The following is a 71,793-nucleotide window of genomic DNA, read 5'->3' as shown; positions in this document are numbered from 1 at the left end:
TCGCCTCCCCCTTCTCTGTCCCTCGTGCGCGCAACCACCGAGCGCCTTGCAGCGCGCCGACGAGCTCCATCGCAGCCACCGCGCACGCCTCGCCTCGCCGTCCAGCCCCCTAGCTCCGCCTCGACGCCGTGGAGCCGCACGCTAAAGCACACGACCGTGGGAGCCCCTGCAACGCCACCATCGCCGTCGTCTTCATCCTCCAGCTCCCGAGATCGCCGGCAACGTCTCGTCGCCCCCAGGCCTCCCCCGAGCATGCTGACCATCCCATCGTCTCCGCTGTGAGCTCACGGACCGAACCCCTCTCTCCCCGCGCTCATTTTCTCTCTCTAGTCGTGCTCTTTCCCGGAGCCGAAAGGTTCCGCCCGCCGGCCATGTCACTACCATCGCCGCATCCACTTAGGCTCGAAGCTGAGCACGTCTCCGTGCTCAGTGCAGCTCCCGGAGCACGTAGAAGCCACACGTTGCTCCTATCGTGCACCATAGCGACGGTTGCATCATTGCCGAACTCCGGCCACCGCATTTGAGGATGCCGCCGTCGTTTTAGGTCACCTACAGCGACGCCACCTGCACCAAACGACGCGGATGGGTTCCAGCTCTGCGTAGCACCCTTCCACGCATCAAACCGTGGCCGGAGCAGCGTTTCCGCAGCACTCCGCCGCGTCCGGCCACGCCGGCAGCTAAACGCCGGCAAGTTGACCGCTTTGACCGGCGGGGTTTGACTCCTCTCTCTCTCACTGACATGCGGGCCCTGCCCGGCTAACTAAGTTAGTTAGGGATAATCCTATTTAGGTTAGTTAAGTTAGCCGCTGACAAGTGGGCCCTGGTCCCTATTAATTAGCTAAGTGTTAAATTAACTTAATTTTAAACCCACAGCCACTGACGTGTGGGTCCAGGGACTAGTTAGCCTAGATTAACTTTTAGTTAGTGCTAATTAACCCTGTTAGTTGACCGAGTCACTGACCAGTGGACCCCACTGGTCAGGTTTGACCTGGACCGGCCCTATTTACTGCTGACATCACAGTGACGTCACCCTGACGCAATAAGTGTTTTTCTGGATTATTTATAATTCAGGAAAATTCCAGAAATTGTTAAAACTTCTAAAATTCATATAAAATCAACCGTAACTCCAAATGAAATAAATCATATATGAAAAATTATCAGAAAAATTCAAGGAATCCATCTGTACCACTTTAATGCATGTTTGAAGAACTTATACCTGCTGATCAGGTCAAAACAAATGATTGGCATTTAAATAATCACATATGGAGCATGAATTTGAACCTTTGGTTCAAACCAACTTCATTTAAATTATTTCTAGTTGCATTAGCTCAAATCACAGCAGATTGCCATGTCATGATCATGCATCATATTGTTGCATTGCATTGATTGTGTTCTTCCTTGTTTGCTGGTATTTGTCCCCTCTCAGTAGACGTGGTTTCGACAATGAGATCGATGACACCGATGAAGAACTATACTATCTCCAGAAGTGCCAGGCAAGCAAAACCCCCTTGTTCATTCCGATACAATCCCACTCTCTCGCTCCTGCTCTCTTTTACTGCATTAGGACAACAACGATTCAACTGTTACATGCTGCGGTAGTTGAACCCCTTTTCCTTTGCATGACCTGTCATTTCCACAGTAAATAGATGAAACCCACTAGCATGAGTAGGAGTTATTTGAGCCCTGATGTTCCTACTCATTCATGCTTGTTTGTCATGCCTGCTACTGCTTAGAGTTGAGTCAGGTCTGATTCATCGGGGATGAATTGGAATGGTGATGAACATGTCCTACTGTTTGTGAGCTAAGTGTGTGAACACGATTTGGTAAAGATAGCAGTGAGAGGCCATGTAGGAGTACATGGTGGGTTGTCTCATTGAAACTGTCCTCAGGAACTGAGTTCTGTGTTTGTGATCCATGAACAGCTACTACCACTCATTGGGATCCTTAATTGACCCTCTCAACTTATTAACCGCCCTTGTCCTCTGTCCAGGAGTTGCAACTAGTTTCTGGTGTTTGTAGGATATGTGTTGGAGGCCGTGCATAGCGCTGACCCTAGGGGTGGGCTATGATCTTTTAGATACATCGTGGCCCGGTGTACCGGGCGCCCGTTTGGTGTCTCGGGAACCCTGCACACATCGTTTGGGGCTGTGAGCGAAACCCCGACCGGATCTCCTCGCAGATGGAACCCGAATAGGTGATAAACCTGGACTAGAGACTTGTGTGGTTAGTCTGGTTGTGGCCGACTCCCTCGCTAGGCTTCCGCTTGAAGGTTACCGAGATACACGTCGTGTACATGGTGGTAAGTGGCGAGAGCGTGTGTGAAGAAGTACACCCCTGCAGGGTTAACATCATCTATTCGAATAGCCGTGTCCGCGGTGAAGGACTTCTGGGTTGCCTGTACAGTTCATAGACAAGTGAAAGTGAATACTCTAAAATGCGCAAGATAAGCGTGAGTGCTATGGATGGTGTTCTCGCAGGGAGACGAGAGCGGATCCATAGTGGTGTATTGATTGGTGAATATGTGGACTCGTGTGCGCCACCTCAAAAGAATTACTTGTAATCATAGTATAGGATAGCCACTGAGTCAAAGCTGGCTTGCTGCAGTTAAACTCCACCACCCCCTTTGTTGATACCGATGCATATGTAGTTAGTTCTGATGTAAGTCCCGCTGGGTACATTTGTACTCACGTTTTCTTATTTTATGTTTTGCAGAGAGACTTCAGTCTCACTAGTAGTTCCGCGTGGACTTCGACGTTTAGCTTGTTACCTCGGCTATGATCTTGTGGCCTCGGCAGGATCTGGCAGATAGTCAGGCCTCTCATCCTTTTTCATTTGTAGATGTCTGTACTCAGACATGTTAAGCTTCCGCGTGTGCTTTGACTTGTATGCTATGAATGTTGGGTCATGAGACCCATGTTTGTAATATCTCGCTCCTCGGAGCCTAATGAATAAATACTTTGAGTCGTAGAGTTTTGTTGTGATGCCATGTTGTATTTGCACATATCGAGCATATTGTGTGTATGTTATTAGAATGCTTGGTATGTGTGGGATTCGACAACCTAGTTGTCTATCATTGGTAGCCTCTCTTATGGGGAAATGTAGTCTGGTGCTTCCACTGAGCCATGGTAGTCTGCTACAACCCGGTTTACCAGAGTCCTGCTAGCCCAGCACTACTGCTCCGGAACACTTAGACTGACCGACATGTGAGTCACTTCGTTCCTGTGTCTGTCCCTTCGGGGAAATGTCACGCGGAGACATCCGGAGTCCTGCTAGCCTGCTACAGCCCGGGTTCCCGGAGTCCTGTTAGCCCAGTTGCTACAGCCCGGATTCATACACTGTTGAGCGACATGCTCGATGTTGATTCATGTATGCATGTCCCCGTAAGTTAGTGCCACTTTGGGTTCACGACTAGTCATGTCGGCCCGGGTTCTCGATCATATGGATGCTAGCGACACTATCATATACGTGAGCCAAAAAGGCGCAAACGGTCCCGGGCCATGGTAAGGCGACACCCGTGGGAATACCGTGCGTGAGGCCGCAAAGTGATATGAGGTATTACAGGCTTGATCGGTGTGACTTAGAATCGGGGTCCTGACAGATGGTGGCACTGCGGTGTCGTTTCTCTCTTGGGAGCATCGTTTTGTGGAGCAGCGCTGGAAGTCAGAGGCAGGAGGTGGAGCGGCTTCGTCTTGCATGGAGCTTCGATGGAGATGTCAAGTCATGCCTGACCGACAGGTGCTACGCTTGGTCATGCCTGGTCGGTAGGTGCTACGCACGACAGATCCTCCAAGGGATTCAAGCTGTGTCGGCTGGTGGTACTTGGCAGCATGGCGCTGAGGTGTATCAGTGGCGACCGCGATGTGTTTAGCTGTTTGCGTGCAGTTCGGAGGTGCCGTTGGGCCCCGTGGTGGCATCGATGATAGCTGGACCGAGCAAGGTTGATGCATTAGTACAGTTTTGAAGATGGAGCGATGGCAGTTGGCGGCGGCGGCCTCTGAGAGCACGCCGGACCAGTGTGTGCCCCAGACCCGGCAAGTGGCTTGGTTGGGGTCGCAGGTCTTAGATGTTAGGCTTGGCTGCGATGTCTGTTTGGTATTAGGCCCAGGCTATCTGCGCCCCTTCATCAATTGGATAGGTGTAGCGATAGTTTGTTGCTTAGACGGCGACTTTAGTCTTACTGTTGTATGACTTTGTACGGTCTTGTGAGAATAATTAATAAAGTGGCTGTATGCATCGCCCAGATGCAGAGGCCGGGGGTCATCCTCCTTTTCTAAAAAAACTGATAAATTACAATGTAAAAAGTGGCAAATTATCAAAATGCAAAGTAAGTGGTGGCTAAAAATCAAAACCCCCTCAAGGGCCACAGACAAACGCGCCGCTTGATGTTTGGTAAAGACTAGAAATGTTTGGGGGATTAAGTGATGACTAGAGATGTTCTTAGGGTAAGTGGAGATTCTACCCTTGATTTGCTAACAAAATCCTACTAATAAAAACCAGTATATCTTTCGCACTAGAAGAACACCTTATTACAACATGGTGCACATTCTTTAGATATATATATAGCAGTACTATATGAATAAATTTGTAAAACCGACTGGATTTTTTTTCTTAGTTGACCTTACTGTAGTCTCTCTACGTCTCAGTCAATAGAGAAAATCTCAACTTGGATTAACTATCTGTACGTAGGTTAGTTAGCATACTACAAAACTGAGACAAATGAAAAGTTTTTTGTTTCTGCAAAAAATAACAGTATAATTTATTTATTTTTGGATACAAATATAATGATATCAACTTTGTAGCACGCTGTCCACGACTCCACGTACAGTTGGAGCAATTGTTTGTCAAAGTTCAGTCTTCTTTTTTTTTGAGAATCACCAGGGGGAGCTCCCCCACCTGAATATATTACTCAAAGGGCTGCCGGGGCAACAAGTACATAATTACATAGGCACGGTGCAACGTGTAGAGAGGTAGAAACGCCACGAGAAGACGTCCTCCTTGTCTCGTGTTTCCACGAGATAGTGTGACCAAAGGTCTAAATCAGAAATAAGGTTCCTAAGGTTTATTACAGAACATTGATCAACACTCCTAAACAACATATCATTACGTGCTGCCCATATCTTCTATAGTAGTGCCATGATGACCAAGGACCATGCATTTGTGGGGAGGTGATGAGGCAGAGTGGCGTCCCAAAGCTCAGTGATGTCGTCGGTTGGTGGCAGAATCCCAATTCATTGCCAAATCCTGTTGGCAAGTGGGCATGTGATGAAGAGGTGCATGGAGTCTTCGGGTAACCTAGCACATCGGGGGCATAAATCTGAGGAGATTATATGCTTATGGGCAAGGTTGACCCTGGTATTGAGGTGGTCCTTGAAGAGTAGCCAGACGAAGATTTTTAACTTGCGAGGAGCCTTGGTGCCCTAGGTGAGAGGGGCAATGAGATCATTATCTGGCCGATCCATGAGGGCACCGTACGCGTGCTTGGTGGAGAAGCCATGGCCTTGGTGCAGGAACCTTTGATCTTCCTCCGCCGAGGGCATGAAGCCCTGCAAAATAGCCACAAGCAAAACAAGCTCTTGTTCTGCCGTAAGTGAGAGACGATTACGGATGTTAGCTTCGAGACTGAAACACAAAATATTAGCCACTTTAACCAGCTCTAGGTTGGAGTGTGAGAAGAGGTGGGGAAAGGTGGTAGCTAGGGGTTTTGGGGTCAACCAGGTATCAAGCCAGAAATATGTATGTGAGCCGCTGTTTGTTAGCACAAATGAGATAGTCTGTAGGGTAGGGATTTGCTGTGTAATTGTGCGGCAAAGAAAGGAGGTTTGGGGAGACGAGGAGACTAGAGAGTTGGGTGTTGAAGGTCTGGCCACTCTAGTCAAGGTGTCTGTGCAGAGGAGAGAGCTTTGGCTGCAAATTTCATGAGTAGACAATGCGAAACAGTCTTATAACATGCATGTCTATATGATTATATCAAAATAGAGGGAGTACCACACAAACACTGACAACCATGTAGTGATGTTATTACACTAAGGCAATAAAGCCTTTTCATTTTCTTTGCAATCTCAGCACATTCGAACTTTCGAAGGTGTCCAATCTCAAAAAATTAGCACACAGGGTTGAAACAGTTCAAGCACTGAACCATTACATTTTCAAACAAGTGCAATATTTGATCGAATCTGTCACCATAGTTCATAGGCCAAGCAAATACCACCATTAGAGATAACACCATATCTCACTCACACTACAAATACCCTGTACCAACAAAATGGCCATAAATAAATAACCTCTTCTAAGGTGTTGTTCTTTGGTCATAGTATCGTCAAAGCCGGATGTGCCGGATAGTATTACCTGGAAGACAACTGACTCCAGCAGCTACAGCGCGGTGGCGGCGGCGTATAGACTGCAGTTCGCCGGTAGGATAGAATCTAATTATGCCACCATGTTCTGGAAGGCCTGGGCTCCACCATGCTGCAAGTTCTTCACCTGATTGTTGATGCTGGACAGGCTGTGGTGCGTGGACAGACTGCAGTGACAAGGATGGTCGAATGACTATTTCTGCCCGCTCCGTGTATGAAACTTAAAAACCTCTGTTCATCTACTATAGCACTGCCCGGAGGTGCGACAGGTCTGGAGCACGGCAGCAGGCTAGTGGGCCTGCTCCGCCCTCGACCCAAGCACTTGGCCTGAAGGTGACCGCTCGGAGGTGTATTGGTCCCATATCCTGAATGCCACATCAGCTGAGCATCAGAAAGGAATTAGGTCTATCATTGTTGGATTCGGGGTTCCGTGGACTCTTGAGAGGTTCGAACACTGGGGTGCGTGCGAAGAACTCCCTCTTCCCAACCTGTGGGCTCAATGATTCCACAGCCTAGCTCGATGAACCCAAGGGACAAGAGACACAACAGTTTATCCTGGTTCGGGCCACCTTGCGGTGTAATACCCTACTCCAGCTTTGTGGTGGATTGCCTCGGAGGGCTAGGGTTGAACTAGTACAATGGATGAACAACCTCAGGAGGAGAGGTGTTCTTGAGCTCGATGAGCTGGTGAGGTGGTTCGGGTGGAATTCATCTGTCCTCCCTATGGTGGTGGCTAAGTCCTATTTATAGTGGCCTTAGTCCTCTTCCCAAATGTAGGCAGGAAGGGATCTCAGAACGGCCAAATTCAAAGGGAGACAACTAGTACAAGTTATCCTGACAAACGTAGTCTTCGCCTGCAAAGGCTCTGGCGATGACGTCGCAGTGGGCTCCGCGATGACCTCGGACCTGTCGTCCTGGTGGTCTTGGTCTCGTTGCACCAATATGGAAACCTTTAGTTGATTCCTCGGGACCCTGCGCCTGCGCTTGCCTCCTTAGCACCAAAGAGGAAGCTGGTACACTGCGCCCGCTAGCACCCGCCTGGCCTTGGTCGTCATGGCTTACGTCACGTGAACCTCGCGAGGTGCACCTTGCATTGATATCTCTGCTCCTCGCGAGCCAGCCTAGTGAGGCCGCCCCTCATGGAGGTCCTGGTGTCATACGCCTCGCACGGGTCTTGGGTTTGTTGTTGCTGAAACTAGGCCGTGCCGGACCATCGATGGATCCACGTCGTGGGCCGCAGGCAGGCAAGTCTAGGCATCCCCGTTCCCACGACGCTGACAGTAGCCCCTGGGCCCAAGGCGCGCTCGAACTTGGCTTTGAGGCGAAGCCAAAGGGCAAGTGCGGAGAGCCGCGGGCCCTAACCGCCTGCGGCCTCGGTCAACGCATGGTGATTGATGGGACGTGGGCGCCTCCGCTTCCCCATGCTGCCTTGGCAACCGTTCCTGGCTGACAAAAAGGCTGGTGCCCGCTGCAGAGCTTTCATTGCCTTCCTTTCCTCTTGCTCCAGATTCCCTTTCTCCTTCTCGCCCAGAGAGCCCTAGATCCACCAAAACTCTTCCCCCAACCCACAGCGATGGCCACCTACAAGGAGAAGGGTGTGTGTTCGCCCTTGTGGTTTGATCCTGCCTTGAGCGCCTCCACGGTCTCAGAGAAGAACCTCGATGTCGCACTCCTGGTGACGGCGGGCGGCGGCAATGAGGGGGGAGAGACAGCGCTTCGGGCCGGCTCCGCCAATCCTGAAACCTTGGGCGGTACCTTCTATCCCTTCTTCTTGCACAACGTCTTCGCAGGGTTGGTCCCCCCTTCTCTGCCTTCTTCTATGTCGTCCTTCGTCACTACAATCTCCACGCACTCCATCTTCATCCCAACTCCGTCCTCCTCTTGTCGATCTTTGCCTTTTACTGTGCTGCATTCGTGGGGGTGATATCGTCCATGGCGCTGCTCCGCCAGTTCTTCTACCTCCGGCTCAAGGAGGGCCAGTGCTCGGGGTGTGCCAACTTCGTCGTGGCCAATGGTAGCAACGCGATCTCGCGAGCCGGGAAGAAGGTGGACGACTTTAGGAACAAGTGGATCTTCATGGGCGCCAAGCGCTCCTACCCTCAGCTGGCGTTGCCGACTGGGATGCCAGTGCCCCACGATGGATGGAATCACACGAAGCTCACCGATCCCCGGGCAGAGCAGATGATGGAGAGGATGGTGGCCGACCTGAAGACCGATGACACGAGGGCGGAGAAGCTGACGGGGGCCATGATTGTCAAGGAGTTCCTAATGCAGCGCCTAACTCCGCTCCAGGCATGCTCGCGTCCCTTGTGGAAGCTCATGGACGAGGGAGGCGACCTCCGCCTGCGCCCAGATGCCTTGTCCGACGAGGAGCTGCACAAGGCCCTGCGCCTCCTGGTCGGGAAGGACCAGGCCTGCCCGCCAGATACTCATCTTCCGCTGTACCGCCGCCCGGATGGGGCGAAGATCGTCGCCACTATGCTTGTCTTCAACGAGCGCGGGCTCGTGCCGCTGATGCCCACCATGCCCCCGGGCTCCTCGGTGGTGGCGTCTTTTGGTGAGTCCGACGAGGAGGGGGTTAGACTTGGAGGAGACTGTGGAAGGTGCGGGGGAGACCTCCCCCCCGCGCCAACCCGACCTCCTCCTCCTCGTCCTTTCTGATGGTGATGTCGATGCCGATGAGTACCCGACTCAGGAGCCCGTGCACTCCGCCGGGGTCACCATGAGATCCAGGGGCACCCCACCGAAGAAGCCAGAGCCAGGGGTCAAGAGCCGGTCGGCGCTGATCTCCCGAGGTGGCACCTCCGACTCGTCGCCGGCCGGTGCTGCCGCAGGCCCGGGTGTCACGCCCCTGTCTGCCCTTGGGCTCGTGCGCCAGTGCCCAGCCTGCGAAGACCACGAGCATGGTGAGGGAGTCCTGGATTACTGGGTCCTCAGGCGTCCGGGCTATGTGACATGGGCTGGACTGATGGGTCGTGAAGATACAAGATGGAAGGCTTTTTCCCATGTCCGGATGGGACTCTCCTTGGCGTGGAAGGCAAGCTTAGCGTGCGGACATGAAGATTCCTTTTTCTGTAAACCGACTCTGTACAACCCTAGCCCCCTCCAGTGTCTATATAAATCGGAGGCTTTAGTCTATAGAGGCAATCATAATCATATAGGCTAGACATCTAGGGTTTAGCTATTACGATCTCGTGGTAGATCAACTCTTGTAACCCCTATACTCATCAAAGTCAATCAAACATGAAGTAGAGTTTTACCTCCATCAAGAGGGCCCGAACCTGGGTAAACATCGTGTCCCCTGTCTCCTGTTACCATCCATCCTTAGACACACAGTTCAGGACCCCCTACCTAAGATATGTCGGTTTTGACACCGACATTGGTGCTTTGGTGCTTTCATTGAGAGTTCCTCTGTGGCTCAACTGAAGGACCGATGGCTCGCCTTGTCATCAATGACAATATCACTTCCGAAGGAGCCCTAATTCTAGGGCAAACCCTCCGGCTTGGCAACTTCACTGTGTGTGCCCGTCCGGCCATTAAGCCAAAGGCAACCCCCCATGTCGCCAAAAATCCCCTCCATATCAGCCCGAATATTCCGACAAGATGGGTCCGGCAGATCTATCATCTTTGAACGAGCTGCTAGATCGCACCGCCGCCCTGGGAGTCTCAACTCACTATGATCAGATCGGGCTTAAACCCGACCAGAGAGAAATTAAGTCTCCGTCAGTCACCCATCAGGTAGCGGTTGTGGAGGAACAGGCTAACAATAACGCCTCTCCTACGTTGAGAACCAACTATGTTTGGGTTTTCGAACCCGGAGAACCGGATACCCACCCTCGAGAGAACACTCCCTGTCCTCCGAACACAAAATCGGGCGTTAAGCCTGAGAATTCCCTGGACACTCCGGATCCTGGGATGGTAATGAAGGAAATATGCCCTAGAGGCAATAATAAATTGTTATTTATATTTCCTTATATCATGATAAATGTTTATTATTCATGCTAGAATTGTATTAACCGGAAACTTAGTACATGTGTGAATACATAGACGAACAGAGTGTCCCTAGTATGCCTCTACTTGACTAGCTCATTAATCAAAGATGGTTAAGTTTCCTAACCATGGACATGTGTTGTTATTTGATGAACGAGATCACATTATTAGAGAATGATGTGATGGACAAGACCCATCCATTAGCTTAGCACCATGATCGTTTAGTTTATTACTATTGCTTTCTTCATGACTTATACATGTTCCTATAACTATGAGATTATGCAACTCCCGAATACCGGAGGAACACTTAGTGTGCTATCAAACGCCACAATGTAACTAGGTGATTATAAAGATGCTCTACAGGTGTCTCCGATGGTGTTTGTTGAGTTGGCATAGATCGATATTAGGATTTGTCACTCCGATTGTCGAAGAGGTATCTCTGGGCCCTCTCGGTAATGCACATCACTATAAGCCTTGCAAGCAATGTGACTAATGAGTTAGTTGCGGGATGATGCATTATGGAACGAGTAAAGAGACCTGCAAGTAACGAGATTGAACTAGGTATGATGATACCGACGATTGACTCTCGGGCAAGTAACATACCGATGACAAAGGGAACAACGTATATTGTTGTGTGGTTTGACTGATAAAGATCTCCATAGAATATGTAGGAACCAATATGAGCATCCAGGGTCCGCTATTGGTTATTGACCGGAGATGAGTCTCGGTCATGTCTACATAGTTCACGAACCCGTAGGGTCTGCACGCTTAACGTTCGATGACGATCGGTATCATGAGTTTATGTGTTTTGATGTACCAAAGGTAGTTCGGAGTCTCGGATGTGATCACGGACATGATGAGGAGTCTCAAAATGGTTGAGACATGAATATTGATATATTGGAAGGTTATGTTTGGACACCGGAATGGTTTCGGATGAGTTCGGGCATATACTGGAGTACCGGGGGTTACCGGAACCCCCCCGGGGGCTTAATGGGCCTACATGGGCTTTAGTGGAAGAGAGAGGAGGCGGCCAAGAGGTGGGGGTGCGCCCCCCCTCCAAGCCCAATCCGAATTGGGAAGGGGGCCGGCCCCCTTTCCTTCTTCTCCTCTTCCCCTTCCTTCCCCCTCCTATTAGGACTAGGAAAGGGGGGAAACCTACTCCTAGTAGGAGTAGGAATCCCCCCTTGGGGGCGCACCATGAGGCCGGCCGTCCCCCTCCTCCCCTCCTTTATATACGAGGGAAGGGGCACCCCATAGAACAAGTTGACAATTGTTTTAACCGTGTGCGGTCCCCCCCTCCACAGATACACACCTCGATCATATCGTCATAGTGCTTAGGCAAAGCCCTGTGCCGGTAACTTCATCATCACCGTCAACACACCGTCGTTCTGACGAAACTCTCCCTCGACCTCAACTGGATCAAGAGTACGAGGGACGTCACCAAGCTGAACGTGTGCATATCGCGGAGGTGCCATGTGTTCGGTACTTGATCGGTTGGATCGCGAAGATGTTTGACTACATCAACCGCGTTTCTTAACGCTTCCGCTTTAGGTCTATGAGGGTATGTAGACATACTCTCCCCTCTCATTGCTATGCATCCCTAGATAGATCTTGCGTGATCGTAGGATTTTTTTTGAAATACTGCGTTCCCCAACAGGTAACCTCGGAAATTCCCCAAGCTCCGGATTCCACAGCGGGTCAAGGTGCGAATTTGAGCCCGCCCACCCACCACAAGCAATATTCTCCAAGCAACTCCGGCCCTCCGGACATACGCGACCTAATGTATGTGTGGCAGTAGCCTCGGGAAACAGTCCATCACTTGTGGGCTAGATTCCTCCTTGTCAAAAACAAGATAAAAAGACTACTGCGACGACGAAACAATTTGAGTATTTCGCAACAACTGTATGGTCAAGGGAATCCTTAATGCCCTCAATCACCGTCGTGTCTTGCACTTCGCAGATTTGGCACGCTGTCGGCGTTCTGGGAACGGGGGTCCCCAGACTTGCCTGCCCGCGGCCTGCGGCGTGGCTCAAAGGGGGGCCCAGCACGGCCCATCTTCACCAACACAAACCCAAGACCCTCGCGAGGGGCCAAGCCTCGCGGGGCGGACGACGTGGAGCTTCCTCAGGCACGGCCTCGTCAAGCTGGCTCACGAGGAGGCGGAGAGATCAAGGCGGGGTACCTCACGAGGTGCCCATGACGCAAGCCATGACAACTCAGGGCGCCAGGCGGGTGCCAGCCCGCGCAACGTCCTCCTTTCCTCTTTGGTGCAAAGGGGGCAAGCGCAGCCGCGGAGTACCGAGGCATCAGGCAAAGGTTGCCATTTCGGTGCAACGAGACCAAGACCAGGAGGACTACGAGACGGAGGTCACCGTGGAGCCCAAGACGGCATCATCACCAGAGCTTTGCGCAGGCGAAGACTACTTTTGTCAGGATAGCTGATACTTGCTGTCCCCCTTCAAATTAGCCCGCCATTGTTGGCTCCCTTCCCGCTCAATATTTGGGGAGAGGTCCAGTGCCTCTATAAATAGGACCAGCCACCCACATAGAGGAGGAGGGGGAGGACGACCAAGAGGAGGAAGGAAGAGGCTCGTTAGAAGGGTCGGTCAGAGGAGAGCAGAGAGAGAGAGAGAGAAAGAGAAAGGTGACTGAACTCCTCCGAGCAGTTCATCGCCCCCATCCAATAACAGACCCTCGCGAGGCTGTTCTTCCTTGTATTGTTCATCATCATCAGCCCAAGAGGCAATCCACACACCACACACTGGAGTAGGGTATTACACCACAACGGTGGCCCGAACCAGTATAAACCCTGTTGTCCTTTCCTTAGTTTAGATCCAAGCATGGCGGAGGGGTGCAGGTAGGTAGGAGGCGAAATCTCCGCACGCACCCCAGTGTTCGAACCTCAAGGGTCTGCCGGAACCCGAAATCCGACATTTGGCGCGCCAGGTAGGGGTGCGCCGGAATTCGTCTTCCACCGCCCCGTTCTCCTCCGACCGTCACGCCCATGTCTGACGCTCGTCGGGCCCGCGCCGAGCGCCGGGCCGCACTCGCTTCCCGCGTCGCCCAGACGGCCCATGTCGGCGGGCATCCATGCCGTTCCCCGTCACCTACCGTCAACGCCGCCACTGGCCCGGCGGGGGACGAGCGGCAAGCATCGTCCCAGCATCCGTCCGTGCGGCAAGACGGCCACACCGCAACTCCCTCACTCGCCCCAGCTGGATCTTCGTCCCGTGCGCTCCGCGCGCCCATGGAGGCTCGGGCTGCACTCATCGTGGCAAACGAGCTCCTGCGCTACCGTCCCGTCGACGACGTCTACGAGGAATGGCTTGACCGCATCGTCGAGCTCGTCCGCACTGCAGGGGGCTCTTCCGCGCCGTCCGTTCCGCTGCACCGCACCCCGCCCCGCGCGGGCGAAGAGGCTCCGGCGGCGCCCCGGCCGCCTCCTCCTCAAGAAGACGCCATGGCTCCAAGGCGCATGGCCCCTGGGAGGAACCCGCTCCGTCAGGCGCTAGCGCAGCAAGAACAGAGCTGCCAAGAAGCCCCTCGCCCGCCAGAAGCTGCTCGGGCGCTCCCTGCTCCAGCACGTCGCGACCATCCCCCTGCTCCAGCGCGTGGGGACATGCAAGACCAGGCTCTCCGTCACCCAAGGCCTCCCGTGGCCACAGCAGGCTGCCGCACCTACACCACCGAACTATGCAGCGTCGCGTGGCCCGGCAAGTTCAAACCAGACCTGCCTCCTCGCTACGATGGCACGGCCGACCCTGCGGAGTTCCTCCAGCTCTACGAGCTGGGCATCGAAGCTGCCAACGGAGACGAGAAGGTCATGGCGAACCGGTTTCCCATGGCGCTCAAGGACGGGGCCCGCACCAGGCTCCTGAACCTGGGTCCAAGCACAATCTCCTCCTGGGAAGAGATGCGCACCCGCTTCATCGCCAACTTCCAAGGTACTCGCGACCGGCCACCCGCCGTGAGCGACATGCGCCGCATCAAGCAACAACCCGAGGAAACCCTGCAGAAGTACATCCAGCGCTTCAACAACGCACGCCTCAAGATCCCCAAGGTGACTGAGGAGGCCATCATCTCATCTTTCTCCGACGGCGTGCGCGACGTCAAGATGAAGGAGGAGCTGGCGATGCATGAAGACCTGTGCACTTCCTTGGAGCTGTTCAACTTGGCAAACAAGTGCGCCAGGGCTGAGGAGGGGCGTCTCTCCCTCCTCGAGCTGCCTGCCGCTGACCCAGAAGAGAAGAAGCTCAAGGCCAAGGATGTGAAGCGCAAGGGGGCTGCAGTGCTCGCGGTAGAACCAGACACCAAGCGGGGCAGAGATCAGCCCGAACCTCCCATGGGCAGCCGGTACTGCGTGTACCACGACCTCCACACCCACAACACCAACGAATGCCAAGAACTACGAGCCGTGCGTGAAGGAAGGATCGGCCGACGCCCCGACCGCGGTGACCGGGGCTACGGTCGGGGAGGAGGAAGAAACGCAGGACGCTGGGAAGACCATGGGCCGCGCCAAGGGTGGCGCGACCAACCTCGCGAGGATCGCTGGCAAGACCCGCCTCGCAAGAGAGGATGGAGGGATCAGCCTCGCGAGGGAGACTGGAGGGATCAACCTCGCGAGGATCGCCCGCTAGGCAACGCAGGCCTCGCACCGCTGCCGTCGCAGCCAAGGAGAAATGAGGACCAGCATCAGGACGAGGAGGCTGGGGGCTTCCAGGAGCCGCGCGCGATCGCCTGCATCCTGGGCGGAGCTCAAGCCCCAGCCTCTCAGCGCATCTTCAAGCAATTCGCCCGCGAAGTGAACGCAGTACTCCCCAGACTCGAAGCCACACGCCCTCTCAGGTGGTCGGCGTGCGCCATCACATTCAGCTCAGCAGATCAGCTCAAGTGTGCGGCAACAGCCGGAGTCCTCCCGATGCTTTGTTCCCCAATCATCAGCAACGTGGTGGTCACCAAGCCCCTCATCGATGGCGGGGCAGGGCTCAACGTCCTGTCCGTGGAGACGTTCAACAACCTCCAAGTGCCCTACAGCCAGCTTCAGCCAACCAAGCCCTTCTCCAGTATCACCGACGGCTCCACGGTCCCGATTGGGCAGGTCCGCCTCCTTGTCACCTTCGGGGCACGCGACAACTACCGCACCGAGCTCATCGACTTCGACGTCGCTCACATTCGCCTGCCGTACAATGCCATCCTTGGGTACCCGGCGCTGGCCAAGTTCATGGCCGTGATCACCACGGCTACAACGTCCTCAAGATGCCAGGAAGTGGCGGAGTCATCACGGTGCCCTGTGAAGAGAAGGACGCGGTGTGTTCCCTGGAACGAGCCTTTCAGGCCGCATCACTGGAAGACCCGGATCGCGGAAGCAGGAGGCTTCCCGAGACCGCCCCTAAGAAGAAGACATCGTCCGGCCCGGCCCCTCAGGAGGCAGGCCCCTCAGGGCGGGGGCCTGCCCAGGGGGAGCCTCCTTCCATCGCATAGGAAAGCGCGCCCGGCGCCCTCCCCAGGCAGGGCTCGGGGGCTCTCCCCTGGAGGGCCACCGAACTAGCTAGGGTCACGAGGGAGGCTCTTGGGCACCACATGGAGGCGTGTTTTGAAGCATGTTTCCCTCAAGAAGGAGCAAGGCAAGGAGATCCAGACCCACAGGAGTTCGTCAGCAAGGCCATTCAGGAGCTACAGGAGTCAAGAGTCATGAGAGGCGCCCGCCGCCTACCAGCAGTGGCCCCCCATCCAGGCGAGGATGGTGGGCTGCGCGTCTGCATCGACATACCAAGGCTCAACCGAGTCGTCTCTCTGGAGCGCCTCTGGCCCTCGCGAGTGGGGCGCTGCGGAGGTCCACCCCACAGCTACGTTCGCATGCCTTACGGCTTGCCGAACGCGGCTGACGCGTACCAGCACCTCATGAGGGGCATCACGGAGGCACGAGAGGCCAGGCGTTCTGCAGCCCTGACAGAGATGGAGATGGCCCGCGAGGAGCCGCCAGCGCCTCCGGAGCCTCCCGAGGCCCCTGGGCCTGGGGGCTCGTGAGGATCGGCTCCCGCAGCCTCCCGAGTCTGCTACACCAACACCCCTTCGTCCTCAACATCATCAGGTGACATCTTTCGAGTTTTACATCCAGCTGGGAGCGCCCCCAGGGCTGCATTATTCCCAGGCCGCGTGGGTCCGTCCCTGTGGCGTGTATCCCTTTATTCCATGTTGTTAGCTTACCTTGTTGGGGGCGCCCCTCAGGCTGCATGATCCCCAAGCCGCTCGGGCCAGGCCTAGTGGCATGTATCCCATTTGCGTTTATTTCCTATCATGTGTTAGACCCACCATGCTTGATTATTTGATGCCGGTCCACGGCACCTCTTCTCCTCCATGCCGACCACTTGCACGTTAAAGGGGGGGCACCTGAGCATCACGACTCAGGGCTCTTACTGGTGTCCATGGCATCGCGACCTGGCATACCAGCGACGGCTGAGACCAGCTCGAGGGCCGGGACCCGAGGACGTAGAGTGCCGACATCTAACCAAATTTGCAGGGACACATCACAAGATAAGGCCCAGTGCCAGGCGCAACCCGCCTAGAGGTAGGGCCCCGTGAGTCCCGCGCTGGCTCACGGGTGCCCAGATACACCTCGCCAGGCCCTACCGTGCCAACCACGTGTCAGGGCGGGGCTGTACACGCCCCAGGGGCTCCTCCTGGAGGGGGCCCCCTCCCACGTACCAGTGGAAGCACCATGCTCTGCGCTGGCTGATGACACTGCCGAGGAGCGGCTATGCCCGTACACATATGGTAGCACTATGCTCCGCGCTGGTGATAAACAACTGAGGGTGGCCCCCGGGCCGCATCAACCTCAGGGAGCCCAGAGCTCAGTGTCTAGCCCCATCGTAACGCCTCCCCTCGGGAGTGCCGCGCGAGGGGGCTGGGCACGGGGGCTGCGCCTGGGTCACACCCGGACGCACTACGCCCGACCAGGTCCCCCTGGGCCTGGTTTGTCGCGCGTCTCTCCCCGAGCGGAGCCAAGGTACAAAGGCCGTTTGAGCGTCAAGGGGGACTCCTGAGCATCGCGACTCAGGAGCCTAACTAGTCACGTAGCCCCTCACTCCGTGGCCCCGTCCTGGTTTCCGGTTGGGACCATCGCTGGGTGAGGCACACGCGCGGCCGGGCTCTGCAGACGTAGAACGGTGGATCCGCCCGCATCACACCTCCCTACTTGCTGTTCGTGCGCCAAGGGGGACTCCTGAGCATCGCGACTCAGGAGCCTAACTTGTCACGTAGCCCCTCACTCCTTGGTCCCGTCCTGGTTTCCGGTCGGGACTATTGCTGGGTAAGGTACGCGCGGGGCCGGGCTCTGCCGGCGTAAAACGTAAGCAAGTAGGAAGGAAAAGCGCTAATTTCAAGGAATTCAAAAGCAAATATTATAGTCCACACTGTTATTTCAATGCCAAACGCAAGTTTAAATGCCTCCCCAAGGCATGATACGTGTGCAGGAATTAAAAGCAGGACAGGAGCCACGACGGAGTCACTTGGCGGCGGGGGAGCAGCGCGGAGCGGGTTCGCCTCACGGAGCAGCGGGGTCGGCGGCGCCTTGCTCCGGCTTGGTGCTGAAGGCCCAGAACTTCCCCGGCAGAGCCTCCGCGCGACCCTTCACCGCCTCGGTAGCGGCAGCGGCACGCTCACCGCTCACTGGCTCCAGCAGGCTGTCGAGGTCGACACCGGGATCGCGAAGGTAGATGTGGGTGAGGACCCGCGTCAGTGCTGCAGAAGACAGGACACGCGCCTCGGCCTCGGCCGTGGGGCCTGTTGAGGAACGTAGTAATTTCAAAAAAATTCCTACACATACGCAAGATCATGGTGATGCATAGCAACGAGGGGAGAGTGTGATCTACGTACCCTTGGTAGATCGACAACGAAAGGGTTTGGTTGATGTAGTCGTACGTCTTCACGGTCCGACCGATCAAGCACCGAAACTACGGCACCTCCGAGTTTTAGCACACGTTCAGCTCGATGACGATCCCCGGACTCTGATCCAGCAAAGTGTCGGGGAAGAGTTCCGTCAGCACGATGGCGTGGTGACGATCTTGATGTACTACTGTCGCAGGGCTTCGCCTAAGCACCACTACAATATTATCGAGGACTATGGTGGCTAGGGGCGCCGCACACGGCTAAGAATAAGATCACGTGGATCAACTTGTGTCTCTGGGGTTCCCCTGCCTCCGTATATAAAGGACTAAAGGGGGGGGGGGTGCGGCCGGCCTAGGAGAGGCGCGCCAGGAGAGTCCTACTCCCTCTGGGAGTAGGATTCCCCCCCAATCCTAGTTGGAATAGGATTCGCGGAGGGGGGAAAAGAGAGAGAGAGGGGCCGGCCCCCTCTCCTTGTCCTATTCGGACCAAGGGAGGGGAGGGGCGCGCGGCCCATGTTGGGCTGCCTCTTCTCTTTTCCACTAAGGCCCACTATGGCCCATATAGCTCCCGGGGGGGTTCCGGTAACCTCCCGGTACTCCGGTAAAATCCCGATTTCACCCGGAACACTTCTGATATCCAAACATAGGCTTCCAATATATCAATCTTTATGTCTCGACCATTTCGAGACTCCTCGTCATGTCCGTGATCACATCCGGGACTCCGAACAAACTTCGGTACATCAAAATGCATAAACTCATAATATAACTGTCATCGTAACCTTAAGCGTGTGGACCCTACGGGTTCGAGAACAATGTAGACATGACCGAGACATGTCTCCGGTCAATAACCAATAGCGGGACCTGGATGCCCATATTGGCTCCTACATATTCTACGAAGATCTTTATCGGTCAAACTGCATAACAACATACGTTGTTCCCTTTGTCATCGGTATGTTACTTGCCCGAGATTCGATCGTCGGTATACCAATACCTAGTTCAATCTCGTTACCGGCAAGTCTCTTACTCGTTCTGTAATACATCATCCCGCAACTAACTCATTAGTTGCAATGCTTGCAAGGCTTAAGTGATGTGCATTACCGAGAGGGCCCAGAGATACCTCTCTGACAATCGGAGTGACAAATCCTAATCTCGAAATACGCCAACCCAACATGTACCTTTGGAGACACCTGTAGAGCTCCTTTATAATCACCCAGTTACGTTGTGACGTTTGGTAGCACACAAAGTGTTCCTCCGGCAAACGGGAGTTGCATAATCTCATAGATATAGGAACATGTATAAGTCATGAAGAAAGCAATAGCAACATACTAAACGATCGGGTGCTAAGCTAATGGAATGGGTCATGTCAATCAGATCATTCACTTAATGATGTGATCCCGTTAATCAAATAACAACTCCTTGTTCATGGTTAGGAAACATAACCATCTTTGATTAACGAGCTAGTCAAGTAGAGGCATACTAGTGACACTCTGTTTGTCTATGTATTCACACATGTATTATGTTTCTGGTTAATACAATTCTAGCATGAAGAATAAACATTTATCATGATATAAGGAAATAAATAATAACTTTATTATTGCCTCTAGGGCATATTTCCTTTAGGGCCAAGGCCAAGGGCGACATCTTCAAGAGCGTGAACCAGGAAGGGAAGTAGCTTGGCAGGGCCGTCCTCGGCGCCAGCCAGCGGGCTCTCCAGGCCGCTGTCGTAAAGTGTCCTCAGCGAGGAGCGAGCCTTCGCCTCCAACTCCGTGAAGGCCGCGCGGTCCTCGGCAAGAACCAGGGCCTTGCCGTCCAGCTGGGCCTTCCACGCCCCCAACTCCTGCTCCAGCGCGCCTAGGTGGTCGTGATGCTTCCTGAGCTTGGCCTCCTGGCCCTCGACGGCTGTCTCGCGAGCCTTCACGCCTTCTTCCTGCTCTTGGCGAAGGCGGACCTCTTCCGCGAGCCGATCCCGCAGGCCTTGCAGCTCGTCCTCCAGCGCCTTGCAGCGACCGCGGACGTCAACCACCTCCCCCAAGGCTGCATCGCGGGCAGCCTTCGCCTCCAGGACGGCCTGCTTCTCCTCGTCGCATGCCGTCGAGGCCTGGACCAGCGCTGCCCGAACCGAGGCATCGGAGCGAACCCATCCAGAAGCCAGCTCCAAACGCCCGGCCACCAAGCGGGGGTCGGCGCCAAGAAGATCCTGCCGCAGTCGGTCCAGCTCAGCAACAGCACGATCCAGAACGGCAGGAGGAGTCAGAGAAACAGCGGCCGGTGGAGTAGGAGGAGAAGGCGGCAGCGCAGCCGCAGCATCCTGAGGCGGAGTCTGCCGCGCACCGACAGCTGTAGTGGCGGCGGCAGGCAAGAGCACCTCGGGAGCCACTTGGGCCGCGGGGGCTGAGCTCTCCCCAGCCAGCTCAGCCAGACCTCGCGAGGACGACCGGGCAGGAGAAGCCTGTGCGTCACGGTCACCTTCCTTCGCGGGCAGAAGCGCCGCCACGGATGGAACCTCGGGAGCCCCCTTCGGCTTCTTTGCTGCGGGCGCCAACCTATCCAAAGATGTGGACGTCAAGCCTCAGAAGCAGAGCAACAGATAAAGACAAGAATCGAATGCTTACGGGTCGTCGCCAGTGAACTCAAGCGGCCTCCGGCCAAATTTGAAGCCTGAAAGCCGGCTGGAAGGGTCAACCTCGGGAAGCTTGGAGGCGGAAGGTGCGTCTGCGGTTCGCCCCGGGGCCGGGGGAGACTCGCGGGAGATCAGCCCGGTCCTGTCCTTCTTCGGGATCGGGGGCGAGCTCCCGCTGTCCTGCTCATCGTCGTCTTCGTCGTCATCCTTGTCGTCATCATTCGGAGAGAGGCAAAGAACGCGGGACCTGCACCGGGGGAGGGGAGCCCTCGACTCTCCGTCAGTCGCCTCGGAGTCAGGCCCTTTTCCGCGCTCCCCTCCCTCTTCCTCTTCGCTGGAGTCGCCAGAGGGCACGTCCACCGGTTCCTCGGGAGCTTCCAGGGGCACTGGCCCATCCCCGTTGAAGACGGGCATGGACTTCACCACCCGCTCCCAGTCGATGCGGAGGAACAAGGGCGTAGGAGCGCCCTCCAGCCTCGCCACATTGCCCCCGACCAGAGATTGGAGAACCGCAGCCAGGTCTCCGGCGGCCAAGGCCGCGGGGTTCGGATGGGGCCTCCACATTGGAAGCGAGTACTGCCGAACCGGAGCCAGCCGGTGCTCCAGGAACTCCCTCAGCAGCGACACGCCGGTCAGCTTCGCCGCCGCCATGTCGGTCGGCCTCAGATCCGCGTCCATCTTCTCCAACACCATCTTCGCGCGGGGATCCGTGAGCTTCGCTTGACCCCAGTCGCTGGAGCTCGTGGGCTGCTCCGTGGGCAGGATCAGCCGAGGGTGGATGCGCCCGGCATCCACCAAGATCCACTTGCTCCTGAAGCCCTCAATCCTCTTCCCAGAGTTCGAGATGGCAATGGCGCCGCCGGACGCGATGAAGCTCGCGCATGCGGAAGCGGTCCCACGAGAGGTCCGGAGGTAGAAGTAGTGGCGCAGCAAGGCCACTGAGGGCTGCACCCCAACATGTGCTTCGCAATAATAAGCAAAGATTGCCAGGAGAAGGACGGAGTTGGGATGGAGATGCAGAGCTTGTAGCTTGTAATGGCGGAGGACAGAGAAGAAGAATTCGGAGAAGGGAGGCACCAGGCCAGCAACAATGGCACTTACGAAGAGCGGATAGAAGGTGCTCCTTTGACCCTCAGGGGTGGCGGAGCCGGCCTTGAACACCTTCTCCCCGTTGATGCCCCACGCCTTCGCCATCCGGTGCAACCGGGCAAGGCCCGCCTTCGACACGTTCGGCGAGTCCAGGGCAGACGAGTACCAGGCTGCGGCCGGGGGCTGACGAGGCGCCATGGCTCCCTAGGCCGCGCGGTCAGAGCAGATCTGGAAATCTCGGAGGAAGGAAGGAGAGGCGCAAGAAAGGGGATCTGAGCAGCAACCGGAGAAAGCAAGAAGCAGGGCCTAGGCGGATGCCACTCCTTTATCAACTCGCGCGGTTACTGAGGCGCCCACGTCCAGTCAACCACCACGCGGCGCCCAAGGCCGCACGCTGTTAGGTCCCGCGGCGCTTTGCTCTGGACCTTCCGCCTCCCTGCACGGCCAAGTCCGGGTGCGCCTTGGGCCCGGGGGCTACTGTCGGCGTTCTGGGAACGGGGGTCCCCAGACTTGCCTGCCTGCGGCCTGCGGTGTGGCTCAAAGGGGGGCCCAGCACGGCCCATCTTCACCAACACAAACCCAAGACCCTCGCGAGGGGCCAAGCCTCGCGGGGCGGACAACGCGGAGCTTCCTTAGGCACGGCCTCGTTAGGCTGGCTCACGAGGAGGCGGAGAGATCAAGGCGGGGTACCTCATGAGGTGCCCATGACGCAAGCCATGACAACTCAAGGCGCCAGGCGGGTGCCAGCCCGCGCCAGCGTCCTCCTTTCCTCTTTGGTGCAAAGGGGGCAAGCGCAGCCGCGGAGTACCGAGGCATCAGGCAAAGGTTGCCATTTCGGTGCAACGAGACCAAGACCAGGAGGACTACGAGACGGAGGTCACCGTGGAGCCCAAGACGGCGTCATCACCAGAGCTTTGCGCAGGTGAAGACTACTTTTGTCAGGATAGCTGATACTTGCTGTCCCCCTTCAAATTAGCCCGCCATTGTTGGCTCCCTTCCCGCTCAATATTTGGGGAGAGGTCCAGTGCCTCTATAAATAGGACCAGCCACCCACATAGAGGAGGAGGGGGAGGACGACCAAGAGGAGGAAGGAAGAGGCTCGTTAGAAGGGTCGGTCAGAGGAGAGCAGAGAGAGAGAGAGAGAGAGAGAGAGAAAGGTGACTGAACTCCTCCGAGCAGTTCATCGCCCCCATCCAAGAACAGACCCTCGCGAGGCTGTTCTTCCTTGTATTGTTCATCATCATCAGCCCAAGAGGCAATCCACACACCACACACTGGAGTAGGGTATTACACCACAACGGTGGCCCGAACCAGTATAAACCCTGTTGTCCTTTCCTTAGTTTAGATCCAAGCATGGCGGAGGGGTGCAGGTAGGTAGGAGGCGAAATCTCCGCGCGCACCCCAGTGTTCGAACCTTAAGGGTCTGCCGGAACCCGAAATCCGACACACGCATAGTACAAAAGTACTGCACAATGGAAAGCACCTGGAAAACTCAGACAGCCCGCTGGGAACCGCAGGCCTTTAAGCCATCTCCCGCACGGGCAAAAAGGGCGCACCCTCGCGGGGAACCTAATCATCATCCCGTGGACAAGAAATTCAAGCCCTTTACGGGCCACAAAACCGTCTTTGAAGAATGGCTCGACAGGCCCTGTCAAATACACATGACGTCGAGCACCGAACCAATGCACAGCCTACGGGCATGTTGGATACTCCGGCAGGTGACCAAGAGCGGCGAGGGTATCCTCACCAACACTACACCAAAAAGGTACTCTTTGGAACACGATCCCGAAGTACTCACAGTCTTCGAGACCTCCTCAAATAACCGGCGCAAACGGGCGCTTCGCAACCTTGCCGAAGTCTGCCATGTAGCAGCAATAAACCCTTGGAACGACACAACAATTACTTTCAATGCCGATGACGAACCAAGATCCCACTCAGTCCGGGCACCAACCGCTCTGGTCCTCAACCCAATTGTGGACGGTTTTCGGCTCACTAAAGTGCTAATGGATGGTGGCAGCGGACTGAACCTCATCTACGAGGACACACTCAATAAAATGCAAATGGACAGGAGTCGCATAGAGCAAAGCAATACATCCTTCATGGGAATCATTCCCAATAGGGAAGCAAGATGCTCGGGGAAAATAAAGCTGATGTGGTATTCGGCACACCAGAAAACTATAGCTACGAAGAGATAATCTTCCAGGTGGCTCCTTTTAACAGCGGATATCATGCCCTGTTAGGGCGAGATGCATTCACATGCTTTCAAGCTATACCTCATTACGGGTATATGAAACTTAAAATGCCCGGGCCCAATGGTGTTATCACTATCTCCAGTGATCTATACATAGCACTCCGCGCCGAAAATAAAACCGCATCCCTGGCCTCTGAGGCATTGTCTGAAGCCCTAGCGGTCGAGGAACTCACCGCACTGGGTTCCACAGTGGATAGGGACGACGTAATTCTTGACAAAAGGCCCAAATCCACCTCTTTCAAGCCAACTGACGAAATAGTCAAATTTCAAGTCCACCCGACGGATCCCAAGAAAATAGCTTCCATTGGGGCACAGCTGGACCTGACGGCCGACGCCGCATTACGCGCATTCTTGTGCGAGAACTGGGACATCTTCGCCTGGCACCCCTCGGATATGCCAGGATTCCCACACGCCCTAGCCGAACATAGTCTCAATATACTAAAGGGATACAAGCCGGTCAAGCAAACGCTCCGGTGATTTTCCGAACCCAAATGACAGGCTATGGGGGAGGAGCTAGCCAAACTACTCGAAACCGGGTTTATCAGAGAGATCACACATCCGGACTGGCTAGCAAACCTGGTCATGGTACCAAAGAAGGATAAATCCTGGCGCCTGTGTGTCAATTTGAAAGACCTTAACAAGGCCTGCCCTAAGGACCCCTTCCCACTACCTCGCATCGACCAGATTATCAATGCAACCACGGGACACGATTCACTATGTTTCCTCGACGCATACTCTGGATACCATCAAATTAATATGAAGGAATCCGACCAAGCCGCAACGGCATTCATCACCCCGTATGGGCCTTTCTGCTTCAACACTATGCCTTTCGGGCTCAAAAACGTCGACGCCACTTACCAACACATGATTCAAACATGCCTGGAAAAACAAATCGGCAAGACTATGGAGGCATATGTAGATGACATAGTCATCAAAACCAAGCATGTTGAATCATTGGAGGACGACTTACGTCTCACATTCGACAACCTCCGAACATATGACATAAGGCTCAATCCTGAAAAGTGCGTTTTCGGCATTCCCGCCGGCAAATTACTTGGGTTTATTGTCTCCAATAGGGGAATCAAAGCAAACCCGGCCAAAATTCGAGCCTTGTCACAATTGGCAACACCGATCAACCTCAAGCAGGTCCAAAAACTAGCCGGGTGCGTGGCAGCCTTGAGCCGCTTTATCTCTAGATCAGGAGAAAAGACGTTGCCACTGTATCGCCTGCTCCGACGCACCGACCACTTTGTGTGGACGGATGCTACAACAGCCGGGCTGGAGGAAATAAAAACTATGCTAGCAAGCAACCCCATCCTGGCTGCACCAAATGTCGGCGAACCAATGTTGCTTTACATATCGACAACTCACCATGGTGGTGAGTGCGGTGCTCGTCGTCGAACGAGAAGAGGAAGGAAATAAATTCCTGTTGGGGAACGCAGTAATTTCAAAAAATTCTTACGAACACACAAGATCATGGTGATGCATAGCAACGAGAGGGGAGAGTATCGTCTACGTACCCTCGTAGACCGTAAGCGGAAGCGTTATGACAACGCGGTTGATGTAGTCATACGTCTTCATGATCGACCGATCTAGCACCGAAGGTACGGCACCTCCGCGATCTGCACACGTTCGGCTCGGTGACGTCCCGCGAACTCACCATCCAGTAGAGCTTTGAGGGAGAGTTTCGTTAGCAGGACAGTGTGATGATGGTGATGATGTTGCTACCGGAATAGGGCTTCGCCTAAGTACCACTATGATATAACCGAGGTGGATTATGGTGGAGGGGGGCACCACACATGGCTAAAATATCAATGATCAACTTGTGTGTCCATTGGGTGCCCCCTCCCCGGTATATAAAGGAGTGGAGGAGGGGGAGGACCGGCCCTCTACTATGGCGCGCCCTGGGGAGTCCTACTCCCACCGGGAGTAGGATCCCCCCCTTCCAAGTAGTAGGAGTAGGAGAGAAGGAAGGGGAAGAGAGAAGAGAAGGAAGAAGGAGGCGCCGCACCTCCCCCTAGTCCAATTCGGACTAGGCCTTGGGGGGCGCGCGGCCTGCCCTAGGCAGCCCCTCTCTCTCTCCCCTAAAGCCCAATAAGGCCCATATACTCCCCAGCGAATTCCCGTAACTCTCCGGTACTCCGATAAATACTCGAACCACTCAAAACCTTTCCGATGTCCGAATATAGCCTTCCAATATATCGATCTTTACGTCTCGAACATTTCAAGACTCCTCGTCATGTCCCTGATCTCATCCGGGACTCCAAACAACCTTCGGTGCATCAAAACACATAAACTCATAATACCGATCGTCACCGAACGTTAAGCGTGCGGACCCTACGGGTTCGAGAACTATGTAGACATGACCGAGACTCATCTCCGGTCAATAACCAATAGCGGAACCTGGATGCTCATATCGGTTCCTACATATTCTACGAAGATCTTTATCGGTCAAACCGCATAACAACATACGTTGTTCCCTTTGTCATCGGTATGTTACTTGCCCGAGATTCGATCGTCGGTATCTCAATACCTAGTTCAATCTCATTACCAGCAAGTCTCTTTACTCGTTCTGTAATGCATCATCCCGCAACTAACTCATTAGTCACATTGCTTGCAAGGCTTATAGTGATGTGCATTACCGAGAGTGCCCAGAGATACCTCTCCGACAATCGGAGTGACAATCCTAATCTCGATCTATGCCAATTCAACAAGTACCATCGGAGACACCTGTAGAGCACCTTTATAATCACCCAGTTACGTTGTGATGTTTGGTAGCACACAAAGTGTTCCTCCGGTATTCGGGAGTTGCATAATCTCATAGTCTGAGGAATATGTATAAGTCATGAAGAAAGCAGTAGCAACAAACTAAACGATCATTGTGGTAAGCTAACGGAATGAGTCAAGTCAATCACATCATTCTCTATGGTTAGGAAACTCATGTCTATGGTTAGGAAACTTAACCATATTCGATTCAACAGGCTAGTCAAGTAGAGGCATACTAGTGACACTTTGTTTGTCTATGTATTCACACATGTACTAAGTTTCTGGTTAATACAATTCTAGCATGAATAATAAACATTTATCATGATATAAGGAAATATAAATAACAACTTTATTATTGCCTCTAGGGCATATTTCCTTCAATTCCCACCCCAAAAACCAGTATATTACGTATCGACGGTCCTTACACCATGCAAATCCCAATACCCGCATTATCAGAAGATAGCATATGCGGTCTTTATGGCATCCCGCAAGCTACGACACTACTTTCAAGAGTGCTCAATCACGGTGGCTTCCGAAGTATCACTCAATGATATTATAAACAACCGGGACGCCACCGGCAGGATTGCCAAATGGGCCATTGAGCTCCTACTATTTGAAATAACATACAAACCACGCCGAGCCATTAAATCTCAGGTGTTGGCTGACTTCGTCGCCGAATGGACAGAGGCCGAACTCCCTAAAGAGTATGACAAGTATTCCAACTGGGTGATGCACTTTGACGGCTCTAAAATGTTAGCCGGACTTGGGGCTGGTGTCGTCTTGGCATCCCCCATAGGAGACATAGTTCGTTACGTGCTCCAAATACTGGATACAGACTCTAACAATGCAGCCGAATACGAGGCCCTATTGCATGGTCTCCGGATGGCTGTCTCCATGGGCATACAACGCCTTGAGGTGCGCGGGGATTCCAACCTCGCAATATCCCAAATAAACAGAGACTTCGACGCAAAAGATCCGAAGATGGTGGCTTACCGCAACACCGTACTCCAAATATCAGCTCGGTTCGAGGGTCTCGAGTTTCATCACGTGGCTCGAGATAGTAATCAAGCCGCGGACACCCTTGCTCGCATGGGCACTAAACGCAACCCCGTCCCGCCTAACACCTTTGTGGAAAGGCTCTTCAAGCCATCCATGGTGTGCCAGGATGAGAACGGGAGCACTGACCCAGAGCCGATCATACCCCCTGATTCCGAACACAGTCCCGATATCATTAGGGGCTCAGGCACCGAAATAACACCATCGGCCCACGAAATAATGGCTGCAATTGCCCCATGGACCGAGCCTTTCCTTGCCTACCTCACTAGGAATGAGCTCCCTAAGGATCAGACTAAGGCCCGTCGCATCGTTCGACGTTCAAAAGCCTACAAAGTTCATGAAGGAGAACTGTACAAGAAAAGTACTACCGGGGTCCTTCAACGATGTATCTCCGAAGACGAGGGACGGCAGGTCTTGGCTAAAATACACACTGGTCTTGGTGGCCATCGTGTCGCAACCCAGGCCCTTGTAAGTAAAGCCTTCCGCATGAGTTTCTTTTGGCCCACAGCCCGGGTAGATGCACAAGACCTCATGCAACGCTGCGTTGGATGCCAGCTTTTCGCTAACCAAAGCCATATGCCACCCACTTCCCTCCGAACAATCCCCATTACTTGGCCCTTTGCAGTCTGCGGGCTCGATATGGTCGTACCTCTTAAAGGGGGGAAGCCATAAGAATAAATACTTGTTGGTAATGGTCGGCAAGTTCACTAAGTGGATAGAAGCCAAACCAGTTAAAACGGCTGAAGCTGGACCGGTGATAGACTTCATATCTGGCGTCATACACCGTTATGGTGTCCCGCACAGTATTATTACTGACAATGGCTCTAACTTTACAACCGACGAGGTGAAAACTTGGTGCGCCAACTTGGGCATCAAGAATGATTACACCTCCGTATACCACCCTCAGACAAACGGTCAGGTCGAACGGGCTAACGGCATGATAATGAGCGGCATCAAACCCAGACTAGTGCGATCTCTGCAAGAATCAGACAAACACTGGGTCGAGGAACTCGATTCCGTATTCTAGGGGTCGCGGACCACGCCCAATCGCATGATCGGATATACACCCTTTTTCATGGTGTACGGTGCAGAGACAGTCTTGCCTTGCGACATTATTCATGACTCACCTCGAGTGCGCATGTATGAAGAGAGAGAAGCCGAGCTCGATCGGTAGAAAGACCTGGAGGAGGAGCGTGATGTCGCAAAGGCCTGTTCCGCATTCTATCAACAGCAGGCTCGGCGATACCAAAGCAAAGAAGTACGGGCAAAGACCTACAATGTCGGTTAACTAGTTTTACGCCTACCAGAAAAGAAAAAGGACAGGCTCAAGCCCAAATGGGAGAGTCCCTTCATTATAGATGAAGTTCTCACTGGAGGAGCCTATCGTCTTCGCAATGCTTCAGACAATCGCTTGGAGCCAAACCCATGGAATGCCGCAAGGCTCCGAAGATTCTACGCCTAAGTCCGCACATATACCTTTTTTCTCGTTCTGTCTTTTCTCCTTTTTACAGTTTTCCCTTTTTTGCCTCGTTTCTATACGACTTCTAGCTCGTGTTCGAATAAACCATACGCCTGAAGGGTAGACATCCTCAAATGTACTTTCCCCACAATACCTGGGGGCTTCTTTTCACAAGAAGCTTATTCTTGTTATTATTTTTCGAGCATCAAGCTCGCCACATATATGTGTCATCTATCCATATATGTCTTTTCTTCACCATTATATGCACCTTTATGACTTAAGTTTTTGCCAAGCTGGGTTGCCTCGCTCCTGTGCTTATGCCCTATGTTCCCGCTTGTTCGGCTAGGGCATAAAGGGAGCACCTCTGCGATTGTTACAGACGGGTCATCCGGACATGTACCTCAGACGGGTGAAGCCGAAAGCTAGTGTTCTTAAGGGAATGATTGGTCGGTGAGTAAAAGACGAACTGCCCTCGTGGCACTACAAAACCCCAGAGTATAAACGCATACGGTGATTTTTCAGCATCACAGCTTCGACATGCACAAAGAACCGCATACTAGCCTAGGGAAAGGAACCCTTAACGGAACTATTCTCTCTGGAAGATGTTTCTTACAATCAAATGTAATATAAAATAACTCCCCGAATACAACTTGTCTGTTCAAGTAACGATGACCGGACTGCCTGGTTTCCGAACATACTTTGGATTTTACCTATGGTATAGTATTCGGAAACACTCTTAACCTAGGGTTTTTGGAGGTCGAAGCAGAAAGTCTGCCATGACAATCGTTTTAAAAATTCGACTAGAGACAAGTTTGTTGACAAAACTACATTGCTACTTAGACTCAAAAACTTCTTCTTCCTCTAGACCCTCTAACAGGTTGTCTAGTTTACAATCTTGTTGGGAGAACTTGGCGGCCACCTTCACTTGGTCGTACACCAGGCTGACCAGAATTTCCTGTCAGTCGGATCCTCGAGGTCCGACCCAGGCCATATGATTGGGATCAAGTCTGGTGTACCGTGTTTTTACCATGGCCCAGGCTTCCCGAGTACCTTCTCGGCATGCCGATATCTTCCATATCCCAAAACGGCGCCGAGCTCCCTTGAATAAATTCACGAGGTCCTCCATACTTCCTGGAGGAGAATCGGCTGGCCATAAAGCCTTAGCAATGCTTCTCATTGCCTTCCGCGCTCGTTCGTGCACATTGGACAGCTCTTGTAGCAGGTCGCTTTGAAATCCGGACACCTCTTCTTCGGGCCGCCCAGTCAACACACCTACAGAAATAAACCTGTCAGGATTCGCATCAGCAAACTATATGTCGGTAAGTTAAAAGGCATACTGAATATGCCGCCTCTCAGTTTTTTGTTCTCCTTTAGGGCGTCCGCCAGCTAGGCTCGCACGTCTTTCAGCTCTTCGCCGAGCTAAGTATTGGCATCCCGCAGCTTGTTCTTTTTGTCCCTAGTATGCGTCAGTACACGTTGACCAGCGGCCTCCTACCTGTCGGCATGTTCTTTGTCTGCCTGCGCGGCCTTTAGTTTCTCTTTCAGCTAATCCGACGATCCTGCCATCATCAAATGCAAATAGTGTTCATCTGAATAGGCATGACTGGCACATGACTATATTTTCTGGACAGCACGAGACATTACCAGTCGATGCCTCCTTGGACTTCTCCAGTTCGGCGGTAACAGCAGTTAGCAGGGTCCGACATTGTTCCAGCTCCCGAGAGAGCACGCCGTTCTTCTCCGTGAGTATCTGATTATATATCGATCCTTAAAATCAGTTGCTTCAACATTTTTCAAGTCTCGGGGGCTACTGATATAGGACTATTAAATCCACACAAAATGATCTTACCCGCATATCCTTTGAAAGCTGGTAAGTCGCTCCAGCAAGCCCATCCCGAGCAGCTCGGATATAGGCATCCGACGAGCTGAAGGCATTGAATGCCTCTTTAGTAAAATTGGGATCCCGCATGGCTGCCCGCCGGCGCCGATGGTTCATGGCACTCCCCACTTCAGAATTGGTGATGGACACATTATCCAAATCACCGGAGAGAGAACAATCCGACATTGCACCCGTATCGACTCTGGCCCTAGAGGCGGGGTCCGGGGTCGGATTGGCGGACATATGTCCAGCAGGATCTTCGGATATAGTCCGATGGATGCTCTTCCTAAAATACAACGCAGTAGAAAACGTCACAACGCGGTATGGTTGCGACAGGGCATATTGAAAACTGTACCTTTTTGATGAAGGTGGGGGCTTGGAAGTATCACCGTCCGCCTTTCTTTTCGAAGACCCGCCTTGTGTCAGCGTCCCCTTTTTAAGGGACGATCCCGATGCAGCGTGGCGAGATGAGCGCCGCCCCTTTGAAGCACGAGACAGTGCAGTGGGTGAGGCACAATGGGAAGGCTCTTTTGGAGGAGATGCTCCCTGGGCACTTGCATGGGAAGATGGAAGAAGGCCGGGGTAATCGGCTTCGATGGCCATTTCCATGTCGTCGTAGCTCGCCTGATAAAAGACCCCCTCCTTGAGCTCCATGGATATATCCGGATCCTCCTCGAATCCGGGATCCAGGTCCCGGATATGGTCCTCCGGCTGTGGAGCGGGGCTGTAGATCCGCGCAGTGACCTTCCTCCATTCCTGGTAAAAAATGTCGGGTTAAGATTGACTAACTGTGACTCGGGAAGAAGATTGAGCGAGGTGTGGGAAAGCTTACCCAGCTAGGGGGTTGTACATGGAAAAGCCATGTCGGCACTTGAGGCAAGTGAATTCTTCTTTCTCCCCTTTATAAAGGTCGGCCAACATGGCGGCCAGGGCGGTAAAGTTATCCGGACCCTTGCTCCCATAGCGGGATGTATCATCCTCCCCGTTGTAGTTCCACATGGGGAGTCCTCTGGATTGGAGTGGTTGGACACCGTGCGTTATGGAAATCGCCACGACTTCAATTATGGACAGTCCGGACTGGGCGAGTACCTTTATCTTGTCCATTAACTTCTTGACTTCCGCACTGCCTTCCTCCTCGAAGCTCCGAGGGCACCAGCTGTGGTGTTTCCTTAGCGGGCCATGGGAAAATTCAGGTAGGCCACGTCGGATTGGGTCCGAGAGGACGACGTCTTCAATATAAAACCACTCAGAGGGCCACTCCTCGGATGCCTTTTTCGGAGTGCCGAACAGATATCCTATCCCGGCTATGCGCCATACTTCGGCGCTGCCCACCTCGAATATGGATCCCTTTTGGGAGCGAGGTACGAGGCAGAAAAGCTTCCTCCATAGCTCGAAATGGGCCTCGTAGCCTAGGAACAACTCGCAAAAAGCGACAAAACCCGCGATGTGCAGAATGGAGTCCGGCGTGAGATTGTGTAGTTGAAGGCCATAGTACTCCATGAGACCTCGGAGGAAAGGATGGATTGGACATCCAACGCCTCTCAAAAGAAAAGACACGAAGCACACTCGCTCCCCTTCTGAGGGATTCGGGAAATTTTCTGCCAGGGCCTCGCTAGTAAAGGATGTTAATCCTGCCCGAACGGGGACTAGATCTGCAGGGGGAGATAGCCCTGCACCTGGAGCTTGGTCAATGGGCATGGGATACACAACAGCTCTCCCAATCGCCTTTTTGAGGACTGTAGGGGCGGGAGGAAGAACTAGGAGTGCTAGCCATGGTTGTGTGGTTCCTTGAGGCAAGTTCGAAGGATTCTCGCCTGGCGTGGAATGGTATTTGAGATTTGATCTCCTTAAATAGACACCTTATGTACGCTGTCGAGGGGTTATCTGTAAAAATGTTTGGGCCGTTCGTATTCGTTTGCCACGTGGAAGCTAAGGCGGTGGAAGCACAAAAGCCGAAGGGTATGACATTTAATGAAAACCGAGTTGTTCGAAGACTTCGTCTTACCAAGATCGAAGATGTAAGGGCCGAATATGGCCCCTCGGTTCAGATGCTTTGAAGTATTCGATGGAGGAACCCGCCTTGCAATGCCGAAGACAACTTGCGTGCCGGACACGTCGTCATTGAAGACTGGTTCGGGGACTACTGAGGGAGTCCTAGATTACTGGGTCCTCGGGCGTCCGAGCTATGTGACATGGGCCGGACTCACGGGCCGTGAAGATACAAGATGGAAGGCTTTTTCCCGTGTCCGGATGGGACTCCCCTTGGCGTGGAAGGCAAGCTTAGCGTGCGGACATGAAGATTCCCTTTTCTGTAAACCGACTCTGTACAACCCTAGCCCCCTCTAGTGTCTATATAAACAGGAGGGTTTAGTTTGTAGAGGCAATCATAATCATATAGGCTAGACATCTAGGGTTTAGCTATTACGATCTCGTGGTAGATCAACTCTTGTAACCCCCTATATTCATCAAAGTCAATCAAACAGGAAGTAGGGTTTTACCTCCATCAAGAGGGCCCGAACTTGGGTAAACATCGTGTCCCCTGTCTCCAGTTACCATCGATCCTTAGACGCACAATTCGGGAACCCCTACCCGAGATCTGCTGGGTTTGACACCGACACATGGTGCTTCTGAAGAGGGCGAGAGATTACACCACCGTGGATCAGTAAGTGCGCTGCCCTGATCTTCCTTCTTTGCTCTTGTTGTAGTATCTTGATGCCTCCCTTTGGAATGGCTAGGCCGATGCCGGTGGTGAAGAAGAAGAAGGAAACGGCTGTGGTCCCCGTAGCTCAGCAGCTTGGTGTGGCCGCACCACCCCCGGCACAGAAGGGCGGTGATGGCCCTCGCGCTTCTGTGGTAGGGTTATCCTCACAAGACTCGGGGGCCCAAACTCAGGAGGAAGCGGTCTCTGTTGTCAAGCCAGCTCTGAAGACGCCCGCCCTCAGCTCGCCTGACGAGCACCGAAGGCTCCGAGGCCCCCAGCCTCCTCTGTTGCTGCTAGCTTGCTGACCCTGACGCCGGTACTGCCTCCTCCCCCTTCCATCACATTGCTAGCCTTGATTCTTCTGCTTCGCCTGATACTCTGGAGGAGGCTCTTTCCGTGTTGACCCAACTTCGCGACGATCTCCAAGGCGCCGATCGTCGCCTGGCGTCGAGGCGCCTAGAGCTGATCTCGGGATGGCTGCGGTCCGATGCGTCCATCAGGGCGACATGGAGCCATGCCATTGCGACCTCCAAGGAAGGTGAACAGGTTGCTAGCCTGGTCGCGACCGCCCGCGACGTGGCGTTGAAGGATGCTGGGATTGCCAAGGAGCGCTGCCGGGTGGTGGAGGCCGAGTTGGAGACCCTGCGCAGCGAGCGTGCCGCCGAGGCCCGTCAGCGTGAGGCGCGGGAGGAGCTGATGGCTCGAGAAGACGCGGTCGCCGGTCGTGACACCGAGCTGGAGCAATCGGCACGGGAGCAGGCCGCGAAGCGCGATCGCCTGGAGAAGCTGAAGAAGGAGGTGGAGGAGGAGAAGGTCCGGTTGGAGGCCAAGGCGAAAATCCTTGCCAACGATCATGCCGCCTTCCATTCTCTTGAGGAGAGGTCCCGCAAGGCATTGCGGGAACTCTACGGGAGGGGGTTGAAGGAGCCATTGGTGATTGCTGAGGAAGGCCCCGCCAAGCTGCTTCCCCAGCTTGTCGCGGCGCTCGAGGGCGTCGTTGATGGAGTCGGCCCCGTGGTGCAGGGGGAAGCCCCCGCGCTCTTCGCTTCAGCTATGATGCGCATCTTCAGCCACCTCCATCTTCGCGACCCCAGCACCGACTTCGGAGCCCTGCTTGAGCCTGTGGACGAGGAGCACTGCACCGCCGCCGCCAAAGTCGTGAAGGACCAAGTGGAGGCCCTGCTGCAGAAGTTCCTTGCCATCGACCCTGTGCCCCCGACTGACGGCGTCGCCGAGCCTACAGCCACAACCAAATGTACAGGTGACGGCGATGTTGTCGACGACGGGGCACTCCTTGCAGGCGATGGCAGCGCCCAAGGCTGAAGAAGAGGCTTGCTGGCAACGCTTCTTCCATTTTTATTTCCTGCAACATGCACTGTGCCTCGTGGAGGCATTAAAACTTTGTGTCTGTGCTTTTTGAGAGACATCGCTTCTTGTAATAATTTGCTAGGATTTTGCGATTTCCTTCCCACTTGCTTGATGTTCTGCGTCGATAGGGCCCGACCCCGCGCATACCTCAGCCGCCGTTCGGTCGTCCGGATCACCAAGACGAGACCAAGGGGTGAGGGGTTATGTGACCAGTTAGGCTCCTGACTAGCGATGCTCAGGAGTCCCCCTTGACGTACAAACAACTCGCGGGAAGGAGATGCGAGAGTAGGGCCTTAGCGTTCTACGTCGGCAGGGCCTGGCCCGGCCCCACACGTACCTCAACCGTCGTTGGGTCGTCTGGATCACCAGGACGAGACCAAGGGGTGGGGGGCTATGTGACTAGTTAGGCTCCTGAGTCGCGATGCTCAGGAGTCCCCCTTGACGTACAAACAGACCTCCATACCTTTCCTCACCGAGGTCCCGCTCAGGAGGGGGGCGCGACGACCAGGTCCGAGGGACCTGGCATGGTGGCGTGCGCTAGGCATGACCTGAGCATAGCCCCCGTGCCCAGCCTCCTCACGCGACTCTCTCGAGGGGGAAGTGTTGCGATGAGGCTGGACACTGAGCCCGGCGGCTCCCCGAGGTTGATACGGCCAGGGGGCCACCTCAGTTGTTTATCACCAGCCGGAGCATGGCGCTTCCGCACTTGCACGGGCATAGCCGCTCCTCGACCGTGTCGACTGCCAGCGCGGAGCATGGTGCTTCCACTGGTGCGTGGGTGGGGGCTCCCTCTGAGTGGAACCCTCGGGGCGTATACAGCCCCGCCCTAACACGTGGCTTGCATGGCAGGGCTAGGTGAGGTGTGTTTGGGCACTCGTGAGCCAGCGCGGGACTCACGAGGCCCTACCTCAAGGCGGGTTGCACCTGAATTTGATTCTTGACAGCTGTGATGGCCCTGCGAGATGGTTAGACAACCTGCGCCGAATGAATCTCTTGAGGTTATTACATGAGAAAGCCAAACACCAACGACCCCAGGAGGTGACGTGAACGGGACCGCCCCACTAGACAGAGCTCAGCCGTTGGGTTTATCGACGCTGGAGGGACGGACCCGAGCACAGACGCCGTGCTCAGTCTTCTCATGCAAAAATCCTGAAGAAAGACAACAGGTGCGTGACTCTCGTGGTGGCAAGGCACTAGGTCGCGCGCCCTAGCTCGTCCGCCTGCGATTAGCTCATGCGAGAACAAGGCACGAAGGAACTTGGGAGGTGACGTATGCGGGAGCTGGCCCGCGAGCCAGAGCTCAGCCTCTTGGGTTTAGCGACGCTGCAGGGACGGACCTGAGCACAGACGTCGTGCCAGTCCTTAATCATGAGGCGGTCGTGGGCGGGTTTGCAAGGGCGTACGACGTTCATGGTATTGAAGTACTGGACATGCATATAATAATTATAAAGCAACTCATGGGAGGAGGTAAAGCTAGTTCAGATAGATGAAAGAACGACACATGCCGTAGGGACAGACCCACACGGCCTAGGGATAATGCAGCCCGAAGGGGCACCCCCAACAGAACGACTGGAAGATGCAAGAAAGATACGTGCCGCAGGGACACGCCCACGCGGTCTAGGGATAATGCAGCCCGAGGGGCGCCCCCAACAGAGTAAACCGGAAAATGTCACCTGGCACCGTTGCTGAAGAGATGTCGGGGTAGCTGAAGATGCGTGCTGAAGAGGTTGCTCCTCACGAGCCGCCTGGGTCCTGAACTTCAGAAGCTCTGGAGGCTCGGGAGGCTCGTGAAGAACCGTCGCCATCTCCGCTAGGACCGCGTGGTGCCTGGCCTCCTGAGCAGCCATGATGCCTCGCAGGCGGCGCTGGAAGGTAATAGCCGCGCCCAGCAAGTCAAAAGGCATGCGAACGTAGCTGTGAGGTGGGCCCTCACATCGACCAACGCGCGAAGGCCAGAAGCGCTCCTGGGATGCTGCTCTGTTGAGCCCTGAAATGTTGACGTAGACGCGCAGCTCATTGTCCTCGCTAGGACAAGGGGCCGCGCCAGGTGGTAGGCGGCGGTCGCCGCGCATGGCTCTCGCCTCCTGAAGCTCCTCGGTCGCCTTGTTGATGAACTCCTGAGCACCTGGCACCCCGTGCCTTGTGCCCTCATGGGGGAAGCGTGCGACGAAGCACGCGTTCATGTGGTGCCCGAGCGCCTCCCTTGTGACGTTGGCTAAGTCAAAGGCCCTCCAGAAAAGAGCCCCCCAGCCCAGCCTGAGGAGGGCGTCGAGCGCGCCTTCCTATGCGAGGAAGGGAGGCGCCCCATCCATGGGCGCAGGTCCTGAGGTGGTGCCGCTGGAGACTCCGCTCTCCTGAGGCTCTTGGCGGAGCATCTGCTTCTTCTTGGGGACAACCTCATGAGGGTAGATAGTGCCTTTGTTGCTTGGGTCTTCGATCGCCGCAGCCTAGTAGGCGCGCTTGAGGGAGCACACCACGTCCTTCTCCTCGCAGGTGATCGTGATGATGTCGTGGTTCCCCGGCATCTTGAGGATGTTGTAGCCATGGTGGGTCACCGCCATGAACTTGGCCAGGGCTGGATACCCTAGGATGGCATTGTACAGAAGGCGGATGTGGGCGACGTCGAAGTCAATGATCTCGGTGCGGTAGTTGCCGCGCTGGCCGAAGGTGACAGGGAGACGGATCTGCCCTGTCGGAGTGGTGGAGCCGTCGGTCACTTCTGAAAAGGGCTTGATGGGCAGCAGATGATCGTATGGCACTTGGAGGCGGTCGAACGTCTCGATGGAAAGAACGCTGAGCCCCGCACCGCCATCGATGAGGGTCTTGGTGACAAGGACATTGTTGATAAAAGGCGAGCAAAGCATCGAGAGGGCGCCGGCAATTGCCGCGCACTTGAGCTGGTCGGACGAGCTGAAGGTGATGGCGCACTTAGACCACCTAAGCGGACGTGTGGCCTCGAGCCTGGGAAGGGTCGCGTTCACCTCACGAGCGAACTGCTTGAAGATGTGCTGGGAGGCTGGGGCCTGAGCGCCACCCAAGATGCAGGCGATGGCGCGAGGCTCCTGGAAGCCCCCAGCCCCCTCGTCCTGTGGTGGTCTTCATTCCTTCTTGGTGGTGGCGGCAGCAGAGGGAGGCTGGCATTGCCCTGAGGACGGTCCTGTCGAGGCTGGTCTCTCCAGGCGCCCTCGCGAGGCTGGCCTTGCCAGCGATCCTCACGAGGCTGGTCGCACCACTCCTGGCGGGGACCGCGGTCGTCCCAACGTCCTTCACTCCTGCCTCCTCCGCGGCCGTAGCCTCGGTAGTTGCGCTTGGGGCGTCGACCGAGGCGCCCATCGCGAATGGCCTTGACCTCATGACCGTCGTTGGTGTTGTGGTTGTGTACGTTGTGGAAGACGCAGAATGGACGACTGCCCTTGGACGACTCTGGGTGGTCGTAGCCGCACTTCATCTCTGGTTCAGCCACAAGCACGGCAACCCCCTTGCACTTCACGTCCTTGGCCTTGGCCTTCTTGTCTTCTGTGTCGGCCGCTGGGAGTTCGAGAAGGGAGAGGTGCCCCTCCTTAGCTCTCGCGCACTTGGTAGCCATGTTGAACATCTCCAGAGTCGTGCACAGGTCCTCATGGATGGCGAGCTCCTCCTTCATCTTGACATCACGAACGCCATCGGAGAACGCCGAGATGATGGCTTCGTCCGAAACCTTGGGGATCTTGAGGCGAACAATGTTGAAGCGCTGGATGTACTTCTGCAGGGTCTCCCCTGGTTGCTGCTTGATGCGCCACAGGTCACCCGCGGCAGGCGGACGGTCGCGAGTGCCCTGAAAGTTGGCGATGAAACCCTCACCCATCTCGCCCCAGGAGGAGATCGATCCCGTGGGCAGATTCAGGAGCCACGAGCGCGCACCATCCTTTGAGGGCCATGGAAAACCAGTTCGCCATAACCTTTTCGTCACCGCTGGCCGCCTCGATGCCCAGCTCGTAGAGCTGCAGGAACTCTGCAGGGTCGGGGGTGCCGTCGTAGCGTGGAGGTAGGTCGGGCTTGAAGTTGCCTGGCCAGACGACGCTACGTAGCTCGGGGTGAAGGTGCGGCAGCCCGCTGTGATCACCGAAGCCTGTCGTGGAGGTGGAGCCTGATCTTGGTGCTCATGCGCCACCACTGCAAGCAGCGTGCGGTCTTGACGTGGTGATGGAGGAAGCGCTGGAGCACCTTCTTGCGGCTGTTGGACCTCCCGACAGCTTTCTTCTTTACGCGCGGGCGCCCTGCGCGATAGGTCACGTCGTGGGGCCGCGTGTCTTGGAACGAGGGCGACGTCCTGACGGGAAGGTGACGGAGGCGCTCCATGGGCTACATCGCCTGCAGCAGGCGGCGGTCGAGGCAGTACGAGGGACGGTGCAGGGGAGCCCCAGCCGCGCTGACAAGCTCGGCGATGCGGTCTAACCAGTCTTCATAGAGGTCATCAACCAGGAGGTAGCACAGGAGCTCACGCGCCATGAGCAACGCAGCCTGCGCGTTCGTCGGGCCGTGACGAGCGTGGGTGAAAGTGCAACTATTCTGGGTGGTTTTGGTAATTCCTAACAACATATACCTCATTGAGCTAATGCTATTCCAAGATAAATATTTCATGAAAGCTAAATGTTTGCCATGGTATGGATTAGAAAGTGGATCCTTCAAAATGCTGAGGACAAAGGATTGGCTCAAGCTCAAAGCACAAGACTACATTTTTTATTTTAATGATTCAAGATCACATTGAGTCTATAGGAAAAGCCAATACTATTAAGAAGGGATGAGGTGTTGCTTAATGAGAATCTTGCTCAAAATGCTTAGTGGTATGCTCCAAAACCCTCCACTACTTCCTCACTTCCACATATGTCCTAAACCAAAAAGTCCAACTCGGCCCCACCGAAGTTTCTCATCCGAAGCCACCGAGTTCAGTTGACATAGCCACTGCCAGAAACCCTAATCAATTCGGTCTCACCGATAGGGATCTCGGTCTCACCGAGATGGGGTTGCAAACTCTCTGTTTCCCTTCGTAACGTTTCGGTCTAACCGAGATGAGCGATCGGTTCCACCGAGATTGCAATGCAAACTCTCTGTTTCCTCTTCGTAACGTTTCAGTCCAACCAAAAGAGCGAATCGGTCCCACCGAGTTTGCCAGACCAACTCTCTGTTTGGCTATTACCAAAATCGGTCTCACCAAGTTTGTGTAGTCGGTCTCACCGAGATTACGTTATGCCCTAACCCTAATGACATCGATCCCACCGAGTTGACATGTCGGTCCCACCGAGAATCCCAACGTTCACATTTTGAACTAAATCGGTCCTACCGAGTTTGGTGATTTGTGTGTAACGGTTAGATTTTGTGTGGAGGCTATATATACCCCTCCACCCATTCTTCATTCGTGGTGAGAGCCATCAGAATATGCCTACACTTCCAATACACATTTTCTGAGAGAGAACCACCTACACTTGTGTTGAGGTCAAGATATTCCATTCCAACCACATAAATCTTGATCTCTAGCCTTCCCCAAGTTGCTTTCCACTCAAATCTTTTTTCTACCAAATTCAATCCTATGAGAGAGAGAGAGTTGAGTGTTGGGGAGACTATCATTTGAAGCACAAGAGCAAGAAGTTCATCATCAACACACCATTTGTTACTTCTTGGAGAGTGGTGTCTCCTAGATTGGCTAGGTGTCACTTGGGAGCCTCCGACAAGATTGTGGAGTTGAACCAAGGAGTTTGTAAGGGCAAGGAGATCGCCTACTTCGTGAAGATCTATCCTAGTGAGGCAAGTCCTTCGTGGGCGATGGCCATGGTGGGATAGACAAGGTTGCTTCTTCGTGGACCCTTCGTGGGTGAAGCCCTCCGTGGACTCGCGCGACCGTTATCTTTCATGGGTTGAAGTCTCCATCAACGTGGATGTACGATAACACCACCTATCGAAACCACGTCAAAAATCTCCGTGTCAACATTGCGTTTGCTCCCTCAAACTCATCCCTTGACCTTCATATGCAATTGTTTCACATTCCGCTGCTATACTCTTAGAATTGCATGTGTAGCTTGATTACTTGTCTGTGCTAAGCTGCTAAAATCTGTCAAGAACTAAAATTGGGAAAATGCTAGATTTTTATTTGGTCAAGTAGTCTAATCACCCCCCTCTAGACATACTTCCGATCCTACAGTGGGACAACGAGCCGGCCGGAATCAGCGACGGGGTGGCGGTGCGTCCGTCCCGCCGCACAGAGGGGTGCAGCGACAAAGCATGCTGCTCGTGCCCCGCCGGGCCGATGGCGGCGGGTGATGGAGAATGACGGGGAGGCCCGCCGACAGGACCATCTGGGCGACGCGAGCGACTCGACGCTCAGCACGGGCTCGACGAGCATCAGCCATGGAGACAGAGGAGCAACGACGAGTCGATCGATGGAAGAGAAGCTTCGACGCACCCCTACCTGGCGCGCCAAATGTTGGATTCGGGGTTTCACAGACCCTTGAGAGGTTCGAATACTGAGGTGCGTGCGAAGAACTCCCTCTTCCCAACCTGCCGGCTCAACGATTCCACAACCTAGCTCGACGAACCCAAGGGACAAGAGACACATCAGTTTATCCTGGTTCGGGCCACCTTGCGGTGCAATACCCTACTCCAGTTTTGTGGTGGATTGCCTCGAAGGGCTGGGGTTGAACTAGTATAGTGGATGAGCAGCCTCAGGAGAAGAGGTGTTCTTGAGCTCGATGAGCTGGTGAGGTGGTTCGGGTGAAATTCGTCCGTCCTCCCTATGGTGGTGGCTAAGTCTTATTTATAATGGTCTTGGTCCTCTTCCCAAATGTACGCGGGAAGGGATCCCACAACGGCCAAATTCAAAGGGAGACAACTAGTACAAGTTATTCTGACAAAATTAGTCTTCGCCTGCAAAGGCTCTGGCGGTGACGCCGCAGTGGGCTCCGCGATGATCTCCGACCTGTCGTCCTAGCGGTCTTGGTATCGTTGCATCAATATGGAAACCTTTAGTTGATTTCTCAGGACCCTGCGCCTGCGCTTGCCTCCTTAGTACCAAAAAAGAAGCTGGTACACTGCACCCGCTGGCACTCGACTGGCCTTGGTCGTCATGACTTACGTCACGTGAACCTCGCAAGATGCACCTTGCATTGATATCTCCACTCCTTGGGAGCCAGTCTAGTGAGGCCGCCCCTCAAGGAGGTCCTAGTGTTGTCCGCTTCACGAGGCTTGGGCCTCCGCGAGGGTCTTGGGGGGTTGTTGCTGAAACTGGGCCGTACCGGGCCGTCGATGGAGCCAAGCCGTGGGCCGCAGGCAGGCAAGTCTGGACATCCCCGTTCCCAGGACGCCAACAATCACCATCCTCATCTCATGGGAGCTATGGCTCAAGCGCAACTGTAGAGTGTTCCAGAGGAAGATCGCTGCACCTCCGGCCATCCTTCAAGCCGCCGTCAGACGAGCCCTGGAATCCTGGCGACTGGCAGGAGCGAGATACATGCTGCACCCCTTTGGGGACCCGACATGAAATAGTGTCACCCACTCACCCCGCTCTTTAGGGTTTTCTAGGCCCTATCACTCTTCCTTTTCTCTGAGCTTTATTCCCGTGCAAACGGTGATGTAAATACTGCTGCCTGCCTCATAATATAAAAGGCCAGCTTTTGTTGGTAGTTTAAAAAAAGTATCTTCAACCAAAGTGCGAGAACAATTTGTCGAGGGTGGCACGCATTTTGAACCTTTTTCCAACCATACGCTAAGAACACACAGCTGCAAAATTGTACTAGGCAATAATTTTTCATAAACTAATATGCAATTCGACTTACGACAAACAATTTTGCAACAACAAAAACCGTCTTTGGGAAGTATGTCCTGACATGGGAACTAAGAAGGATTTACGTGACACTATGTACACACTTGGGGCTTTCCACATTCACAAACTCAGAATCTATTATAAGAAGTTACAAAAATCATACTCCCTTCATTTTTATTTACTCCGTATGTTAGTTTTGACTGAAGTGAAACTTTATAAAGTTTGACCAAGTTTGTAGAAAACAATATGAACATTTACAGTAACAAATGTATAGAATGTGAAAATATATGCAATGATGAATCCAATGGTATTGATTTGGTGGTGTATATGTTAATATATATTTTTACAAACTTGTTGAAAGCATTTAAAGTTTGTCTTTATACAAACCTAATATGCGGAGTAAACAAAAACGGAGGGAGTATCTTAACTCAGTGCCTGAAAATAAAGCACATGAGTCGATCAAGAAAATGCCAGCTCGCTTTTCACTTCGTGAGTGCCCTTGAGCTGATTACTAATTGTATACAATTTGACCGAGATGGAAATATTAGACCAAAGCAGTAATATGCTCTAACAATGTACTTGCCAGGTGCTGTTGCCGGTAAGCACCTCTTTTGGCACGAATAAGTGGAGAGGACACTGTCATGGTTGCAGCTTACAGCATTATGCAAATACCTTCTCCAGAAATCACTCCTGACGAGTGACGAGAGAGTAAATGACATTATAAGAAGGCTAAGTAGTGGTGAAAGCCTCGCACAAGATTCCGTTTCATCCATTTACAAGTGATCTTTAATTTGTTTTTATTGAAAATATCTCGTGACCTATAATCTTAACCGTACAATTTATACATAGATGTTGCATGACAACAAAATTCTGATAGAAGGGCAATGTGCCCATACCTTGACAACAGTTGTTCTTCTACATACCAGAAAGCAACTTTTGAGAAATATGGACTTCGTCATGAACAGCTATTTATGCAGACGCAAACATTAGTCTCAACTATCTAAATCATAAGTCACATAGCTAGTGTACAACTGTGAAGGATATTAAAGAAGATACATGAATTGAGTGAAAGGTGATGGGTACAGACCATAATGTACTTCCTTAGTAATGATTGGAATTTCTCAGATACCAACATAAACACATCAAACTGCCCAATCCAGAGCAAGAATAATCAATTGAATCCAGTATTACCTGAACCTACATGAGAAGTCAGGAAAGATGGTAAATAACTGAGCAATGGAGCCAACGATCACCCTAAAATTTGAGGAGTTATAGGTTGAGTTATCGACTGACCAAAATTATCAAAATGACTAAGATCAGTAAAATGTATCTATTCAGCCAGCACCCAACTACTCCCAGGCATCTTACTCAAGCCTCTTTCCTTCATTGTCTTCCTTAACCTCTTAAGCTTGTCCCATTTGTTTGCTTGTGCATATATGTTCCCCAACAGTATGTAATATCCACTCTCTCCAGGCGCCTGTTCAAAGCACTTGGAAGCAACGACCTCCCCAAGCTCAACATTGTTATGCAACCTGCAAGAAAGAAGCAAAGCACCCCAAACGCTAGCATGTGGTTGCATCGGCATCTGCCTGATCAGCTGAAACGCTTCATCCAACTTCCCGCTACGCCCAAGGAGATCTACCATTATGGTGTAGTGTTCCATTGAAGGTCTAATCAGATATTTGCTTGACATGGAAGCAAAACAAGCTCGAGCTTCTTCCACTAGCCCAGCATGGTTGTATGCAGACAACAATCCCACAAAGCTCACTGCATTAGGACGAATATTTGCGTCAGACATCTCCTTGAATAAACCTATAGCTTCGTTTAACTTGCCATTCATCCCGCAGCCCACAATCATCGCACTGTAAGATACCACGTCTCTTGTCCTCAGGCCTTTGAACAAATCAAAAGCGCTATCAATCCGCCCACTCTTGGTGTACAAATCCACGAGGGCGGTGCGCAAGTGATCATCCAGTTCAATTCCCAGAGACCCCATGAAGCTCTGAACCCACAGCCCAAACCTCAAGTTCCCTAGCTGGGAGCAAGCCGAGATGACAGATGAGAAAGTTTTCTCATTGGGCAGAACACAGACATGAGGCTTGAGCATCCGGTTGAAAACTCCAATCGCCTCCCTCGCACGGCCATTTTGTGCATAGCATGTAATCATCGCATTCCACGCATAAAGATCATTCTTGTTCTCCATCTGTTCAAACAGGCCAGCAGCAGCCTGAACGTCGCCAGCCTTGGCATACCCGGAGATCATCATGATCCAGGAGATGTTGCTCCTGACAGGCATCTGCTCGAACATCTCCCTCGCTCGAGTCAGGTGGCGATGGGCGATGAGCCCACAAATGACGGCATTCCAGGACGCGGCGTTCCGCTCAGGCATCTGGTCGAAGAGCTCGATGGCACTGCCGAGGCGACCAGCCTTGGCGAGGCCCGCGACCATGGAGTTCCAGGACACAACGTCCCTCACGGGCATCTGGTCGAACAGAGCGCGCGCGGCAGAGAGGTCCCCGTAGCGGAGAAGTGAGGCGAGCAGTGAGTTCCGGGAAACGAGTAGGGAAAGCGACGCCCGTGCTCCCGTGGGAGGCGTTTCGTCGAGCAGGCTGCGCGCGGCGACGGGGTCGCGGGAATAGAGGTGGGCAAGCGCGGCGTGTGGGTAGGGGTGCGCGAGGAGGCCTAGGCGAAGAAGATGAGCGTGGAAGGAAGCGGCAGCCGTGGCCACAGTATGGGCGGGGAGGCGGGAGACGGACTTGAGGACGGCCGCGAGGGCGAAGGGGCAGGGGCGGTGGGCGGCGCCGGAGCGGAAGGACGAGAGGTAGAGCGCAATGGCGCGGCGCGGGCGGCCCTGGTCTGCGGCAGCGCGGATGGCCAGTGTCCACGGTGAGTTGACGTGATCGGCGGTAGGGTTCGGCATGGACCGTCGCCTATGCTTTCCGGCGACTCACGTTCCCGGTAGCAGGGGTGGGAGGGCAGACATGACTGGCGTCCGTTTTGGGGGGTTTCAGGTAACTGAGAGAATCAGTAGCTAAAACTCAAAATCGAAATTTTTTGGTCGATCGCAAGCATAGCCGATGGCTAAACCAAAAGCATTATCAGGCCATCTCCACCGAAACCCGCAAATTTTCTCCGTCCACATATAGAGGGACTAGTCTGTAAACAAAGATGCGGAAGAATGTGTTGACGCTCAAAAATGGCACAATCGTAAAAGTTGTTTTAATCTATATCAAGATTAATTCAAACTTATGATTGGAAGTCACCATGATATGGCTTTTTTTAGAAGATCAAGATGGATATGAAAGTGGTCTAAAACGAAGTCCGGATGCAAAAGTTATGACAAGTTCAGAGATGCTCATGGTGACACCAGATTAAATAATGGCTTGAAACCCTATTAAGATGACTCTAAATGGAAAAAGTTTCAACACGAAAGTTGTGCGTCTCGTCGAAACGGATGATTTTGATATAAAAATCGTCCTAATCCGAGGTTGTATGCAAAAGTTACAGTCAGTATAAGGCGCTGCTGCACTGGATGGTCGGACACTCCGGCAACAACCATCCGGGTTTTGATTTTCTCTGTGGATGACCGGATACTCCGGGTATGTTAGTCCGGATTTTGAATTTGGCTGCTGCAGACTTCGGAAAACAGCCGAAAACCCCCTCAAGATGGCATCAGATCAAAAAACGTTCAACATGAAAGTTGTTCGTCTTGTCGAAACAGTCAAGATTGCTTTTGGACTCGTTTCCATCCGAGATCATTTACTCACCCGAACATGGCCCACAACATGCAGCCAGATTTTACCGAACAGTTTTGGAAAGTTCGGACCAAACAAATCTGAATTGGACTAGGGTTTTGGACGTGAATTGAAGCCTTTTCCTTGCACGGGAAGTCCAGCCGCCTCTTATATACTCAAGGGGTGATGGCCGATTGAACAACACACAATCGTAAACACACCTACAGCTTTTTCATCTACGTCTTATCCTTCCCTCGTTCTTGCTCCCTCGTTCTTCGTCGTTCTTCGTGTTGGAGAGCTGCGAATCGCGAGGCTCTAGGGGCGGCTTGGCCGACCTAGGGCAGCCCATAGCCGCGGCACTCCCCGACGGGGTCCCTTGTGACACCCCGAGACCGATGTGCCAGGTGTCTTCCAGTTATTCGCTGTTGTTGCCTTGCCATTGCTTGCGTGTCATGCATTGCATATCATGTCATCATGCGCATTTCATTTGCATACATGTTCGTCTCATGCATCCGAGCATTTTCCCTATTGTCCGTTTTGCATTTCGGCGCTCCTATGTCACCCGGTGTCCCTTTCTACCTCTTTTCGTGTGCGGGTGTTAAACGTTTTCAGATTGGACCAAGACTTGTCATGCGGCCTTGCTTTACTACCGGTAGACCGCCTGTGAAGTTTCGTGCCATTTGGACTTCGTTTAATACTCCAATGGTTAACCGAGGAACCGAAAAGGCCTCATGAGTGTTGCAGCCCAACACCCTTCGAAAGTGGACTAAAACCCACCTAAACCTCCTCCATCATCTCGACCGTTTGATCACGATCGCGTGGCTGAAAACCGCACCTCATTTGGACTCTCCTAACTCCTTCTACCTATAAATATGTGTCTCCCTCCGAAATTCTCGCGCAAACGAAACCCTAATTTTTCCCCTCGCGCCGCCGGACACTTCCCCACCACCGACGGACATGCCCGCGCCGCCCGCCGCGGCCAACCACGGCGTGCCACGTCAGCGCCGCCGTCCTCTCTCTCCTCCATCGCGCCAGGCCCGCCGGGCCCGGATCGGGCCCGCGGAGCCCAAACGGCCGCCGCCGCCACCTGGCGGATGAGATCCCGCGACCCCGCCGCCTCCGAGCCTCGTCGCCGGCGCCGGCCATCGCCGCCGAGCCCGCGCGCCACCGCGGTTCCTGCCCGAGACGTCCCGAGCGGCGTGCGCCTCCCTCCGCCGCCTCAGGAGCTCGTCGCCGCCTCTTCTCACCGGCGAGCGCGCGCCACCGCCATCCGCCGCGTCGCCGCACCATCACCGAGGCGCGTCGCCTTGCCGCATCTTGTCGCTCCGGCGCAAGTCCGGCCACGAGCTCCTCCGGTGGCCTCGGACTCCGGCCGGCCATCCTCGGAATCCGCACCACTACAGGAACTCCGGCCATCCTCGTAATCCGCGCGGATCCAGATCTGGATCCACTTGACGGTTGACTTTCTCCTCCCGAAACCCTAACTTTTTGGCATTTTCATCATGTCATAACTCTGCATCTGTAGCTCCGATTCGTGCGTGTAGCATATCAAAATGTTCGTCTCGACGAGTACATCATTTTATCTCATTGCATCATTTTCATTTGAGCTCATCTTGATGCCCGAAATGCTGTTGGAAGAGGGCTATGTGAGGAATTTGTCAGATCTGTTTCAGCAGATAGCTTTTTGTCATTTTTGCCATGTTTAATGTGTGCATGCTATGATCCTGAGCTCTACATGTGTTTTGTTATATGCCATGCCATCTTTACAGAGGTACTTGCCATGTATTTTTGTGATATTTATGGTGACTAGCACAAGCATGCAAAGTAGCGTAATCGGTAATGCTGATTTCAGGGACTTAGAATTTCACTAAGTCCTGGTTCTGTTTTTGTTGTTATGCCATATGTTCATGTTGTTTCCTAGATATCTGTGCCTCTTTTGAGGATGGTCAGTAAGGATGTTTTGTTAACATTGTGGTGCTCTATCCATCCATGTCTTTGTTTGCATTTATGGAGCAACCTAGCTTGAGTCAATCGAGCTCTACTTTTGCTATAAAATGTTCCTGGCAGATTGTTAACTTGTTTAGCGATTTTGCCGAGGATGTTGCTATTGATCCGTGCATGCTATGTTGTTGTTCTTGCCATGTATAGCTTCTATGCAATGTCTTCTTGATGTATGTATGCTTAGTTTGTCGTGCCATGTTCTGTAATGAGTGCATCGAGATCGTAAACATGCCTACTTGTTAATCTGTTTTGCACGCTCCAGTTTTTCACTAAGTCTGAATCTGTTTATATTTTTGCCATGTTCACATGCTTGAAATTGTATTTTCTGATCTCTTTTGGCTCAAGGTCACTAAGGGACTTTTGTTAAGTGCTTTGAGTAGCTTCATTCCATGCCTTACTTTGCCATGATATGTTCCTGTATCATGTAGTTTTCATGCTCTAAAGTGTGCTTCCTGATGTTAATTCCAGACTTGTGTTAATTTCACTAAGTCTGAAACCTGTTATCGTTTGCCCTTTTGCCATGCTTGTTTGAACCTGTTAATGAGTGAATTGGCCGTAGCTCAGTGTTCATCTTTTGTTAAGCTTCTCGAGTGGATCCATGCCATGTATTTTGTTGTCATGTTTGAGTGCTGTAGCATATTTATCTTGATGCATTTAGTTGGTCACTTGCTGATTATCGCAGACCGGTGCCATATTTGTTTTGCTTGGCATTTCCAAACCGTGCATCCGATTCCGGTGATCTTTATATCGATTTTGACCGAAATCAAGTCATTTTTTCAGTGGCACTCTTGGTTTTCCAATTTGAGGCCAGGTTCTATCATTCCTTTCCAAATCATGCATATGCATCACATACCGCATCCCGCATATCATACCATGTTCATATGTTGGTTGTTTACTATGTTGTGTGCTTCTTTTCGGTGTTGCTTCTTCGGGTTGGTTCCGAAAACGTCGCCTTTGTGAGGACCCTTTCGTCTACGTCCGTTTGTCATCTTCATAGGCTCGTTCTTCTTCCTTGCGGGATCTCAGGCAAGATGACCATACCCTCGAAATCACTTCTATCTTTGCTTGCTAGTTGCTTGCTCTTTTGCTATGCCTATGCCGCGATACCTACCACTTGCTTATCATGCCTCCTATATTGTTGAACCAAGCCTCTAACCCACCTTGTCCTAGCAAACCGTTGTTTGGCTATGTTACCACTTTGCTCAGCCCCTCTTATAGCGTTGTTAGTTGCAGGTGAAGATTGAAGTTTGTTCCTTGTTGGAACATGGATATTTTGTTGGGATATCACAATATCTCTTATTTAATTAATGCATCTATATACTTGGTAAAGGATGGAAGGCTCGGCCCTATGCCTGGTGTTTTGCTCCACTCTTGCCGCCCCTAGTTTCCGTCATATCGGTGTTATGTTCCCGGATTTTGCGTTCCTTACGCGGTTGGGTTATAATGAGAACCCCTTGACAGTTTGCCTTGAATAAAACTCCTCCAGCAATGCCCAACATTGGTTTTACCATTCGCCACCTAGCCTTTTCTTTCCCTTGGGTTCTGCAGACTCAAGGGTCATCATTATTTTAACCCCCCCAGGCCAGTGCTCCTCTGAGTGTTGGTCCAAACTAGAGCCCTGTGCAGCGCCCCCTCGGGGAAACTCGAGGTTTGGTTTTAGTTGTATGGAGCGCTCATCTAAGTGTGCCCTGAGAACGAGATATGTGCAGCTCCTAGCGGGATTTGTCGACACATTCGGGCGGTGTTGCTGGACTTGTTTTACCATTGTCGAGGATGTCTTGTAACCGGGATTCCGAGTCTGATCGGGTCTTCCCGCTAGAAGGAATATCCTTCGTTGACCGTGAGAGCTTGTGATGGGCTAAGTTGGGACACCCCTGCAAGGATTTGAACTTTCAAAAGCCGTGCCCGCGGTTGTGGGCAGATGGGAATTTGTTAATGTCCGGTTGTAGAAAACCTGAAGTTGACCTTAATTAAAATACATCAACCGCATGTGTAACCGTGATGGTCTCTTTCGGCGGAGTCCGGGAAGTGAACACGGTGTTGGAGTAATGCTTGACGTAGGTTGTTCTAGGATCACTTCTTGATCATAGATTTCTCGAACGTGCTTTGCCTTCTCTTCTCGCTCTCTTTTGCGTATATGTTAGCCACCAAATACGCTAGTCGCTTGCTGCAGCTCCACCTCATACCTTTTACCCTTCCTATAAGCTTAAATAGTCTTGATCGCGAGGGTGTGAGATTGCTGAGTCCCTGTGACTCACAGATGCTTCCAAAACCAGTTTGCAGGTGCCGATGATATGGTGTAGGTGACGCAACCAAGCTCAAGGAGGAGCTCGTTGAAGATCTTGTCTTTTGTGTTGTTTCGTTCTAGTTGATCAGTAGTGGAGCCCAGTTGGGGTCTATCGGGGATCTGTGTAGCATTTGGGGTAGTCTTCTTTTATTTTGGTTCCGTAGTCGGACCTTGATTGTATCTGGATGATGTAATGCTTTGTTCATGTAATTGTGTGAAGTGGCGATTGTAAGCCAACTATGTATCTCTTTCCCTTATGTATTACATGGGTTGTGTGAAGATTACCTCACTTGCGACATTGCTTTCAATGCGGTTATGCCTAAGTCGTGCTTCGACACGTGGGAGATATAGCCGCGTCGAGGGCGTAACAAGTTGGTATCAGAGCCTTCCCCGACCTTAGGAGCCCCCTGCTTGATCGAATCGCTGGCGTTATTGAGTCTAGAAATGTTTTGAGTCTTTTAGGAATTATATATATCGGAGAGTTAGGAATTCTTTTTACTCCTCAGTCCCTTCGTCGCTCTGGTGAGGCATCCTGACGTAGAGTTTTGACTCTTCTCTTCTCAAATTTCACTAAAAAAATTTAGGATCACGCGGGTATCTTGGAATCATTCCGATGGTTTTGTGACGAGAACATTGTTCTTGGTGCCTCCTGACATTTAGGGGTTGTGGCAGTGTCCCGGGGAGTTGAGCTCCGAGGTGTTGTCGTCACAATTTTATCGTTGCAGTTCTGGAATACCTGAGTTTAGTTTCACCGACATCGAAAATCTCTTTTATGCAGTTGTTGGTGAGATAACCTCGACGCCACCCAGTACTGGGGTGGGAGTTCGGGAGTATTGCCAGAACTCGTATAACGGATTCTTTTCGAAGGTTTAGGTAAACGATTTCCGAAGGTTTCTTGGTTATGTGTTGAAGGATGGATACAACTGGATGTAGGATTTGTTAGTTTTGGGTGAGATATTATGCTTCCCCTGTATCCCCAACACCTGATTGCATAACCGGAAAATTTCGAGAGTTTATAAGTGGGAATTCAAGTAGCTCTTAGGATATATTTCCGACAGATGTATGATATGAAATTGGGGTTCGACGTCTAGTGGTCTGCCTATTCACGGTTGGTTTTTACAGTGGTCTCGTTGTGTCTTAAAGAGTCCTTGGCTATGCCGACTCAGGGACGCTTCCTATGTCATGTGCACTGCCTTGTACATGATGGTGTTGTACGATCGAGCCCGTGTAGGCCCCACCACGAAAACTTCGGACGCAATCTCTATCATATGTTTGTTCCGGCTTATTCTGCAAGCCAATCCTTTGTTTTGTTTTGAGTTGTGGTATTCGAGTTGCTTCAACTCAAATGTTGATTCCATGCCTTTTCCTAAGTGGTGTTCTCATACTCCAATGTGAATACCAATCCTTCTTGGTCATCAAGATTGTCTTGTCAATCCTTTTTCAACCGGCATGTTTCTCTTCAAGTGAATCCGATCGTTTTCAACATCCGCAAGATCAATTATTAGTTCTTTTCAACGGTGTTCATTTCATCCGCCCCAAGCTTGCCTTTGTTTTCCTGCCCACCCACCCTTTTTCTTGGAGGACTAAGATTTCTTATTCAAGTATCCATCTTATTTATGTGAAGTCTCTCCATTCTTTTCCTTCAATGTTCTTATCCGGTGATTCTCATGAAGATTCTAACGAAGCTCAAGTTCGTCATTCTTCATTATTTTCTTCTCCGGTGGATTCTAGTCAAGCTTTGTTGATCATACCCTTTCCTCTTTTCAATGCTTTTCTTATGCCGGTGCACCTCATAATCATTCCCCGCTTGCTATTCAATTGTTCCGGAGTGCTCAAGATATCTCAAAGATTTGTGTTTCCACTCTGCTTTCGTTCAAGCTCTTTCGAGGATGTTATCTCATTCAAGTCATTTAATTCAACCGGTGTAACCTCCCTTTTAAAGCATTTCAACGATGTATCTTTTGAGTGGGCCCTAACCCACAGGTCTTTTTCCAGGATCTTACCTGACTCTTCTTATTTTCCCGAAGCTATCCCAAATTCTTTTCGAAGTTTGACGTAAGAAGGAATTATCATCAGTCTTATGTTTTTCTCCAAGATCTGTCGAATTCTTTTCATCGTTGTCCCAACTTTTCCATTCTTCATTCCGGTGTGCCTAATAATTCATGGTGGTGTCTCTCATCGTCTTTCACAACACTTGAAGACCGAAGAAGATTTTTCTCTCAATCTTGCTCCACTCTCTTCAAGATTCGTGGTTCTAGCTTGATGCCATCCTTTCATAATTGTTTTTCAATTGTGAGAATTCTTTTCACCTATCCGGAGCAATTCAAGATTCTTTTCAGTTTGATTCGTCCAAAGCCCATCATTTCAGAAGATTTATCCATTCCAGCTTTCAGCTCTCATACTCTAAATCATACCAGTGCTTAGATCAAGGATCCTCTAATCAGCTCGTAATCTCGTCGTTCTCATGGATCTAAATTCTCTCAAGCATCTTCGTGTATTTGCTAATCCTTCCCGGTGTTTCTTCATGCTTTATTCGTTCTTTTCCAATTCTTACGGTGGCTCGTTCAAGATTTCTCTTCCTTTGTTATTGTATCAATTCATTCGTTGTCCCAGATTCTACCGGTGGATCGTTGAAGACTTTCTCAAGTTTGCGCCATATCTCTCTAAATCCTTCCAACGGTAATAAGTAGTATGCCAAATCCGTTTGCTCGTCATCAATTTAAATTGATGAATAATAAGCATAATGTAATTCTTATTCTTGTTTCATCCAAGTGATTTAATCCCTTATTCCGGAGGCTCATCAAATTCTCGGTTTCACTTGTTTCATCTTTTCTTTTCCGGAGTTCCAAGCTCCCTCAATTTATTTCCTCGCGAAGATCCATCTAATCATTGCAAGGATTCACCTTGTGTTTCCAACTTCTCTTTCTTCTCGTTATCCTTTTGTTACCGGAGTTATTCATGGAGGCTCTACTTGATGGTTCATCGAGGATTTAATTCCTTCTCGAAGTTTTTCATCGAGTTTCTTTTCAGAGGAACTCAAGCATTCTTCATCTTGCAATCCGGAGTGCAATTCTTTCTACTGTATCATTGGAGGTGGTATTATGTCATTCTTGATAATTTGAGTTCATGTTTCATGATTCAAATGTTGTTAAGAATGAGGTATTTTAATCCATTAACCTCTTCGTTGGAGTTATCTTGTGTCGTGTTTCTCCTAAAGCCTTCCCTAACAATTGTTGCTATTTATGGTGCTTATAAATGATCCAAGTTCTTCATTTATCCTCCCGGTGAAATAGTTTTCTCGTCTCCTTGTTCATATCAATCCAATTCTTCTTCTTCCCGTGAGTGGTAGGTTGTCACCTCATATTTTGAGATGTATTCCATAAGACCATATCAAGCTTATTCTTTTTGTTGTTGGTTTTCAAACAACTCCGTTCTAGCATTTGTTGTAAGCGTGTGCTGCCAAGATCTTGTTTTTTCTACTTCGTTCATTCCATTCCAGTCTCTCTTTTCTTCCGGAGGCTTTGTGATGTTGCTCTCTTCTACCCTTCTTCTTGTTCTTGTAAGGACCTTGTTCTTTTCATGCCTATCCATTTAACCGAGGTGTGGTGCCATTTTGCTCAAATTCTTTTCGCCTTATCAAAACTTGCATATCTTTCCAACTGGAGTGTTGTTCGAATTAGTTCTTCCTTGTTCCTCTTTTCCAACGGAGTGTTTTCAACTTTGTTCATCTTCGTGGCATTCCTCCTTTCTTTTTGTTCAACCTCTCAAGATTATTTGGTTTCACTCGTTTGTCAAAGAAGCAACTTAGTTTTACCTCCTCTCTTCCTCTTCCTCTTCTTTTTCCCTCCGGTGCCATTCTAGATCTCGGGACAAGATCCTCTTGTAGTGGTGGAGTGTTGTGACGCCCCGAGACCGATGTGCCAGGTGTCTTCCAGTTATTCGCTGTTGTTTCCTTGTCATTGCTTGCGTGTCATGCATTGCATATCATGTCATCATGCGCATTTCATTTGCATACATGTTCGTCTCATGCATCCGAGCATTTTCCCCGTTGTCCGTTTTGCATTCCGGCGCTCCTATGTCACCCGGTGTCCCTTTCTACCTCTTTTCGTGTGCGGGTGTTAAACGTTTTCGGATTGGACCAAGACTTTTCATGCGGCCTTGGTTTACTACCGGTAGACCGCCTGTCAAGTTTCGTGCCATTTGGACTTCGTTTAATACTCCAACGGTTAACCGAGGGACCGAAAAGGCCTCGTGAGTGTTGCAGCCCAACACCCTTAGAAAGTGGCCCAAAACCCACCTAAACCTCCTCCATCGGTCGTTCGATCACGATCGCGTGGCCGAAAACCGCACCTCATTTGGACTCTCCTAGCTCCCTCTACCTATAAATATGTGTCTCCCTCCGAAATTCTCGCGCAGAAGAAACCCTAATTTTTTCCCTCGCGCCGCCTGACACTTCCCTAATTCTGTTTTTGTTGTTATGCCATATGTTCATGTTGTTTCCTAGTGATCCGTGCCATTTTTGAGGATGATCAGTAAGGATGTTTTGTTAACATTGTGGTGCTCTATCCATCCATGTCTTTGCTTGCATTTATGGAGCACCCTAGCTTGAGTCAATCGGGCTCTACTTTTGCTATAAAATGTACCTGGCAAATTGCTAACTTGTTTAGCGATTTTGCCGAGGATGTTGCTATTGATCCGTGAATGCTATGTTGTTGTTCTTGCCATGTCTAGCTTCTATGCCATGTCTTCTTGATGGATGTATGCTTAGTTTATCGTGCCATGTTCTGTAGTGAGTGCATCGAGCTCGTAAACATGCCTACTTGTTAATCTGTTTTGCATGCTCCAGTTTTTCACTAAGTCTGAATCTGTTTATGTTTTTGCCATGTTCACATGCTTGTAATTGTATATTCTGATCCCTTTTGGCTCAAGGTCACTAAGGGACTTTTGTTAAGTGCTTTGAGTAGCTTCATTCCATGCCTTGATTTGCCATGATATGTTCCTTGATCATGTAGTTTTCATGCTCTAAAATGTGCTTCCTGATGTTAATTCCAGACTTGTGTTAATTTCACTAAGTCTGAAACCTGTTATCGTTTGCCCTTTTGCCATGCTTGTTTGAACCTGTTAATGAGTGAATTGGCTGTAGCCCAGTGTTCATCTTTTGTTAAGCCTCTTGACTGGATCCCTGCCATGTATTTTGTTGTCATGTTTGAGTGAAGTAGCATATTTATCTTGATGCATTTAGTTGGTTACTTGCTGATTATCGTAGACCGGAAGGACGAGAGGTAGAGCGCAATGGCGCGGCGCGGGCGGCCCTGGTCTGCGGCAGCGCGGATGGCCAGTGTCCACGGTGAGTTGACGTGATCGGCGGTAGGGTTCGGCATGGACCGTCGCCTATGCTTTCCGGCGACTCACGTTCCCGGTTGCAGGGGTGGGAGGGCAGACATGACTGGCGCCCGTTTTGGGGGGTTTCAGGTAACAGAGAGAATCAGTAGCTAAAACTCAAAATCGGAAATTTTTGGTCGATCGCAAGCATAGTCGATGGCTAAACCAAAAGCATTATCAGGCCATCTCCACCGAAACCCGCAAATTTTCTCCGTCCACATATAGAGGGACTAGTCCGTAAACAAAGATGCGGAAGAATGTGTTGACGCTCAAAAGTGGCACAATCGTAAAAGTTGTTTTAATCTATGTCAAGATTAATTCAAACTTATGATTGGAAGTCACCATGATATGGCTTTTTTTGAGAAGATCAAGATGGATATGAAAGTGGTCTAAAACGGAGTCCGGATGCAAAAGTTATGACAAGTTCAGAGATGCTCATGGTGACACCAGATTAAATAATGGCTTGAAACCCTATTAAGATGACTCTAAATGGAAAAAGTTTCAACATGAAAGTTGTGTGTCTCATTGAAGTGGATGATTTTGATATAAAAATTGTCCTAATCCGAGGTTGTATGCAAAAGTTACAGCCAGTACAAGGCGCTGCTGCACTGGATGGCCGGACACTCCGGCGACAACCATCCGAGTTTTGATTTTCTCTGTGGATGACCGGACACTCCGGGTATGTTAGTCCGGATTTTGAATTTGGCTGCTGCAGACTTCGGAAAACAGCCGAAAACCCCCTCAAGATGGCATCAGATCAAAAAACGTTCAACATGAAAGTTGTTCGTCTTGTCGAAACGGTCAAGATTGCTTTTGGACTCGTTTCCATCCGAGATCATTTACTCACCCGAACATGGCCCACAACATGCAGCCAGATTTTACCGAACAGTTTTGGAAAGTTCGGACCAAACAAATCTGAATTGGACTAGGGTTTTGGACGTGAATTGAAGCCTTTTCCTTGCACGGGAAGTCCAGCCGCCTCTTATATACTCAAGGGGTGATGGCCGATTGAACAACACACAATCGTAAACACACCTACAGCTTTTTCATCTACGTCTTATCCTTCCCTCGTTCTTCGTCGTTCTTCGTGTTGGAGAGCTGCGAATCGCGAGGCTATAGGGGCAGCTTGGCCGACCTAGGGCAGCCCATAGCCGCCGCACTCCCCGACGGGGTCCCTTGTGACGCCCCGAGACCGACGTGCCAGGTGTCTTCCAGTTATTCGCTGTTATTGCCTTGCCATTGCTTGCGTGTCATGCATTGCATATCATGTCATCATGCGCATTTCATTTGCATACATGTTCATCTCATGCATCCGAGCATTTTCCCCATTGTCCGTTTTGCATTCCGGCGCTCCTATGTCACCCGGTGTCCCTTTCTACCTCTTTTCGTGTGCGGGTGTTAAATGTTTTCGGATTGGACCAAGACTTGTCATGCGGCCTTGCTTTACTACCGCTAGACCGCCTGTCAAGTTTCGTACCATTTGGACTTCGTTTAATACTCCAACGGTTAACCGAGGGACCGAAAAGGCCTCGTGAGTGTTGCAGCCCAACACCCTTCGAAAGTGGCCTAAAACCCACCTAAACCTCCTCCATCATCTCGACCGTTCGATCACGATCGTGTGGCTGAAAACCGCACCTCATTTGGACTCTCCTAGCTCCTTCTACCTATAAATATGTGTCTCCCTCCGAAATTCTCGCGCAGACGAAACCCTAATTTTTCCCCTCGCGCCGCCGGACACTTCCCCACCACCGACGGACATGCTCGCGCCACCCGCCGCGGCCAACCACGGCGTGCCACGTCAGCGCCGCCGTCCTCTCTCTCCTCCATCGCGCCAGGCCCGCCGGGCCCGGATCGGGCCCGCGAAGCCCAAACGGCCGCCGCCGCCACCCGCGGATGAGATCCCGCGACCCCGCCGCCATGGAGTCGTTGCCCCGCCGCCTCCGAGCCTCGTCGCCGGCGCCGGCCATCGCCGCCGAGCCCGCGCGCCACCGCGGTTCCTGCCCGAGACGTCCCGAGCGGCGTGCGCCTCCCTCCGCCACCTCAGGAGCTCGCCGCCGCCTCTTCTCACCGGCGAGCGCGCGCCACCGCCATCCGCCGCGTCGCCGCACCATCACCGAGGCGCGCCGCCTTGCCGCATCTTGTCGCTCCAGTGCAAGTCCGGCCACGAGCTCCTCCGGTGGCCTCGGACTCCGGCCGGCCATCCTCGGAATCCGCACCACCACAGGAACTGCGGCCATCCTCGTAATCCGCGCGGATCCAGGTCTGGATCCACTCGACGGTTGACTTTCTCCTCCCGAAACCCTAACTTTTTGGCATTTTCATCATGTCATAACTCTGCATCTGTAGCTCCGATTCGTGCATGTAGCATATCAAAATGTTCGTCTCGACGAGTACATCATTTCATCTCATTGCATCATTTTCATTTGAGCTCATCTTGATGCCCGAAATTCTGTTGGAAGAGGGCTATGTGAGGAATTTGTCAGATCTGTTTCAGCAGATAGCTTTTTGTCATTTTTGCCATGTTTAATGTGTGCATGCTATGATCCTGAGCTCTACATGTGTTTTGTTATATGCCATGCCATCTTTACAGAGGTGCTTGCCATGTATTTTTGTGATATTTATGGTGACTAGCACAAGCATGCAAAGTAGCGTAATCGGTAATGCTGATTTCAGGGACTTAGAATTTCACTAAGTCCTGGTTCTGTTTTTGTTGTTATGCCATATGTTCATGTTGTTTCCTAGATATCTGTGCCTCTTTTGAGGATGATCAGTAAGGATGTTTTGTTAACATTGTGGTGCTCTATCCATCCATGTCTTTGTTTGCATTTATGGAGCAACCTAGCTTGAGTTAATCGAGCTCTACTTTTGCTATAAAATGTTCCTGGCAGATTGTTAACTTGTTTAGCGATTTTGCCGAGGATGTTGCTATTGATCCGTGCATGCTATGTTGTTGTTCTTGCCATGTATAGCTTCTATGCCATGTCTTCTTGATGTATGTATGCTTAGTTTGTCGTGCCATGTTCTGTAATGAGCGCATCGAGCTCGTAAACATGCCTACCTGTTAATCTGTTTTGCATGCTCCAGTTTTTCACTAAGTTTGAATCTGTTTATATTTTTGCCATGTTCACATGCTTGCAATTGTATTTTCTGATCCCTTTTGGCTCAAGGTCACTAAGGGATTTTTGTTAAGTGCTTTGAGTAGCTTCATTCCATGCCTTACTTTGCCATGATATGTTCCTGTATCATGTAGTTTTCATGCTCTAAAGTGTGCTTCCTGATGTTAATTCCAGACTTGTGTTAATTTCACTAAGTCTGAAACCTGTTATCGTTTGCCCTTTTGCCATGCTTGTTTGAACCTGTTAATGAGTGAATTGGCTGTAGCCCAGTGTTCATCTTTTGTTAAGCTTCTTGACTGGATCCCTGCCATGTATTTTTTTGTCATGTTTGAGTGATGTATCATATTTATCTTGATGCATTTAGTTGGTCACTTGCTGATTATCGCAGACCGGTGCCATATTTGTTTTGCTTGGCATTTCCAAACCGTGCATCCGATTCCGGTGATCTTTATATCGATTTCGACCGAAATCAAGTCATTTTTTCAGTGGCACTCTTGGTTTTCCAATTTGAGGCCAGGTTCTATCATTCCTTTCCAAATCATGCATAGGCATCACATACCGCATCCCGCATATCATACCATGTTCATATGTTGGTTGTTTACTATGTTGTGTGCTTCTTTCCGGTGTTGCTTCTTCGGGTTGGTTCCAAAAACGTCGCGTTTGTGAGGACCCTTTCGTCTACGTCCGTTTGTTATCTTCATGGGCTCGTTCTTCTTCCTTGCGGGATCTCAGGCAAGATGACCATACCCTCGAAATCACTTCTATCTTTGCTTGCTAGTTGCTCGCTCTTTTGCTATGCCTATGCCGCGATACCTACCACTTGCTTATCATGCCTATTATATTGTTAAACCAAGCCTCTAACCCACCTTGTCCTAGCAAACCGTTGTTTGGCTATGTTACCGCTTTGCTCAGCCCCTCTTATAGCGTTGTTAGTTGTAGGTGAAGATTGAAGTTTGTTCCTTGTTGGAACATGGATATTTTGTTGGGATATCACAATATCTCTTATTTAATTAATGCATCTATATACTTGGTAAAGGGTGGAAGGCTCGGCCTTATGCCTGGTGTTTTGTTCCACTCTTGCCGCCCTAGTTTCTGTCATATCGGTGTTATGTTCCCGGATTTTGCGTTCCTTACGCGGTTGGGTTATAATGGGAACCCCTTGACAGTTCGCCTTGAATAAAACTCCTCCAACAATGCCCAACATTGGTTTTACCATTCGGCACCTAGCCTTTTCTTTCTCTTGGGTTCTGCAGACTCAAGGGTCATCATTATTTTAACCCCCCCGGGCCAGTGCTCCTCTGAGTGTTGGTCCAAACTAGAGCCCTGTGCAGCGCCCCCTCGGGGAAACTCGAGGTTTGGTTTTAGTTGTATGGAGCTCTCATCTGAGTGTGCCCTGAGAACGAGATATGTGCAGCTCCTATCTGGATTTGTCGGCACATTCGGGCGGTGTTGCTGGACTTGCTTTACCATTGTCGAGGATGTCTTGTAACCGAGATTCCGAGCCTGATCGGGTCTTCCCGCTAGAAGGAATATCCTTCGTTGACCGTGAGAGCTTGTGATGGGCTAAGTTGGGACACCCCTGCAGGGATTTGAACTTTCGAAAGCCATGCCCGCGGTTATGGGCAGATGGGAATTTGTTAATGCTTGGTTGTAGAAAACCTGAAGTTGACCTTAATTAAAATACATCAACCGCATGTGTAACCGTGATGGTCTCTTTCCGGCGGAGTCCAGGAAGTGAACACGGTGTTGGAGTAATGCTTGACGTAGGTTGTTCTAGGATCACTTCTTGATCATAGATTTCTCGAACGTGCTTTGCCTTCTCTTCTCGCTCTCTTTTGCGTATATGTTAGCCACCAAATACGCTAGTCGCTTGCTGCAGCTCCACCTCATACCTTTTACCCTTCCTATAAGCTTAAATAGTCTTGATCGCGAGGGTGTGAGATTGCTGAGTCCCCGTGACTCACAGATGCTTCCAAAACCAGTTTGCAGGTGCCGATGATATCGTGCAGGTGACGCAACCAAGCTCAAGGAGGAGCTCGTTGAAGATCTTGTCTTTTGTGTTGTTTCGTTCTAGTTGATCAGTAGTGGAGCCTGATGAAGCTATGTACCTAGGATAGGGGCATGGACCTGTCCTAAGTACCCTACCCAAGGACATCCCTAGAAGAAGTCACCTTTCAATCGACTTGGAGGTATCCCACTCGACAGATTCAAGACACTCGACCACGAAGCAATCACTCGACCAAATTCCAACCACTTGACTGCCAGGAGATCTAAAGTCACCCTGCACGCAAACGGTCGGTCATTAAGTAGCTTTTATGGTCATCATAGCACTTTATTAGGGACGTTACCAGTAACCCCCAGTCTTAATGTACTTTAAACCTTGCATTACTGAGGGCTGGAGGGGCCTGGCGAACTCTATATAAGCCACCCCCTCCTCAGTATCAAGGGTTGGTACCCCTGTTATTCATACACACATAATTCAGTCGACCGCCTCCGGGCACCGAGACGTAGGGTTGTTACTTCCTCCGAGAAGGGCCTGAACTCGTAATCCTCGTGTGCTTACAACTCCTCCATAGCTAAGATCTAGCCTCTCCATACATACCCCCCTACATCACTGTCAGAGTTAGAACCACGACAGGTTGCGCCCACTGTGGGGCTAGGAGTCTTAGCGCCTAGTTTGAGAAGTTGCGATTTTTTCCGATCTCCTTGATCATGGTTTCGGGCGGAGCTTTGGTGGAGGGCCGCGAGATCCGTCTCGGCGCGCTCACGTTCATCGCCGACGACTCCGCTTGGCTTCAGGAGGCTCCACTCGACGTCGACGCGCTCCCCGTCCGTGGGGCGACGCACTTTCGCGCATGCGTCCGTGGTGTCCTGCGGCAGCCGTCGACCCAGTATTGGTCGGCTCCCGTGGCATCTCCCCGCCCTGTTTCTCGCCGGCGCAAGCGCTCCGGTCGGTCGAGGCTTCAGAGGTGGGTGAGGCATGCGGTGGCCCGCCAGTCGGCCACCCCACAAGTCGCGGCAATCGAGCCCGACGAATCCCTCTACGGCCTGTTCGACTGGCTCCGCAGAGACTGCATCCGAATGCGACAGCAGTGACCCAGCTGCAGAGGTTCTGGTGATCGATGGGCCACACAGTCCTCCTGGTTTCCCCCGCGTTGACGGAGGCGCGGATGGGGGCGACCCGTCGTGTCCTCACGAGGAGTATCTTCCCGAGCCTCTCACGTCATTGCAGCGGGAGGAGCTTCGCCGCCGGAACATGGATGCACTCCACACTCCTATCGTTGGAGAAACCCCCGAGGCCCGAGCCTTGGAGGACGCGCGCTTGGCTAACTTGGCCGAGCGCACTCGACTGTAGAATCTCTAGCGAATACTCGATGAGCAAGCGCGTCAACGGGCTCCAGAATCCAGTCGACATCAACTCTTTTCGCCCCCGCAGGTATATCGTACTCCGATTCAGAATTTGGTGGCTGCGGCCCATATAGCAGAGTTGATTCAGCCCTCCCAGTCAAAGGCTGGCAGAGGCTTGTTGCAAATCAGAGCGTTGCTCCGGGCAGCGGGAGACCAGAATTCTGCTGTTTCTTAGTCGCGGAACAGGATCCACAGTCGATCCGTTGCAGCGGATACAGTCCAGTCGGCTCACAGCCCAAGATCGCCTCCGAGGCGTGAGGGACGTGGAGACCGGCGTGATCAGTACAGAAGGAATGAGCAGTATGATCACCGATTCGATCGTGATGATCGACGTCGAGTGCCAACCCCTCCCCCGAGGAGTGGATCATATGTGCCTCGACAGCAGGTTGACAGATGCCCTCATAGTGTTGGGCGGAGAATTCCATTCGACCCCAGGGAACCAGGCTTTGATGCGAGATCCATTCTCGTTCAAGGTTTGGTCGACAGGAATAGAGCTCACCGAGAAGGCCACGACAGAGATGTGCCTACCAGTAGCAGAGTACATGTTTCAGGGCCGGAGTGTTTCAGTCGAGCCATCAGAGCCGCTGTAATTCCTCCCAACTTCAGGTTGGCGACTAGAGTTAGTAGGTTCACCGGTGAGTCCAAGCCCGATACTTGGCTCGAAGATTACCGAGTGGCTGTCCAGATTGGCGGTGGGAACGATGAGGTAGCCATGAAGCACCTGCCTCTCATGTTAGAAGGCTCGGCCAGAGCGTGGCTGAATCAGTTAGCACCCAGCAGCATTTACACTTGGGAGGATCTCTCCTGAGTGTTTGTCACCACATTTGAAGGAACATGCAAGCGACCTGCATGCCTTACGGAATTGCGGTCTTGCGTGCAGAAACCGAATGAAACTCTGAGGGATTACATCCAGAGGTGGATCACATTGCATCACACAGTTGAAAATGTACCAGATCATCAAGCAGTTTGTGCCTTTAAAGAAGGCGTTAAGTACAGATAATTGAATCTGAAGTTCGGTCGAACCAGAGAGATGTCTCTGAATCGGATGATGGAGATTGCCACCAAATACGCTAATGGTGAAGATGAGGATCGACTCCGGAGTGGCAAGCATAAAGCAGTCGCCCAGGAAACCGGAGGAAATTCCAGTCGGAAACAGAAGCGGAAAGCCAAGCCAGCTGCTCCTGGGGAGGCCCTGGCCGTAACCCAGGGAAAATTTAAGGGAAAACCCAAAGGACCTTGGAACCCCAAGAAAGTTAAAGACCAAGATGGAAATGATGTTTTGGATCTACCGTGTCACATCCACACCAAGAAAGATGAAGAGGGTAAACTCATTTACCCAAAGCATACCACTCGACAGTGTCGGCTTCTGATCCAGCAATTTCAGGGCAAGCACTCCAAAGATAAGGAAAAGGAGTCGGACAAAGTTGAGGACAAGGAAGATAGTGACGATGGGTACCCCCAGGTCAATTCCACCCTGATGATTTTTGCTGATGTTGAGAGCAAAAGTCGACTGAAGGTTATTAACCATGAGGTAAATATGGTTGCTCCGGCAACACCCAATTATCTGAAGTGGTCCCAGACTGCCATCACATTCGACCAGTCTGATCACCCTACGCACATTGCCACCCCTGGGAGGCAAGCTCTGGTGGTCGACCCAGTTGTCGAAGGCACTCGACTGACCAAAGTCCTGATGGATGGAGGCAGCGGTTTGAACATACTGTATGCAGAAACATTGAAAGGGATGGGCATTCCGATGTCCAGGCTCAGCACCAGTAACGTGAGTTTCCATGGAGTCATTCCTGGGAAGAAAGCCGAGTCACTCGGCCAAATTGCTCTTGATGTGGTTTTCGGTGATTCCAAGAATTACCGCAAGGAAAAGTTGACATTCGAAGTTGTGGATTTCCAAAGTGCTTATCACGCTATTTTGGGCAGGCCAGCTTATGCACGCTTCATGGCTCGACCATGTTATGTGTATATCAAATTGAAGATGCCTGGTCCCAAAGGTGTGATCACTGTTATAGGCAATCGGAAGAAAGCAGAAGAGTGTTTTCAAAAAGGCTCAAAGATTGCTGACGCTCAGATGGCGGTGGTCGAGCTGCAAGAGTATCAGAAGACTGCAGATCCGAGTGAGTTGCTACAAGCTAAGAAGCCTGCTTCAGAATCAGCTTTTCAGTCGTCCGGTGAAACGAAGGCAGTTCACATTCACCCGACCGATCCAAACGCTGCTCCGACTCACATCTCAATGATGGTCGACTCCAAATAGGAAGAAGCGCTCATCCAATTCCTCCGTGAGAACTGGGACATCTTCGCATGGAAGCCTGCTGACATGCCTGGAGTTCCCAGGGGGCTGGCTGAGCACCGTCTATGAGTCGACCCAAAAGTTAAACCTGTGAAAGAACATCTTCGACGGTCCGCCGTCCAGAAGAGGAAGGTCATTGGCGAGGAGGTGGCTCGGCTCTTAGCAGCGGAGTTCATCCAAGAAATTTACCACTCCGAGTGGCTCGCCAATGTTGTCATGGTCCCCAAGAAGGACAACACTTCGCATGTGCATTGATTTCAAGCATATCAATTGGGCCTGCCCGAAAGATCATTTTCCTCTCCCCCGCATCGACCAGATAGTCGACTCGACTGTGGGATGTGAGCGTTTGTCTTTCCTAGACGCCTATTCCGGGTACCATCAGATCCGTCTGTACGGGCCCGACGAGATCAAAACAGCTTTCATCACTCCATTCGGGTGCTTCTGTTATGTCACCATGCCGTTCGGCCTCAAGAATGCCGGAGCCACGTTCATGAGGATGATTCAGAAGTGTTTGCTCACTCAAATCAGTTGGAATGTGGAGGCAGACATGGATGATATTGTGGTCAAGTCACGGAAGGGTTCCAACCTGCTGACTGACCTTGCTGAAACCTTTGCCAACCTCAGGAGGTATGGTATCAAGCTTAATCCGTCAAAGTGCACGTTCAGAGTTCCAGGTGGGAAGTTACTCGGTTTTCTCATTTCTGAACGGGGAATCGACGCCAATCCTGAAAAAATTGGTACTATACTCCGGATGAAACGTACTGTGCGTGTGCATGACGTCCAGAAGCTTACAGGATGCTTGGCCGCTTTAAGTCGATTCATCTCTCGCCTCGGTGAAAAGGCATTGCCTCTTTACCGACTGATGAAGAAGTCCGACAAGTTCGAGTGGACTCCGGAAGCTGATGCAGCGTTTACAGAGCTCAAAGCTCTGCTCTCCTCCCAGCCGGTGCTTGCTGCCCCAATCAGCAAGGAGCCTTTGCTGATTTACATTACAGCCACAGGACAAGTTGTCAGTACAGTACTTACGGTCGAGCGGGAAGAAGAAGGAAAGGCCTTCAAAGTTCAGCGCCCAGTATATTATGTTTCTGAAGTTTTGACTCCTTCAAAGCAAAGATATCCTCATTACCAGAAGCTTGTATATGGGATTTATATGACCACGAAGAAGGTTGCACATTACTTCTCTGATCATTCCATTACAGTCATCAGCGACGCTCCACTATCAGAGATTTTGCACAACAGAGATGCAACTGGTCGAGTGGCCAAATGGGCGATTGAACTTCTTCCCCTAGATATCAAGTTTGAGGCAAAGAAAGCTATCAAGTCCCAAGCAATTGCAGATTTTGTCGTCGAGTGGATCGAACAGCAACTTCCGACTCAAGTTCACTCGGAGCACTGGACCATGTTCTTCGATGGATCTAAGATGCTGAATGGTTCCGGTGCTGGGGTAGTATTGGTTTCCCCCCGAGGAGAGATAAGCTCAGATATGTTCTCCAGATTCACTTCGATTCCTCCAATAACGAAGCAGAATATGAAGCACTTTTGTATGGGTTGCGCATGGCCATTTCACTTGGCGTCCGTCGCCTCATGGTCTATGGCGACTCAGATTTGGTGGTTAATCAGGTGATGAAAGAATGGGACGTCAGAAGTCCAGCTATGATTGGTTATTGCAATGCAGTGAGAAAGTTAGAGAAGAAATTCGAGGGGTTAGAGCTTCATCACATCCCCCGACTGAAAAATCAAGCGGCTGATGATTTGGCAAAGATAGGCTCCAAGAGAGAATCCATCCCCAGCAATGTGTTTTTGGAACACATCCACTCGCCATCAGTCCAAGAAGATCCTTTTACAGATGAAGCTCCGCAGCCAAAGAGTGCCACAGATCCGACTGAAGTTGAAATTCCGGAAGTGGTCGACCTAATCATGGAAGTTTTGGCAATCACCCCTGACTGGACGATACCGTACATTGCGTATATCCTGAGAAAGGAACTCCCGGCGGACGAAGAAGAGGCTCGACAGATCGTCCGTCGATCCAAGGCCTTTACAGTCATAAAGGGACAGTTGTATAGAGAAAGCGCGACTGGAGTCGGTCAGAAGTGTATAACACCAGAAGGTCAGATAATCCTTGATGATATCCACTCGGGGACCTATGGTCATCATGCGTCCTCTCGGACCATTGTGGCTAAAGCATACTGAGCGGGATTTTACTGGCCAAGAGCGAATGAAATGGCAAAAGAGATAGTCGACAAGTGTGAAGGGTGCCAGTTCTACTCCAACATGTCGCACAAGCCTGCATCAGCCCTGAAGACCATTCCACTCGTCTGGCCCTTCGCTGTTTGGGTACTGGACATGGTTGGCCCATTGAGAACAGGCAGGAGTGGTTTCACACATGTGCTTGTGGCAGTCGACAAGTTTACCAAATGGATTGAAGCTAAGCCTATCAAGAATCTTGATGCTTGCACTGCTATCAGTTTCGTCAGAGAGTTAACATTCAGATATGGAGTCCCGCATAGCATCATCACCGACAATGGGTCAAACTTTGATTCAGACAAGTTCAAAGCTTTTTGCGCCTCTCAAGGCACACGAGTCGACTACGCATCGGTCGCCCACCCCCAGTCGAATGGACAAGTAGAAAGGGCAAATGGTCTGATTCTCAAAGGACTAAAGCCTCGGCTGATGCGTGATCTCAAGCACGCAGCAGGCGCTTGGGTCGATGAGCTTCCGTCAGTTCTATGGGGATTGAGGACCACCCCGAATCGGTCGACTGGAAGAACTCCGTTCTTTCCGGTTTACGGAGCGGAAGCAGTCCTGCCGAGTGATCTACTTCACAATGCACCCCGAGTCGAGCTTTATACCGAAGATGAAGCAGAACAAGCCCGGCAAGACGCAGTCGACCTCCTGGAAGAAGAAAGAGAAATGGCTATGATCCGATCGACCATTTATCAGTAAGACTTGCATCGATTCCATGCCAGAAATGTGAAGAGTCGAGCCTTCTAAGAAGGAGATTTGGTCCTCCGAGTGGATCAACAGAAACCACACAAGCTCGCTCCTACTTGGGAAGGTCCCTTCATCGTCACCAGAGTCCTCCACAATGGAGCATATCACCTTTACAATGTCGATCGCCAGATCGATGAGCCACGAGCTTGGAATGCAGAACTGCTCCGCCCCTTTCACACTTGAATTCTCACTCGGATGAGATGTAATAAGAAAAACTTCTGTAGTCTATTTATCAAAGACAAGAGTGTTACAAATTTTCCTATAATTGTTGTTTCTTTTGTTTGCGTGTGAAATTCCCCACTTGGGTGGCTTAGCTGCGAATCCGTTTCGCCTAAGTTTGTAAAAAAAATCCTACCGAGTGGTGAGCCAGACTCCCACTCGGAGGCTTAGCTGCAGCTAAGTGCTCGCCTAAGTGTTTAAAAATCCTACCGAGTGGCGAGCCAGACTCCCACTCGGAGGCTTAGCTGCAGCCCAGTGCTCACCTAAGTCTTTAAAAATCCTACCGAGTGGTGAGCCAGACTCCCACTCGGAGGCTTAGCTGCAGCCCAGTGCTCGCCTAAGTGTTTAAAAATCCTACCGAGTGGAGAGCAAACCTCCCACTCGGAGGCTTAGCTGCAGCCCAGTGCTCGCCTAAGCGTTTAAAAATCCTACCGAGTGGAGAGCAAACCTCCCACTCAGAGGCTTAGCTGCAGCCCAGTGCTCGCCTAAGTGTTTAAAAATCCTACCGAGTGGTGAGCTAGACTCCCACTCGGAGGCTTAGCTGCAGCCCAGTGCTCACCTAAGTGTTTAAAAATCCTACCGAGTGGTGAGCCAGACTCCCACTCGGAGGCTTAGCTGCAGCCCAGTGCTCGCCTAAGTGTTAAAAAATCCTACCGAGTGGTGAGCCAGACTCCCACTCGGAGGCTTAGCTGCAGCCCAGTGCTCGCCTAAGTGTTTAAAAATCCTACAGAATGGAGAGCAAACCTCCCACTCGGAGGCTTAGCTACAGCCCAGTGCTCGCCTAAGTGTTTAAAAATCCTACCGAGTGGTGAGCCAGACTCCCACTCAGAGGCTTAGCTGCAGCCCAGTGCTCGCCTAAGTGTTTAAAAATCCTACCGAGTGGAGAGCAGACCTCCCACTCGGGGGCTTAGCTGCAGTCCAGTGCTCGCCTAAGTATTTAAAAATCCTACCGAGTGGTGAGCAGACCTCCCACTCGGGGGGCTTAGCTGCAGTCCAGTACTCGCCTAAGTTTGAAAAAATCCTACCGAGTGGAGAGCAGACCTCCCACTCGGGGGCTTAGCTGCAGTCCAGTACTCGCCTAAGTTTGAAAAAATCCCACCGAGTGGAGAGCAGACCTCCCACTCGGGGGCTTAGCTGCAGTCCAGTACTCGCCTAAGTTTGAAAAAATCCTACCGAGTGGAGAGCAGACCTCCCACTCGGGGGCTTAGCTGCGGTCCAGTACTCGCCTAAGTTTTTAAAATCCTACCAAGTGGAGAGCAGACCTTCCACTCGGAGGCTTAGCTGCAGCCCAGTGCTCGCGTAAGTACAGAACACATCCCAATCCGCAAGGACGATGAGGTGCAAATCGACTGCTACCTTCTCCTTCGGAGTTGCACCACAAATACAAAGTTATTTCGAGTGAAGAACAAGTTCCACTCAACAAATAATTCATGAAGATATTCAACGATAAATCAAGTTCAGATAAGATCCAAAGGTTCTAGACCGTAGATCAAAGTACTCGAGCCTCCAGCTCGACAGAGTTTAACGGTTACAAAATCCACTCGGCATTCCGAGGCAAATTTAAAGTGAAGCATAAAAGTTTTTATTCCTCATGCGGAGGACTGGAAGGGGCGACGAACTCGTCCAAGTCGATCCCGTCTGCAATGCGAGTGGCAGCAGCAATGAAAGTCTCCATGAAGTCTTGAAAGTTGTGCTTCCTGGTATTAGCAACTTGGATGGCGGCCAACTTTTCTTCTTGCGCCTCCTTGCAGTGGACACGGACCAGAGACAGAGCGATGTCAGCGCCACATCTAGCAGAAGATTTCTTCCATTCTGCCACTCGACCTGGGACTTCATTCAGTTGAGTCATCAGGGACTCGAGGTCATTCTGAAGCATCGTCCTAGGCCAGAGCGACGTGTCGATCCGTGACATCGCAACCTTCAACCGAGCAAGATAGTCAACAACGCCGGCAACACGAGATTCCAGTCGGAGCATGTTCATAGCAGCCTCGTCCTTCACTGGAGAATTGATGGGGTCCAAGTCTGTCTCCACTCGACTGGTCTCCTCTTTGAAGTTCTGGCAGAATTCTGTAAACACAATTCAAGGATAAGTCAGTGGATCTACGCAGATTTGGTAACTGCAAGTCAGTCGGGCCGGAGTAATTACCCTCGAGCATGACGAGCAGCTTCTTGGCGAGTCCACCGAGATAAGCCTCCAGATCGTTCCTCTTCCCCACCAGTTCACTTGCCTTGTCATTCAGAGCTATATTGCCATTCTTCAGACGGCTGACCTCTCGATTAGCCGCGTCGAGAGCAGTTTTCAGCCTGGAGTTTTCCTTTTCAAGAGTACCAACTGAAGCCAGTTTTTCTTCAGCAAGCTTCGTTTTGTTCAGGGCCTCCTTCTGCGCTTCGGCAAGGTCTTGATCCTTCTTCTTTAGAGCCTCCTCCATTTTTTCTGCGAACAGCAACTGAGATCAACATCGAGGACGGCCAGAAAGAAAGGACACTCGACAAAAGCTCACCAGCCATACCTTTTTCTTCGTCCCTCGCCTTCTGCAAGTTCTCCTGAGCAAGCTTCAAGTCAAGGTTCAGCTGGATCTGTTTGTTCTCCAACTCAGTGTAGCGAGCCACAAGTTCGCAGGATTTCTGCAAAAAATCAGTCGACAGACATCCAAGATAAGTTGCTTCTGAGTAACCAAGAGACAATGATGGCGTTTCTAAGACTATAGCCGAATCAAAAACATTCGACAGTAGTCTCGGGGACTACACCCAGTGGGTGCACTCAGCGTGCCCCCACTGGTTCGACCAAAAAAAATCAAGGTCTGACCAGACCAAGTGAAGAAGTTCAGCTAAAGCAACACAATATAAAGACTACAGTCGACTGCCAGCAGTCCACCGTAGTCTCGGGGACTACACCCAGTGGGTGCACTTAGAGTGCCCCCACTCGTCAAAGAGATTAATAGACACAGCCAGTGGGCGTACAGATATAAAGATCTTCGGAAAAGAGATTCTTCAGATAGCATATCCTAACAGAACAAGCGGTGAATCGACTGACCTGGACGTTGCTCTGAAGAGCCGAGCTCGCGTCATAAGCTGCTTGGCTGGCTTCCAGAACCACCTTCACTTGCTACATCATGATCCCCGCCTGGCGTATAGCCTCTTTAGCG

At 51.8% G+C, this 71,793-nt stretch overlaps 1 protein-coding gene across 1 annotated transcript; it reads right to left on the bottom strand.

Annotated features, from left to right (window-relative positions):
- Positions 1 to 43,990: 43,990 nt before the first annotated feature.
- LOC125524945 (pentatricopeptide repeat-containing protein At4g22760-like) lies at positions 43,991 to 46,227 on the bottom strand. The gene is made up of 2 exons (XM_048689973.1): positions 44,504 to 46,227; positions 43,991 to 44,407 (listed from the first exon to the last, which is right to left on the bottom strand). The coding sequence occupies exon 1, from the start codon at positions 46,128 to 46,130 to the stop codon at positions 44,541 to 44,543; it is 1,590 nt and encodes a 529-aa protein (XP_048545930.1). The 5' UTR covers positions 46,131 to 46,227; the 3' UTR covers positions 43,991 to 44,407; positions 44,504 to 44,540.
- Positions 46,228 to 71,793: the final 25,566 nt, after the last annotated feature.

The sequence above is a fragment of the Triticum urartu genome, chromosome 7 (assembly GCF_003073215.2).
Source record: "Triticum urartu cultivar G1812 chromosome 7, Tu2.1, whole genome shotgun sequence".
Taxonomy (NCBI): domain Eukaryota; kingdom Viridiplantae; phylum Streptophyta; class Magnoliopsida; order Poales; family Poaceae; genus Triticum; species Triticum urartu.
Note: the sequence above shows the minus strand (reverse complement) of the source record. Positions and strands in the feature narration are given on the sequence as shown.

Excerpts from the sequence above, each read along its gene's own strand:
- LOC125524945 (XM_048689973.1), bottom strand. The coding sequence starts at position 46,130 with ATGCCGAACCCTACCGCCGATCACGTCAACTCACCGTGGACACTGGCC.